We start from the raw sequence: 72,089 nt of genomic DNA, 5'->3' as shown, positions 1-72,089 counted from the left end.
ATAGGAGCTTACATCACGACATATGATAGAGTGTATGTAACAAAAGGAAAGTCGGCAGTCTTGAAATGTCAAGCTAATCTGAATGGCATAGCCACGTGGGATTGATCTGCTGACGGATTTGATTCCGTTAAATACTCTGATGGGTTGGATATAAATCCCTCGTTGTTGAATAAGAGCAAAATAAACATTGTTGGAAACATGTCTAACGATAAATATAAAATGCAAATAACTAATGTCTCGGCGAAAGAAGAAGGAATATTCATGTTTCCAGTTTAATAGATAGCAAACAAATATTTGTGAAACGTTTTTAACGTTGATCATACAAGATTACTACTGTAACAGTTAAACTAGTACAATACATGAGGAGTTTTTGTTAGTGAGGCCTCATTTTGACACTTTCAATTCAAAATCAAGTGCCATTTCAAGACCGGTCTTATTTTTTATCATGAAGTTTTCTGTAAAATATGGTGCTTTGTGCACAAATCGCATTGTAACGTCGTCGATTTATAGCAGTTGAGGTTTATTGAGTATTTTATAATTACTCTATTCATATGACGTAAGAAACAACCCTATCCTAGATTTACTTTGATTTCCTAAAAGAAAATACCTTATTAAGTCGGATGTCAATTTAAAATTTCAGTACAATATGACGGTTTTATACACAAATCGCATTGTTTAGTGAGTATTTTATTTAATATTATAGCCCTCCTTATTTACATATATCACATTATAATCTAATTTAGTTAGTTGAATTCGTTTCAGGTTTTTGAAATTCCAAAGGTTATTCTGTCTTTTGCACAACTCAACGAAACAAAAAGGATGGTTAAAAAGCAACTCGCCTCCTATAAATTGGTCGTTCATGTTACTACAGGTAGTTCACCTTTGCGTTGATATTCTTTGGATTTACACAAAATTATGGTGAATAATTAAAAATGTTAAAAAAAAGCAGCACCTGCATACGGGGTATATATCTCCCAATTGATACGATATTCCCGTGCTTGCATTTCCTATCATGATTTTCTTGATAGAGGGTTGCTGCTCACAAGGAAGCTATTAAACCAAGAGTTCCAAATGGTGAAGTTGAAATCATCCCTTCGTAAATTTTACGGACGCCATCACGAGTTGGTTGACCGTTATGGAATAACCGTATCACAAATGATATCGGATATGTTCCTTACGTCATAACTACAATCCCCTTCCCTTTCCTGAATGTGACCTACCGAATTAGACTATTTACCGGATTTGTTATCACATAAGCAACACGACGGGTGCCGCATGTTGAGCAGGAGCTGCTTACCCTTCCGGAGCACCTGAGATCACCCCTAGTTTTTTGGTGGGGTTCGTGTTGTTTATTCTTGAGTTTTCTATGTTTTGTCGTGTGTGCTGTTGTTTGTTTGTCTTTTTCATTTTTAGCCATGGCGTTGTCAGTTTGTTTTAGATTTATGAGTTTGACTGTCCCTTTGGTATCTTTCGTCCCTCTTTTATAGTGATATCAGTTGATGTTTACGATACTTTTGATACCTTTCCTGAAATTCTCCAGACATAGATCTAGAATCTTTGCAAAAAATCATCCTATAACAGCTAAAACAGTAAATAACAGCAAATTCGCGGTAGTGTTCTAGTGTACATTAACATTTGGAAGACTGATCGGAATATAGAATATGACCGAGAGGGATATGTGCAATTTACGAAAGATCGATGTCTAATTTAACTAGATTGATTAAACATAGTTAAACTAGTCTAGTTATGCCGGATTTATGTATAAAAAGCTATGACTAATACTAATAGGAATGTGAAATATATATATATGTGTGTAGATAGAGTGACATACTCTCTTTACATTTTTAAAAGGAACAATCAAACATATTCCAATGAAAATGTCTCACCAATAAGTAAAACATAAAAAAAAAAATGTTAAAAAATGATATATGTGATTGCCAATGACTGACACAACTCGTCATCAGATGCAAATGTATACAAGAAATATGTTAATTACTAGTACCTCAATCTTATGACATAAAACATGTACTATATATTTCAATATACGGAAGTATGATTCAAGAAATTCAATTGTACTTTTCCATAGACAGTCAATTCGTAGATTGTGATCTCATGCTGATGTACTCGACATTTATTTTAATCAAATAGTTTTGCAAGTTTTGCTACAGAAACAAAGCATGCAAAATTGAAAAAACTTGTTTAAGCTCCTGCCCAATTGTACCGCGATTTCTCAGACATCTTCTAGTGGTACACAGAGACATGATGAGACTAGTATAACACATAATACAAAATTTAAAAACCGGATATAAATCGCAATAATCTAACAAAAAGCAGAACGCATCAAAAGCCACGGTAAATTAGCTAAAGTGTCGGGAAAAAAGTAAAATTAACGGTTAAAAAGAAAAAAAGAAAATCATGCAAAAGTGTCGGACGAGAAGCTAAACTATTGAAATAAATGTTGAACAGAGTAAAAACAACGGAGGATTGATAAATTAAAGTGTCAGACAAAAACCGAAATTATCGGACAAAAAGTAACGCAGGATAAAATGCAACAGTCGGACAAAACTTGTGTTTGAAGAGTTGTGGTATAAACTGATAGAACTCTATTTTTTGTATTAGAATCATATTCAAAACAGTGTAGCTGTGGCCATTGATTGACAACCTTAAATTATCCCATTGACTAGGGCAGATTAGGTGAACGTGTGTCTGTAACGACAACTGCTCACTACTTACTTATTATAGAATTCAAACTTTGGGGTCACCAAAGGTTCTTAACGCCTTTAATATTAAAATAGTTCGAAAAATTAATCAGAAATAACTTTATGTTTTGATTTATATTATTGATATAAATCAAAACATCGTGTTATTCCTGATAAGTTTTTCTAATTTCTCTATTTAGGTGTTGAGAGCCTTTTGTGACCCCACAGTTTAAGTGCCTTTAACAAGTACATAGTGAGCAGCGGTTGTTACAGACAAACGTTCACATAATCTGCCCCAGTCAATGGGATAATTAAAGGTTGTCAATCAATGGCCACAGCTACACTGTTTTGAATATGATTCTATGTTTGTTGGTTTCTTGGTATAAAAACGATTGTTGGATGTTACATTTGTAAAAACCGGTATTTGTTGACAGAAATGCATATAAAAATATACCCTCCCTCTTAAATGAGAAGCCTACATCTACAATGATCTAATACCTACATCTGACACAATTTAATGAGGTGAACATTCCGTGTCTGTTTATTTTAAAATATAATATCAATACTTATAATCTAAAAAGTACAAAGTAATAATTTTATTACATGTTTAAACAACAATAGATGATTTTGACAGTCGTGTTTTAGTAAAAATAATCATTGTTTCAGCTACTTATTGCGAACCCTATGATAGTTTTCCATAGATTCATCTGCAAGTTACCTGTCGATTTAAACTTTTGTAAGTTCTATTGTCCCATCTTACAAATACAACAGGTATTGTTCTCTGTGTAGTTTATTTGATGGGACCTTTAAATTTCTTCTATGAGAAATATATCACTCATTGATTAGGTTACCTGACCAAAAAAATATCTTCTTTTTTGGGAAAAGACGGCTTCAAGCCGTTAATCCCCTTGACCAGCGTGACATTTCCCCACATCATTCATTTTGTTTTTATAGTGTGGAAAAACCCCCAACAATTAATCTTACTGAGATTGATGAGAAGGAAACACACAAATAAATAGATTGACTTTAAACACTTTTCTATACATTTCCCTTCAGTTTCTTGCGAAATTATCGTATTTTGAGCTCTCTTTTACACTATTTACGTTTCTTTTACAATCCGGAAAAATCAGTATGATGAGATATTCTAAATATATCCAACCTACATTATATTTTATAATGACGTCATTGTTGGAATGCCACACTATGCAGAAGCAGGGATATCCTTCAGTGAAGAAAAAGAATAGAACTTAAGACTTTTTTAGGAGAAAAAAAAATGCACACAGAAAAGTCGCTAAAATTGTAACCCTTAAAAATCTGGTCGCGCGCTAAATCCCCCATGGAGATTTTCAAAAGTTGGCAGGTCTGCTTCACTGGTTATTTAAATCAATCATTCTCAGAGTTCGTGCACTAATTATAAATTGTTATTTGTTAAATTTAAACATAACTATGTTTGCTGTAGATGATTCAAACATCAACATGCAATACTTTAATTTGTAGGTCAACAACTTTCAAAGTAAACAAAGTTCGTGGAGATACATGAGATGGGGAGAGAAACGATTTTTTTCATTTTTTCTGTAAAATTCTGTTTTGTGAATCTTCCTCCAAATCAGGAACACCTCAATTGATGAGTAATTATCCACTAAAATAAAACTTGAAAATGTGACATTTAGTGTATAATTAGTAGTCTTTCATTAAACTAAATTGTGTGTACCAACCAATAAATCATAGATCTGGAAACAAGCTTCACACAGTTAACATTAATCATATTATTTTTTATTAGTACCTGTATCCCTGGGATGAGAGTTGTAACTGGGAACTTTATCAATGGAAATTTAAAACTAAATGGATTTTTCAGTCTTAACTTTCTTAAGAAAAAAATTAAAAATCTTGGAAAATGGCCTAGCCTGCAGTTCAGTGGTACACAATTAAGATTTCAGAAATCAGTTGAATTTTACATAATAAACTATCAACTTTAATCGAATGTTTAGATTTAGAAGATGCAGATCTCTTGGTCCAAATTGAATCCTAAACTAAGGAAACACTTTAGATTAAACAACAACAATTAACTTCAATATTGTCAACCTTTCTACATGTTCTAGCTGTTCTTTCTTTCATTCTTTATATGGAAACTATCAAAAGATACCCTCACCCCACGCAAAAAAAAGAGACAAGGGCCGTCTTTCCCCTCAGAGCTATTCAGCTCTTTGATTATTGAAATACTTTTATAAACTCACATAAACTGTATGCAATATTCATAATATTGTATTTATTCAATATATCATTAATATATTTTCAATCTGTTCAATATAAAATTTGGTTTAATAGTAATAAAAAGTTAATTTCAGACACATTTTTTAGTATTTTCAAATGAATTTGCATGTTTTTGTTGTTGTTCATTTATAGACTTATGTTTATGAAGACCTAGTTAATTTAAAAATAATAATATTCAAATTTTTATTTATTAAACACACAAAAATATTGAATATTTGATCAGAAATCAACTTTTAATTTTTGAATCAGTATTAATATTGAACACATTAAAAACGAGTTTTTGGTATTGAATAAATACAACACCAAATGCAGTTTTGTGAGTCCTTACTTAGTATTGGTAAAAGTATTTTTTCATCATTGACAGTTCAATTTTTTGTTCAGGTAAATTAATCAATGAGTGATATATTTTTCTTGCAATAAATTTAAAGGTCTGAGTGAATAAACTATACAGAGAACAATACATGTTGTATTTGTTAGATGGGACAATAGAACTGCCAAAAGTTTACATCGACAGGTAACTTGCAGGTGAATCTATGGAAAACTATCATAGGGTTCGCAATAATAACGAAATAAATTATATTTTCAGTAATCTAAAATACATTTAGGGTGTAAATTTGTATTAAAATATTTTTTTTGTGAAATGAGGAATTGTACAACTTAAGATTGAGTTAGTACACGTGTGTTCATTCGACGTGCGGTTGCATGACTGTGCTTAAATAACTCATTGTTTATCTATAAACTGATATGTGATTTGCTATTGTCATTAACATTTGCTTATTGACCTCACAACGTGATATTTAATATATTAATAACTTATCACAAACAAACAAAAATCCCTATAAGGTCTCGTTTCAATTCAGCAATATTTTAATAAAGTACCTTTTAACACCTTCAGTTTAGAGTGCAATACAATATGAAAGCACTCGACTATAACGGTTAACAATTGAATTTCAATCATACATCGTTATTTTCCTTTTGTTTGATAGATATAAAAATGTTTCAATTAAGTTTATATACATATTTTGATTGTTTTCCACTTGTATTTGTAATAGGCTATTTCCGTTGTCGTATTTGTTTGTTTCCCGTTAATTTTGTTTTAAAAAATCGAACATTTATAATTCTTTGCGGAAATTATTTCAAGAAATTATTTCAGGATCAACCAAATATCAAATCAAGGTAATTTGTATTACATTTTGATATTAATTGATGTATTTTTTAAATAGAAATTATGATAAAAATATGTGATAACAGTTTAATGGAACATACGATTGATAGAAAAAAACTCATAAACTTTCCTACGGTACTAACTGATCATGCATTTTAAACGGTCACGGATGAAAATGTAAGTTTTTTCCGCTGTTTTTTCCGCTGTTGAATTTGGTTTTACATTGTAACTTTTGTCAAAGGAATTTACCCTCATTACCATATCTAAATTAGAAAATATGTTGTTTTACTAAGTAACAAAAAGACGTTATGTTATCATTTGACTTGCAGATATAATACAAAATTGAAGGACAAAAAATTACAGAGCGTACAATGTCTTGGTTTTTTATGAGGTTGATGGTTTGGTGTTCTTACTGCATCTATTGTGAGTATGAAATGGTTTGTTCTTTTATATGGTGTGCAAAGTTATTAACTCAGACACTCACAGCAATCTACAATGTATCGTGCATATTTTAACTCGAGTAAATCATCTAAATATTTCGTTGTTGTGTGTTCGCATTCAGTGATTAGTTGGTTATCGGTGTTAATTGGATACCAGGGTCAAAATAAAGACTTTAAACTAGTAATTTTTTTTTAATAGCAGGGGAAATTTGGGATTTATATTTCAACTTCCCTAATATCGGGTTTTTATAGTGAAACCACAATGCACATGTAGAAATAATAAAAAGGTTCCAAGGATGTTAAAAAAACACCTACAGCATGACCTAAAGGAAAAAATAAAAAAAATAAAAAACAAAAGTCCACAAAAAACAAACAAGAAATTAACGATTATGCAATACCAAACCAATCAGAATCCCAGATGTCAGTAGTTCCTTTTCCCCTAGGGGTAAATCAGTCGTGTTATTATGGCTTATACCCATTGATTAAATAAATCTGCTGCCAATACATCACTTATCTCTTTATTTATTCTACAATTAGGTGTCTTATCATACCATGCATACATATACAGTACAACAGATATCGCTATGCTGTATCTGTACACTATACATATATAGTTGTAAGGCTCCGCCCACTGCCGGACTATGTTTGTGTATTGCTGTTGACGAGTGTTGTATGAACCTGCTTGACCTAAGAATGTGTATTGCAGTTACATTCCAATGACGTATCGCTTGACATTTTGCGAACAAAAGATTAATTTTATACGTTCTGTTTGTTTTTAAGCATTTCTTTGGAGCAATTTGAATTAAACCCATTTTCTGATAACAGACAAGCGGGATTTTCTACGACGTCAATCATCGATTTCAAAACTTGGATGTGAACATCTGTAATACAAAATCAACCATGTCATTTTCAGCAACACTTTTGTTTCAAATTGGACAATGTTTTGTTATTTGTTTGTAATGTTGAAATTAGTTGTTATGTTAGAATAGATCATTGTTCACTTTTTAGCGATGTATTGTTGTTGACCATTGAAGTTTCATTTTTTTGCGAACTCGTCTCCAGAATGTGTATTTTTAATATTAGAACGCGATGGATTTTTTAAAAATAAAAAATAAAAAAAATATGCAAAAATGTAAGATTTTCTATCTTTAATTTAAAGCATAAACAGTAGACAAAATAATTGCAGAGTAAAGACAATAACTATTTAATATCAGCTGTACTTGTATGTGGCTCTAAACAAAAATAATAGCTCGCTAATTCTCGCATTACACCTGTTTCTAAGACGCGTACGCTGGTGTTTTTCTTATTTTTTTATTCCCCCGAGTGTATCACCAGCCTAGTAGTCAGCACATTAGTGTTGACATGAATTATCATTGATATAGTCAAAATGATAAAACAATTGTTGACAAAACTTTTCGAAATTCTAAGGCTTTTCGAACTCAGAAATAAATTACATTGGCTGTATTTGGCAAATTATTTAGAAATTTTTGGTCCTCAATGCTCTGCAACTTCGTACTTAATTTGTCCTTTTTAACTATTTTATTCTAGCGTCACCGATGAGTCTCTTGTAGACGAAATGAGCGTCTGGCGCAAATTCTAAATTTCAATCCTAGTGTTATGTGTGGCTTATTGAACGGACATGTTCAGTTCCAGATCTAGTTTTATTATAACTACATAATGACTTATACATATATGAAACAGAGGCTGTAACCGAGTTTAAATAGAATACAGATTTAGCACACGTGACATCTCCCCTTATCAGAAAATGAAAGTAGCAGATTAAAATAAAGAGAAGTATGCAAATGAGAAATTAACAATTAATTAATTTAAATGAATCATGAAAATATATCGAAAGAGTTTCAAAATAAAATTTGTTTTTATTCGGTTTGCTGATATTGAAATTGAACTGTCATAAACATTTTATTAAGAAAAATCAATTACTGTCCATCTGAATAAAGAGTATTTAATATGAATTTAACTGTTCATCTAATTGTCTATAATGTCCTATCATAATCTAAATATCCTAACTATGCCTAACCAAAGTCAAATAATCATGCAATCCTCTATATACATCCCGTCTCCATGATGTTTTTAAATTCGATATTTTGATTTAATATATTTCATCACTTCTAATTATCTTGATCTTATATTATTTTCGGTTTCACACTATTCGAATGATAAACACTTTTATATAACATAGAACATTGACATCGCTTATCGCACATAATCATTAAATTGTTGGTATTTGCACATTCCTTCCTGACCTTGTTTTTGTAACGACGGATTGAGTTACACATGCTGATGTTTCGCCTCAGAGTGTTTCGCCTGCACTGGGTGTGTTGATAACCTCTTTATGAACTTGATGATTATGATTCACTATCGGCACAATGGTCTGTGTATGTTGATCTTTGTTACATTTAGTAGGTCGTAAATGTTTTCTATTACGCCGGTAAAGCATCTCATCAGCTGTTTCTACTTCGTACGACCTTGGAGTGTGATGTTTACGTTTTACAGTCGCGTGTTTCGACCATTTATTTCCATTGTGTACTAAAACTTTCTGTCCGTTTTGAAGTGGTTCTAACGGTTTTGAATGTCTGTCATAATAGTGCTTCTGTTTGCTTTGTCTTTCCTTTAGTTTTAATATCCTGTGAATTGTTAACATTTAGTAGCGGTGCTGTTGTTTGTAATGTAGTTTTTAGTCTACGTCCATAGAATATTTGTGCTGGTGATGATTCCAATTCTGTAATTGCGGTATTCCTGTAATCCAATAGTGATTTGTACGGGTCTTTGGATTTCTTCAGTAAAAAATTAATTGTCTGAACTGTCCTTTCGGCTTGCCCATTAGATTGTGCGTATGTAGGGCTAGATGTAAGATGTTGAAATCCGTAATCCTTTGCGAAATCTTTGAATTCAAGACTGCTGAATTGGACTCCGTTGTCTGAGTAGAAAATATTCGGAATTCCACATCTTGAAAATGTACTTTTCAAGTAAGCAATTGTGTTCTTACTAGTTAAATTGTCTTTTTTGTGAGTCTCGGGACATTTGGAGTAGTAATCAACGATTAAAATGTAATCATTTCCATTCAAATGGAAAATATCTGCGGCAACTTTCGACCACGGTCTCTCCGGTAGCTCTGATTCAATCATCGGTTCTTTTGTTTGTTCTTTTTGATTCTCTTGACATGTTGAACAGTTGCTTATGAAATCTTCTATTTGAGCGGCAATTCCATTCCAAAACAACACATCTCGTGCTCGGGCTTTACATTTGTTGATACCCATATGCGATTCATGGATTTTATTTAGCATTTCACTATGCATACTTTTCGGTACAATCAGTTTGTGTGACTTAAAAAGTAGTCCATCTACACATGAAATCTCATCTCGGAAGGTCCAGTAAGGAGTCATACTCTTTACTAATTCTGACTTGTCTAGCGACTATCCTTCGATAACTGTTTTAGTTAATTCTTTGAGTTCAAAATCTTCGGCTGCTGACCTTTGAAATCTATCATACATCTGTTGTGAGATTGGCAAATACGCTAATAAAGTTAATTCGTTTACCGTTAAATCAGAAACCAAGTCTTCTTTGGTTTCCTGCAGGTAATTTCGACTCAAGTGATCTGCTAGAAACATTAGTTTCCCTTGCTTGTATTGTACATTGAGATCGTACATTTGTAATGACAAAAGTAGACGTTGCAATCTTGGTAGAGTTTGGTATAGCGGCTTTTTAAATATCGCTTGTAACGGCTTGTGGTCTGTTTCAACAAGTAGCTTTCGTCCAAAAATATTTTGGTGGAACTTTTCACAGCCATACACTATTGCTAGTGTTTCCTTTTCTATTTGTGCATATCTCTGCTGACTTATTGTCATAGCTATCGACGCGTACGCAATCGGGTTTCCTTCTTGAAGAATCACTGCACCCAAGCCCTTTTGACTTGCATCAACTGAAAGAGTTAATGGTAATATTGGATCAAAGTATTAAAGTACTGGCGAGTTCGTAGCCATATGTTTCAGCTTTTGGAAGCTTGTTTGTTGTTGCTCGTTCCAATGCCATGCAGTTTTCCTCTCAAGAAGTTGCCTTAGTGGTGCGCTAACCTCTGACATATTCAGTATGAACTTGGTAAGATAGTTTATAAATCCTAGAAACGTTAACAGCTCGCTTTTGTTTTCAGGCGGATTCATAGCTTCTACAGCTCTAACTTTTCTTGATCAGGTTTCACTCCTTCAGATGTAAGTAAGTGTCCAACATACGATATTTGATTTCTTCGGAATTCCTATTTCTCAGGACTCAATTTTAGATTGTTTTCTCTTACTCTATCTGAAACTTTTTTAAGTCGTTCGTTGTGTTCTTGTAAATCTTTGTCCCATATCAGAACATCATCTATGATAGATACTGCGCTCTCTATGTCATCAAACATTTCAGACATTGCCTTTTGAAACACTTCTGAGGCTGAGACGATTCCAAACGGTAGCCTTTTGAATCGGTACCTCCCAAATGTAGTGTTGAATGTACACAGCTTCGAGCTCTCTTCTGTGAGCTTGAGCTGCCAAAATCCATTTTTTACATCAATTTTACTCAGAACTTTTGCTTCGGGCATATTAGCTATCACTTCTTCGATAGTCTTTAATGGACAATGCGCTCTACGGATCCCTTTGTTGAGGTCTATTGGATCTAAACAAATTCGGACCTTGTTATTTGGCTTTATAACCGTAACCATAGAATTAACCCAAGGAGTAGGTTCAGTTTGTTTTACAATTATTTCATTTTGTTCCATTCTCTGGAGTTCTTCTTTAACCTTGTCCTTTATTGCTATTGGTACTTTTCTGGGTGCGTGTACTACAGGTTGTACTGTACTGTCAATTTGAATTGAGTGTTCTCCTGGTATACACCCTATGCCATTTAAAAATGTCTGCGTAATTCTTTCGGATATCTTCCGGTATTGGATTTGTTTGATTGCTTTCAATGATTTGGTTGTCATCTGTTTGTATTGTGTAGAGTCTTTTAATTAATTCAAAGTCTGCACATGCTTTTCCTCCAAGTACTGATGTTGAATCTATATCAACAATATAGAATTTGACATCACAAGTTTGACCTTTGTAAGTGCAGGGAATGTTAACTGCATATCGTGGTTTGATACTGTGACCTGAGTACGACTTTAATGAGATGTCTGGTTTTGCTTTGATTACATCGAGATTTAGCTTCCAGAATGTTTTTGTAGAGATGACGTTGCATTTAGCTCCAGTGTCTAGTTAAAATCTAATTGGTTTATTTTCAAGGTCTCGTACCACGTGTTATCTATAGTGTGTACAGGAGCGTCTATAGTTCCTACATAAAATTCACCTTCTGATGAGCTGTCAGATTCACTAATCGTGTGTGTGTTCTTCTTGTTGCGAAAATCACGTGATTTGTTTTGTTTTGTTTTACACATTGAAGCAAAGTGGATCATCTTTAAATATTTGTTACATTTCTTACCTTCGGCAGGGCATTGTTCATTTCGGCGATGATCACGTCCACATTATCCACACTTTGAATTCCTTTGTGAATTGTACTTTCTAGGCACATAATTATTCTTCTCTTCTTGTTGATGTGTGCGCGGACGGTTTCTTTTTTAACGCATGAATTGATGTATCCTCTCCATTCATTGATCTTAGTTGTTGTTTCGATAGTTCGTATGTTGTAATATCAATTGCTTTTTCTAGAGTTAGATCACTTCCTTCGTTTATTAGTTTTTCTCTTATTTTCTGTGATTTAACGGTAAATACGATTTGGTCTCGCAACATTTCTTCTTTTTATTGATAGTCACAATCATTAATCAATATCCTTAAATCGGTAACAAACTGTTCAAAAGTTTCTACGTCTGATTGCTTTCTTGTTGTGAATTTGTACCTTGCATACAATGTATTTGATTTAGGCTTTACATAGTTTTCGAATTTCTCATAATACGTCTTTAAAAGCTTGGCCTCTGCAACTTGTAAATTCCACGTGGAGTAAATATCCCGGCCTTTATTTCCAACCCATATCATGAGGTAGTTACATTTCGTTTCCTCGTTCTTTGATTTAAGTGGTCCTGCGAACATAAACTGCACGTGTTGTTTGAACGTTTTCCATGTTGTCGGTAAGTCACCACTTTCCCAGTCCATTTTGGGCGTTGATCCTAGTGTGGATTCCATCTTAAATTCCTTTTTACAGAATCTTAACAATTTGCACAACTTTTTACATTGCGAAGTGTTCTGGATGGATAGTCCTCATCTCCATTTTCAATGGATTAATCTGACACCATGTTATATGTGGCTTATTGAACAGATCAGTTCCAGATCTAGTTTTATTATAACTACATAATGACGTATACATATATGAAACAGAGGCTGTAACCGAGTATAAATAGAATACAGGTTTAGCACACGTGACACCTAGTATATATGATGATTTTATTTACCATTTATTGTTGATATGTCCATTAAATAAAAAAATAACAATTCTTTGAGAAAAAGAGGATCAATTTCAAAATCACAATTTTCAATACGATGGTAAAACACTTCCTATATTTATCATGTTTAAAACAGATACTTTACAATTATTAATAATGCTAAACAATCACATAAAATTTGCTCATAAAACATGTTATTCTGAAATTATTAGAAACTGAATATCTGTGGTATGGAACGTTTTAGAAACAAGGAGTAGAGGTTAAGAACGCCATATATTGAATTGATTTTTGGTCTTTAATCGAAAACCTGCATCATACCGGTTAATTTGAGTAGCATAAACTTTGTTTTAGATAATACAAAATTATATCTTTTTATTTATTTCAGACCTGATAGCTCACATGACGACAAATAATACTGTAATAGTGTATGCATCAAAAGGGAAATCTGCAGTCTTGGAATGTCAAGTTGATTCGAATAACGGTACCATAGCTATATGGGAAGCATACAATAGAACTAATGGTTTTACTGTATACACGAACAAACAAGCTATAAATCCGTTATTTTCAAATAAAGTAAAACTTGTTGGAAACATAACTAACGGAGAATATAACTTGCAAATAAACAATGTTTCTGCAACAGATGAAGGAATTTATAAATGTATCGATTTTTCTAATTTGTCAGAGAGTTATGCATGTTATGTAAAGTTGATAATACAACGTAAGTATAAATGAGAAGATACAATAAGGCCATGTTTTAACTGATTAATTGTTTTAATGTTAAACACTTCTTTTCACTGCATAGATTGTTTTACATTAAGCGCGTAGAGTAATGTTTATTAGATAATGCACTATATAAATATCGTAAATAGTAATAAAGCTAGCAAATATCATCCTTCAAATGATAACATATAAAAATTACAATATTCATATTTTAGATAATTTGTAAAGAATTTACTCGATATTAAAAAAATCTTACGAATTTGCATTCTGATTTCAAGATTTTTTTTTCTATAGGTAAACTATTTTTTTCATGAAAACCTTAACTCGGCATTAATTAATCTTCAACTGTTTATAAAATGTCCAATGTATGTAGTATAGTCATTTCAACACGAGGATGGTGACGTCAGAGTAACATCACAACTGATTGTGTGGACCGATGTGTCCAGATTACAAGTGTATATCGTTCCTAACTTGTATCAGTAGAGTTAACATAACTAAGAAGTCATTTAAAGGTTTAAGTATGTTTGCCACTAAAGGATCAAAGAAATTTTGGAAGAGTAATTCTACAGAATGTCAGGAGCAGTTATATTATAGACCAGGCATTTAAATATAAGTTATTTATTGAACCCCTGGTAGATATGTTTTCTTTTTAAATATTCGTGTATATATATATGTAAGCCTCAAATCTATTTCCAGCCTCAAATCTATGTCCATTCCGCAAATCCAACGTCACGGTACCCGAATTGCAACGAGCATCTAGATTGCACTTATTCAGCATAAAGGGCTGAGAAATTCTTAAAAGTTTTCTTTGAGACTATAATTTGTAGTTTGATCATTTGACATTATCTATCATAAGGTCTTACAAAATAGATGAATATATTCAAATATTCACTAAACGTTTACAATTTATATCAATAGATGAAGCTTTCACTTGAAATGAAAAATTGTAAGAAACCTCCAACATTCGACGTTCACAAAAAACTCATCTTTTAAAAACGAACAAAACAAAATATGTTACAAGCATCCATTAAAAGGAAATGAATAGTGAGCATGTACTTATGTCAAATTGATTTAAATATTTGAAGAAAATAAAACAAAACATCTTTTATTTAATTTTTAATGATGTGAATTTAAACATGGATGCAATGTAGGTTCTCCTCATTACGAAACTATGGATAGTTTGGAGGTTGATTTAAGCCCATTTTTCAATGACCCACCTATTAATTAAAAACAGAATTGGTGTACGTGTACAATAAAGAAGGATACAGCAACAAAATTAACACATACTGAAATGTTTTGTCTTGATCTTAATAAAAAAAAAACATCGATGAAAAAAACATTCCAAATAGGTGCAATTTGGATACCGTCACGTTATATCCTTTTTTATATTGCGTCATAATCGTTCCAAATCTATGTCCTTTATTCTCTCAAATCTATGTTCTGTTCTGTTTCAAATCTATATTCTTTATTTCCTTAAATCAATGGACATTTTTGTCTCAAATCTATTCCAAATGAAGGATGCATTATATTTCGTTAGCGGAAAAGGGGTATTTCAAAGGATCCAAATCAAGAAGCGTTTTTGCCTCCTGTTGTACAGATTGCGAGAGCCAAAAACATCAAAATTGGGGAGCAACAAGATTTGTTGACGAATCGAAAGTGCCGTTTTCGGACAGAATGGTATTCAAGTTTTTGTCGCTTTCCTTTTATTAGAAAGAATCTAAATGTTTATACAAGAATCGCAAGACTGAAATAGAAATTGTAGGAAATGTTTGGACAAAGAGCAACTGATTGATATGATAAGCAAAAAACACATGAATCACCATGGAAAATATTAAGCGCTTTTTGACTGTTTAAAAAGTACAATATTTCCTGTCGTAAGAGAAAACATCAAGATACTACTTAAAAATTAAAGGTCAACTGTCAGTGCTGTAACAATGCCGTAGAAATTCCTAAAACAACAGTTTTAAGGCGCCCACTTCCTGCAACTTACAATAACAGTTGTTGACAAATAGACTTCAAGATAATGGCACCAATCAAACTACATTTGTAGCATAGTAGATTAGTATCCTTGTTAAGCATATGGTGGTCCATTTAAAGGGAAATTCGCAAAAGATGTAGCTGAACTAACTTTAACATATGTATGTCTATATGGTTCGCCAAGAATATTACAAAATGACAACGGCAAAGAATTTCAAATGCAAACTTGGCTGACGTTGTGTCAATCTTGAGGACTCTACAGTTACATGGAGGCTCCTATCATCCAAGAGCCAAGGACGCATAGAACGTTGCAATAGAAAAATAGCAGAATATTTAAGAAATGAGAAGTCGTTAGAAAACGACTGGCAATTGTTTTACAACTACAACAACATAGTACACATAAGTACAAAGCCTTCCACACCATATCAGATTTACTTTTAAAGACCTATTCCCGAACAGGTACCTCTAAAAATGAACATAATTTAAAAACAAAAATAAATATAAATATAGAGAGTGAAGAATTTCGTTTTCAAATAAATGATATTCATCTTGGCTTGATTATGTTTCTCTACTAGACATTACATTACTATGCTTACCTTTATGTGTTGTTAATGAGTCGCTAATTTAAAGGCTGTTTACCCCCACCCCCCTTCATCCCTTTTCTCCGAAAAAACCAACATCACGAAATCAAATTAAACACACACACACACACACACACACACACACACACACACACACATACATCTTGGATGAAGAGGTTGAAGAAGATGAGATTGATGAAATATTACCTGAAAGTGACTTAAATGAAAATGTAAATGGAAAATTTGAGATGTTAAGGAACATAACTGACATAGATGTAACGTTCACAGGTAATGATTCAAGTCTTCATTTGCAATAGCAATCTGAAAGATAAATTATTATTTTAAGGCATTGATACCAATTAGTCAAAGTTATTTTATATTAAAAACAAATATTAAAATGCATATTTTGAATTTAATGTATAATCATGTTATTATTCTATATGCATGCGTTAAATTTGCTATCGGACGTTACATAAGCAGCATTCTAACATGACATCCTTCAAAGGCTTTGAGTACATACCCGTGGTAAAATATGAATATGTGTTATATAAGTTATTTATGGGATACATATAAGACATACCAGAAAAAAATATCATTTAGATTCATCTTAACCTATCTAAGTATGTTATTTTTCAATATTCTAAGCATTTCACTTACTAGTATTCAGTTTATTCCATTTTTTTACGTCAATTTAATAGTGCATTTATTTATCGGAACGGCAAAACAATGCCTTCATGAAGAACGCTGCAATCCAAAACAATTGCCATATTTGTCCTATTAGAATCGAAATACTTCATGGGGCTTGAATATATCGCTCAGGTTAAAATATTTGTCATAAAGGGCCAACCCGTGGTAAAACCACAATATATACAAGCCCCCATGAATTATTTCCTAAATATAACTGTTTAATTTGTTTAATCTTTTTTTTTTTAAGAAGCCATAGATATTGTGTCGGAACCTAACGCAGAATACCAAGAAGTTCAGGAGATAAACAAAAGGAGGCATATAGTTATAGCAACCGGGGATACAAACTTCAACATTCAATACATTAAACAGATGATAATTCAAATTTAGAAGTCGTAAGTTATGTTTTAGTATGATAAAATATTTTTGCTACATTAAACATGTGTGCATTGTTCATGTGCGTTTTGAAAAAAAATACCATAATTAAAAACATAAAGGAGTAAGGTAAAGCCGTCACCTTTGAATAAATGAAAACGAATCAAAAAGAAAAATATTAAATTTAATGATGTCTTTCATTTTATTAAATTATGTTTCAACATATTTTACTTCATGTACTTTAATATGCAAAACAGTCGTATTAAACAAAACTATCTTATTAAACAAAAGTTTTCCTATTTAATTAAATGGTCATTTGGTAAAGCTGAATGTAGAAATATTTGCTGCAACTCATTTAAAGCCTTCTTCTCTAATGAGAAAGGTAAATATGCTAGATATACTAACTGGAGGTGTGATGAGATGATTGAAGCTATTAATTTTCTCCTTGATAACATTTATGTACGTTTCGGCAACAAAATTAATCGACAGGTTGTAGGTATCCCTATGGGCACTGATTGTGCCCCTTTAATAGCAGACTTATTTTTGTACTGTTACGAATCACAGTTCATGACTAAACTCAGTAAAGACCCGTCGAAATTGCATTTAATTGATAAATTCAACAACACTTACCGTTATCTTGATGATATATTTTCGCTAAATAATCAAGAATTTTCTCAATATACTGCGGAAATTTACCCGAAGGAACTTATTTTAAATAAATCAAATTTATTCGGTAATAACTGTCCTTTCCTGGTTTTAGATATTTAGACACTAAAGTTTACGACAAAAGAGACGATGTTTCGTTCCGTATTGTTAATTTTCCATTTTCCCTTGGCACCATCTTACGATGTTTATATTTCACAACTTGTTCGCTATGCCCGTTTCTGTTGTCACGTTTTTGATTTTAACGAACGCATGTATTACTGGTAAATTATTAAACCAGGGATATCTTTACCATAAATTACTTAAAACATTTACTAAATTTTTCCATAGATATAAAGATTTGGTTTTGAAGTTTGGTTGTACCTGTAGAAAACTTATTTCAAACGGGATAGCACATCCTCATTTTTACGGAAATGTTGTTAACCGTGCCCGGAAATATAGAAATGATCCATGTAAACTTGTCGCTCCTTTAAATAAACTTATTCTAAATGGTTACCTATTCAACACTGTAATAAGATCATTGAATATTGTTTTTATTGGTATAAATATTGATTTTGTTATCAGTAAATTAAAAGCTAACTAAATATTCCTAGTATGTTATATGTATATACATATTCATGGATCTACAATCTGTCGATACCTGTAACTTGGCATTGCAGAAGGTCATGTTTTTCTCTGGCCGTTTATGACGTCTTTACACTAAATCAATTTGATGTTGGATGTGTACGGATTGATAGTTTAGTCTTAGTTGCATGATTTTTTAGGATGTATAAGTACCGGGCCACGTCCACTTGTATTTTTGTCCATCTGATGAGTTAAGCCTTTTTCAACTGATTTTTATAGTTCGTTCTTATGTTGTACTGTTATACCACTGTCCCAGATTAGGGGGAGGGTTAGGGCCAATAAACAAAACCATTGCCTTCAAATACTGCAATGTATTAAGCGTTATTATTTTATTATTTTTACCAAACATGAAACTCAAACACAGAATAATCTGCATATGTAAATTTACTGTGTTTTTACAAAATATAAACAAGAAGATGTGGTATGAATGCCAATAATACAACTCTCGATCCAATAAACAATGAAAAGTTAACAACTACAGGTTAAAGTACGGCATTCAACACGGAACATTTACTCACTCCGAACAAGCATTGTACAAGTGGTTTATATGAAAAAAAGCAAGGTTAACATTTTATTTATTAATACACATGGTTTAAAAATGCTTTATGATTTGTTTTTTTTTTAGGTTGGAGGAAAATAGTGGACTGATGCGGTATTTTTAAAAACCTCGACTAGAGATTTATACTCTTGAAATGTTTTTTGACAATCCTCAGGATATCTTTACTACTACTATTTGGAAATATTTACAATTCATAATAAAATCATGTAGTGTGCAAAGGGACTGCAATGCTGTGTTTACATATGGTTTCTTTAGAGAAGGATATGCTTAGACATAAAGAATGATTCTTTCCGGGGAAGCATTTTCGTAATTAACGAGATAATGAAATTTCTTACATTGTACTATTACGATATCAGATATAAGACTAAAGAGTTGATATATGGTCTATTGTGATTGACAATATTTCAAATAAAAATATAAAACACTTTTTATATGAAGCGATTTTGAATGACTTTTTTTATATTAAGGGTAAAACGTAGATAAAGAGGTATGAATGTAAATGAACCAGCTGCATGAACGAAAGGCAAAATGAAGTATCTTGATGTGGCAAACAAAAATCATTCATTACTGTCTTTTCAGAGAGAAAAACATGGGTTGTTTCATTCTTGAAGACACGCAATAATTGCACACGAATGTAATTTTTTTAAGCACACACATGGAGAAATGCCTTAATAAAACAAAAAATCCTACAAGGCCGTACTTTTAACAGCAATAAATTTACGCATGGCGAAACAAACTGTAAAAGATTTTAAAAAAGGACACATAATATATATTGATTTATTATATGCGTATAAACATTATTACTGATATTAATTTGGTTTGTTTTTATCTTACGGGATTGTTCTGCGAAAACAAGGTTTTATTTTATCTGTATTACACCGTTTCAGATATGTCTAGCTCTTTGGGGGCCTCGGTGGCCTATTGGCCTTAGTAGTTACTACTTTAATCACTAGCCAGTCACCACTGATGTTGTGAATTCTTTAGCTCTTTGCGAAACACGAATGAATACTTTTTTTAGTAACATATGTTGTCTAACTGCCATTCAGGCTTTGATCGAGCCCATCCTCAAGTTTCGATAGCATTTATTTTAATTTAATGATAAACAGGAACTTTTACTTAAAAATTAATAAATATGTTTAGGATGTAAAACATTAAGATGTCTGATTATTATAAGATGGGTTCTCATTTATATGTTAATAGTCGAACCAAAGAATTTAACAATTCATGGAACAGTCGATGCTATATTGTTTGGACAAGAAGGTGAAAATCTACAATTACTTTGCACTGTTACTAATGGAATCCCTAAGGAGACACTTACATGGTACAATATGTCTTCAGTAATTGGCACAGGAGGACCTGACATGTTGAATATAACTATAAAACCAACAGTATACGATAACCAGAAGACGTTTACATGTCGAGTTAGCAGAGATTCAGTGCAAGAACTGTTGAATGAAACGGTCACATTAAAGATACAATGTAAGTTCTTGTTTTAATTAGAAATAATACAGAAAGAAACTTAAAAAAATCCTATAAAAATGCAAAGTAAACAAACATTTGCCATTGATACCATGGTTATAAGAAGATTTCAAAAGACCTAATTTTATCACCCTTTCGTTATATATGTCTTTTGAGAAAATGTTGAGCATACTCGAAAAACAAATTTTTTCGGTGATGCTCTTTACTGTTTGCAATGCAATATCGATAACTTCAAATTTGCAATAAATACATAAATATAAGGAGATATGGTATATTTATCTATGACTTTGTTATTCAACAAGCACCAAAGTACAAGACTGCAATCAAATACTTATCTTATCAAATAGCCTTTTATAAAGGATTATTTGATTAGATAAGAACGCATGATTTAAATTCGGATGCATTAACGTTTTGCGCATAAATCTCAAAACTAGTGACTCATCATTAAATGATGAAGTCTATATGCAAATCACAATATTTGTTTAAAATTTGTGTCTCCCTACCAGTCGCTTTCTTGAGAAAAAAAATCCCATTGCAGCAATCATTTCTTACGCAAAAATGTGCCAACATGTGAAACGAATGGAAACTTATTTTTATGTGCTGGTTTAGGTTTGCATATGTTTCCGTTTTTATACTGTCACCACTTCGGTTTTATCATGTATATCTATTATATAATCATTATATAGTCATTTTATAAAAAATACTGTTTGCAAAAGTATGAATTATTCTGAATAATAAGCATGTTCGTATCCCAAGCAGACAACCTTAGCCGTATTAGGCACAACTTTTTTAAACTTTTGGTTCTCAATGCTCTTTTTCATCTGAGCGTGTCTTATGTGTACAAAACGCGCGTCTGGCGTATCAAATTTTAAACTGGTACCTTTTTTTTTAGCTATTATTCGTGAGTGTCTATGTCCTATATGTTCTCCTATTTAGTTGTTTTGTAGTCCTATCATGTAATGTTGGGATTTGTATGTTATATTTAACATTGCTATAATAGCGGGAGGTTTGGCATGCCACAAAAGCAGGTTCAACCCACCATATTTTTCTTCAAATGTTCTGTACCAAGTCAAGAAAATGGCCATTGTTATATTATAGTTCGTTTCTGTGCATTACATTTTAATGTTGGGTTTCTGTTGTGTCGTAGTTCTACTCTTATAGTTGATGTGACCATGAGTTTTAGTTTGTAAACCGGATTTTTCTCAATCGATTTAGGAATTTCGAGCAGCGGTATACAACTGTTGTCTTTATTCCTACTTGGTAAGGCATTTTCTTATGTAGAGAATGGTGGATTGAATCTGGTTTTAAAGCGCTGAACCTCTTACTTATACGACAGTAAGACAGTTCACCTCCAATTCCATTATATTGACAACGATGCGTGAACAAAGCAAACAGACATAATGGGTAAAAATGTCAAAATTAAGGGTTCGGCAGTCAACATTGTGAAATAATCTTCATAACAAAAAAAGCAAAACAAATATATAACAAAGAAGGACAAAAAGGCATACACCAAAATTAACAGCCCCATTCATTGTTTTCTTAATTTTGTGTTTTATCTATGTGTGTTAAATCTATCCATAAAGGAATGAACTAGTTTAAGTTAAATTAATTGGTTGATTTATTGTAGCTAAAAGTCTTTTATGGAAAAAAAAACTGTACTATTATGTGATTATAAAAACAAATCAGGGCATCAAATTGACATAATCATTTACACAGGAAAATGTTTGATGTCGTGATGGAATGGTTGAGTGGTGCCCTAGTTAAATATAAATTTGTCAATTATACATTATTTGATTTATTTAGTTTCGTAGGTACCAATTTGCGCGCATAAAAGAAAACTTGTATGTTCGTGGATATTTAATTTCGTTGTTGTGCAGAAGTCTGCATACAAGCCTATAGAAAATTGTCATTCGTTGAACAATTAATTTATTGGTTTATCTATACCCACGAAATTCCACGAAAATTGGAATCCAACGATATAACATGAATAATAAATCCACAGTATGTAACTGTAAGATTCGATCAAACCCTAGTATTTGAAAATATCAGCAGAGTTTATTAAGCTGATTAAACGGTAGTGTTTCAAGCAACATGTAATGGTAGGTAATTATATATTAAATGGAAGCTAGCAAAAGTAGCATACACTTTTAGCTTAACATTGCCTTTAAAAAAGGACACACCACTTCTGATACGTTTCATGACGTCGTATCATGAAATGTAATAGAAATCGGCAATAATTTTGAGCGACAAATGGCATAAAAATGTTTTTGTTCTTTATTCAAACTTTATATGTATTATGTTACAGCCAAACCTATATTTGTTACCACTACAGAAAACATTCAGTATGGACGCATTAGAGCTAAGATAAACCTTAGTGTCAGTGCTCATTGTTATCCAGAATGCAAAAGTGTAAATATTTTTACTGGTGACTTTTGTTGCTTCAACGAAACCAAGTACCAGCAAGTAACAGACTATAACCATGATAACACTAGTGTTGAAATGAAAGGATACACAATATCGCTACAGGGGTTTACTCTTACAGAAAAAGATTTTACAACATACACATTTTGGATTCAAAACCAAATTGGGGATGAAACCTTCAGTGTGAAACTCATGGCAAGAGGTACGAGAATATAAGGAAAAACTAATATTAAAATAGTAATCTTACTGGGATTAGGTATAAGTGAAATGGTAATGAAGGTTTGGATCTATATGGACGTTTATTATTGCCATGCAAGTTGTCTTTTACTGTCTACATCCAAGCAACAGCCAGTCCTACAGTTATAATGATTTATTATCAAACAATTGTTAATATCATCAAAGAATACAAAATAGTTTATACCTGAAAAGCACTTTTATATCCAAACAACGGACAAAATATGAACCCGCATCTTTGTCATGTTTATGTTATGTACAAGCCTTAATGTAAAATAGAAGAAATAATAAAGTATGTGGTATAAACCATTGTAAATTAAAGTTCTTCAACACCCTTTCATTATTGAGAAATGTTTCGAAGTCAACACGGTCAAGTTTATGACATTTGTACATGATTTACGCAGTTTAATTGGAATCAAGTATATATTAGAAATGTCAAAATATTAAAGTTAAGGTCTCTATATCATGTATATCATTCATGCTCACGATCAGCAAAACATAAGTACTGTACTAACGCTCGTATTTATTGATGAAATATAACTGGTTGTAGATGATGGGCTTTTATACACTAGTGAAGTGATGAATATGAAATGTATGAATTTAAAGTATGCGTTACTGATTCATCATCCATACCTGTTGTATCATGATAAAGTGGAAATCACTACTAAAATGATTGTTTGGACATACTACAAAATAATTCAAAAGTTATAATTATTATAATATTATATTTGCAGATTACGAATGTAAGTCTCTTTATGGTTATGGAACTAGTTGGTTAACAATGGGCTGCGTTGTAGGTGGAATTATAATTTGCAGCATTGCCTCCAATATATATTGTCATCTGAAGCGAAAGACAAGGGTCAACGTTATGCTTGAAACCTATCCAGAAGAACATTATGACGAAATAGGAACAATAAACTATAATCATGAAGTGTTTGAACCATCAACTGACGTTACACAAGAAAATAATAGCATGCTCAGAATCACTGGAGAAACTAGTATTCAATTAGGGGTTCAAGCAGAAAGCTCCGAAGAGAGTTCGTTAGAAAGGCTGACACGTTTCAGTCAATCAGGTGACGGTTATGAAAATCCTTATCATTCGATAAATCCTGAAAACATCGAAATGCATCCATATAGTAGCATCATGTCAAACATATACCAGAACACAATAATATTTCCGGCGAGAGCTGGAACACAAAACATAAGAGAGTCATTTTTTGCAGAGGAGACCAGCAAAAATCCTTGGCTTATTATTTACATCAAAAAGCAGAAATGCTGAGTGCATAAATCGATATGAAAATATAAACCGGTGAATTTAATGAATTAAAGGAATATGCCTGGAATTTTTTCTCATGTTCATAAACTTTGCTCCGCTTTTTACATGTTTTATGTTGCCAACTAAGAAAGTTTGGAAAATTCCAAAGACGCAAGTCGTTTAAAACAGATATGTATACGGCAAATTAAAAAATGATCGATGATAAAGCCTGGGGACGTTTTGTCCTCCCAAATCAATAGTCAGCGCTACTGTTTTATCATAAAAGACCGGTTCAGTTGAATTAACTGTTCATGACATGTGGAAAGTATTCGACACACTTTAGTCTAGACAAACATGTTTACCTTAGTCTAGATCATTCTATAATTTGATGGACAAGTCTGTTCAAACTTGAATTAAAGACGAAATTGAAATTTAATTGAAGTATCAAATAAGCGATGTTACGTTATCTTTTTTTGTTTTACTAAACTAAGGATTAGATGCAATACACTTGCGTTCATTTAGGAATTAATTTTATCGAGAAACATTCATTTGAAGAAAAAATATAATGCTAAGACATGTAATTGCAGTTGCAACTCACCGCATAATACAATAACAGGGAGAACAAAATTTTAAAAATAGATTCTTTCAAAAGTCTAAATGCATTATCAAAATTATAGATTAAAAATGTCGACATTCCAAACTTTTAAGTTTGGAGATTATAAAATAAAGAGGAACCAATTGCAACCATTTATTAAATATTATGCCTACTCCTTTAAACTCCTTAAAAACGAAAAGTGCATATCTAAAAACAATAACAGAAGTCATTGTATCAAAACAAATGTGTCCAATGGGTTTAAAACTTTTAATACTTAAAGGCGTAAAACTAGTTTAATATCGTACCACTCGGTTTTAAACCTGGTTCTATTCAGAAGCCTGTAATTCAGTGGTTGTAATACATGTTTTTTGGTTTTCTGACTTATTTTGTTTAAAAATTAGGCTGCCACTTATTTGTTTGAATTGTTTTTCTATTTTTTATTCAGGGGCCTTTCATAGCAGACTATGCGATATGGGCTTTGCTAATTGATATAGGTGACCTATATATGTAAATTTCTCTTTTCTTCTTTTTGTTCCTTGTGGAAATTTGTCTCATTGGTCATCTGATCTTCTTATCCTTATATGAAAAGTATATAATTTCCATTATTAACCTACAGAACAATAAACATTACAAATAGTTGACAGCAATACAAAAAAGAACCAGAACAACATAGTTTTAAAAATGTTCTATATTAAGAGGGATTGTATATTTTCGCCAGCCTACGAACAGTCAAATTGTCATGACTATTAATTCTTTTAAATAAACTTTAAAAAGAATCATGTTTTGATCATTTGATTTTTAAGTGACTATTTCAGTAGCTTGTTGGTTTCGCTGTTCCCTATGAAGCCCATACTAATTTGTATGACGCGTCCTTGTGTTTTGGGACGCCGATTTTTATGTTTGTTTTTATCTATGTTTGTATTTATATCATTGAATAATCATTCTTTTACTATACAATTTTCCAACAGTGAATATAAAAATTTCCTATAATGTTCCAAATAATTCTCATGATGTGGATTTTAATCATGGAAATGGAATCTATACTAAATTATTGTATGCACATGATATTATTTACAAGAGTTTGAAGTACCAACAATGATTAGATTACTTATCATTCAGAAACGTTATTAAACAAATGAATGAATTAAATTTGAGAAAAAAACATTAGAGCGTTTTATCGAAAATGATTAAATAGCTTATTTTTAACTTTTGCTTGAAAATTAAGAGAAATAAAACACAATTATAAATATTATTTTGTTTTGAAAACTATAATTAAAATTAAAATTTGTACTAACAACATTAACAGTACCAATTTTCCTGCACCAGATGCGCATTTCGACAATACATGTCTCTTCAGTGATGCTCGTGGCCAAAATATTTGAAATCCAAAGCTTATATAAAAGATGAAGAGTTATAATATAAAAGGTGCAAAAAGTATAGCCAAATCAGTGAAAGGAATACTAACAGTGTCATGAAAATATGTCTTTACAATATAAAAAAACACACAACAACATAACATGGTTGTCATTTATATATTTTAATCAGGTTTCGTCAAATTGAATGTAAATCGTGATATTTGGAGCGACTGTATTATACTGATCTTTGATGTCATTGAATTCCTGTAATCAATGTTTAATTGTGTATTCTAATCAGACAATTTATTGTCACAAACAAAATCAGGAAATAAACAAAATACATATTGAGATTGCCGAGATAGGTACAAAATTACTATCCGATTGTACATGTTTCGGGCACATTGGTCAAGATCCTTGTCTTGTAAAACCATTTCTTGATGTCTTTTGTATGTATAATCAGCGTTTCAAAAAGATGTTTGGTTTCACAGTTGATTGCAATGAAAAGAAAAAAAGGGTTGATATCTGAGTTGTACAACAATTACCTGTGATGAAAACTGTTCCATTGATTCTTGGCAAACTCTCAACAAGAACAAATTATGACGATTCCTATGATTTTAGACTGCATTGTTGCTGGACTAGAGACACGGGATCTACTGACACATCTATAAATAAAAAGATCCATTATTTTAATTATTTTTTTTTTATAAAAACAAAAAACAAAGAAATACAAATTATAAACAATAACAAAGTAAATAAAATTGAGAATGGAAATGGGGAATGTGTCAAAGAAACAAAAACCGAACATAGAGCAGACAACAGCAGAAGGTCATCAACAGGTCTTCAATGCAGCGAGAAATTCCCGCACCCGGAGGCGTTCTTCAGCTGGCCCCTAAACAAATATATATATATAATAGTTCATTGATAATGAACGCCATACTAAAACATACTTTTTCAGTTATTCTTAATGGGAAAACATAAAAAAAATAATAAAACTGCTCCTTTATATAAAATTAATTATCTATAATTTTACGTTTAGCTGTTACACCCTAAATCTTATTTATTCTAACATAGTGATTGATCTATACTTGTAAGGCTCATGCTTTTTAGACATTTTCCAAATAAATATTCGAAGTATGTATAGATATTACTAGAGAAAATAGTTACCTTTCTTAAGAACATAACAGAGAAAGGAAAGATACCAAGGGCACATTCAAACAAATAAGTCGAAAATTACCTGATAACGCAATTGATAAAAAGAAAAGGAACAACAGACACACAACAGAACACAACACACAACATAGAAAACAAAACATTGAGCATCACTAACCCAACCAAAAACTGGGGGTGGTCGCAGGAACTCCAGAAAGGTAAGCAGATCCTTCTTCGCATGAGGCATCAGGTGTGTTGCTCATGTTAGTACAAACCGGTAATAGGTCGATGTCAGTAAATTATACTCGGGGAAAAGGGGACATGAGTGGTGTTGCATCATTGGAAACATATCCGCTCATCTAGTAGAGGACAGAATGTCTTTCACATCTTTATGTATGCACTACTTACGGCAAAGTATCGACTGAGGTGTTAAAATTTTGACTCATTCTGTAGTAAGACCTATGCTTAAGATGGCGTCCAGAAGGCTGTGCTAGGTGAAAAATTTTAAACTATTTTGCGTTTGAAAATGATGAATAAATGCAACAGTAGTATACCGCTGTTCGAAAGTCATAAATCAATTGACAGAAACCAAATCCGGGTTACAAACTACAACTAACGACGAGCTAATTTGTTCTATCTTAAAAGTAGTTTTCCGCAATATGTTCAATATATATATTTACCATTTGGTTTTGCCATTTTCCTTATAACAATCCCATTCTCCGACGATCCAGTATATGGAGAACAACAGCTGTAGATGTGCATGACAATCTTGTGTTGGTGTATTATAGGTTGAGATGCAACATTCATCATCGTTGCTACACAGACAAGCGCATGCAATTGGAGAATCTACTGTATCAGTCCGTATCATTGGTTCTACAAAAAAGAAATCTTCATTGTTTTGTACCGTAAACGTCCAGGTATTAGGTTCCGACAATACACAACACAACAGAAGGAGCGTAAAAATCATGAAAGTTATAATTTTTGTCTGCATTTTTTGTACTGTTACAAAGTTACTAGTAAAGAATGAAACCCAACAACCTATGTATCTATATTTGAACAAGTATATACTTTAAATGATAGCAATAATTATATACAGTCGTATGAAGCGGAAAATTTGACTCGTTATGCGTTATTAAAATGCTAGTCGTCAAAGCATCATATAAAGTCTTGAACTTTGTGTTCAACAGCTAATGAAATTTATGAAAAAGTACTAATTAAAAAGCAGATTAACTTATATTCATAATCTATTTGATTAAAAGAAAAAATAGCAATGCATAACTAATGATAATGAAAGAATTTCATCACACGTGGAACAGTGGTTGTTACCAGCATACACATTTACATTTAAAAGGTGGATGAAATATACTGTTTCCTTCACTTTTAAGCTGTAAAACGATATTTTTCCTAACGTTAAATATTTTGATTGATAACGATGTGTATTATACCGCTTAAACTATGTACGTAAGCAATTCCCATTTTTCTGTAATTTCCCGTGTCCCGCTACACTTCATTCCCCATTTACACGGCACAATAACTTGACTTTCACGTGTCATGCTTACCAATCATGTGGTCATTTTTATAAATTTCCTGTTTACAAAATTTGAATTTTTCGAAAAACTAAGGTTTTTTTTTATTCCAGGCATAGATTACCTTAGCAATATTTGGCACAATTTTTTGGAATTTTGGATCCTCAATGCTCTTCAACTTTGTACGTATTTGGCTTTATAAATATTTCGATTTGAGCGTCACTGATGAGTCTTATGTAGACGAAACGCGCGTCTGGCGTACTAAATTATAATCCTGGTACCTTTGAGAACTATTTTCACCACTGGGTCGATGCCACTGCTGGTAGACGTTTCGTGCCCGAGGTGACACCAGCCCAGTAGTCAACACTTCGGTGTTGACATGATTATCAATCATGTGGTCATTTTTATAAATTTCCTGTTTACAAAATTTGAATTTTTCGAAAAACTAAGGATTTTCTTATTCCAGGCACAGATTACCGTAGCCATATTTGGCACAACTTTTTGGAATTTTGGATCTTCTAGCTCTTCAACTTTGTACTTGTTTGATAACTATTACCAAAATTCCGGGTCACGCTTATACCCCAATGAGACCCACATGAGACAACATCCTAACAACAACAAAACAGAAAAGAGGTCTTAATCATTCAACATAAGATAAGGTATCAGGAAAGGCATCAAGCATTTAAGATGTGTCTTTCGTAGACGAAACGCTCGTCTAACGCACATACAAAATTGTAATTCTGGTATCTATGATGAGTTTATTTACAATCACAGGGTCGATAACACTGTTGGTGGAGTTGTTATTCCCCGAAGGTTTCACCAGCTAAGTAGTCAGCACAGTTGTGTTGACATGAACTATCGTTGATATGTTCATAAATATAAATCATTAACTGATAACAAAATTTTGAATTTTTGAAATACTTAGGCTTTTCTACGACAATAATAAATAACCTTAGCTGTATTTGGCAAAACTTTTAGGAATTTTTTATACTCAATGCTCTTTAACTTTGTATTTTTTTTACTTTGTTTTAACTTGTTTGTGATTCGAGCGTCTCTGATGAGACTGTTGTAGACGAAACGCGGTACTGGCGCGAATACAAAATTGAAATTCTGGTATATATGATGAGTTTATTTATCATTACTACTGATTTTCCCAACAAAATCATGAATTTGAAACGAACGAGTAGGGGCATTTAGGCCAAGTTTTTGCCCAAGAAAATTATTATTTAATAACTATTTAAAATTGGCACATAATGTTTCGAAATACAAAGGGTCAAGAAATGAATAGGGAACACCTAATGATTTTTATCTGATGACGTCACAATTACATTATAATATGTACTGTTTTTCACAAAAACGATGAAAAATACAGAATTTATGCAGTTTTTTATGTTATTTCCGTTGTGGAAACATCGTGCGTAGCCAAGAAACAACAACATAATTGAACAGAAGCTTAAGCCTAATGATTACTATTGACATAATATCACCAAATATTTAAAAGTTGGTTCCTGTGTGCGCATATACTTTTTTAATCTGAAATGATTATACAAAAATTTGATGAAAACCAAGGAAAATCACGAACTTTTACAAAATATGCAAATAAAATCATGATTTGTTTCCATAATAACTTATTTAATATCAAATGGAAACCTTAATTAAGTTAACAGAAATTTAAGAATATGTATGATAACTTTGCAGTAATGTTTGGGTGCAATCAAAATCGAACAGCACTGGAAAATTTCCTATATCACAAGGTTCATTCAATTGACATATTCACAAAAGACAAGACTTTGTATAAAAACAAACTTTAATAACACATCCAGCTGATGGGGTTATAACTGTATGAACAATTTGAACTACAGTAATACTTTTTTTGTTTTTTGTCATGTTGGTACCAACGATTTTAATCTTACTTATTTAAAATCTTTCAAGAATTATTCTCATCTTCATCCCTGAACCAACAATTACTCAAGACAACTTTCCGTTGCTCGGTACTCGAATCAGGTGTTTTTTAAACAAAGGTCATTTTTAATTAGCAGAGAGTATAATTTAGAACAGTGAACGTTTAGAAACTATGTTAGTTTATGAGCAATTTAGAAAGAAAGACAAATACGAGACATGAACATACTTTGTTTAAAATGATAATAATGGTTGTTTGTCTGTTCGGAAAAGTTGTATCTATAATGCATTTGTTGAAAAATGACGTCAGTCAGCTTTGACTAGTTGGTGACGTTATTAAAAAGTTGTGAAAACTGATAAGGACTGGCATAAATGCCGATGAGGAATTGTTAATATTTAACAAAACATTCTTAAAAAAAATAATCTACTCATCTAAGCATCCTTTTTCATTCAAAAGTGAACGATGCTCTCAGTAAAGATTTTATTAAAACAAATTGTCAACAGAATAATCGTGAATCATAAAAGAAGAATAACCAGGATAGGTTATAATTGTCGACATGGGTGGTATTTTATTACCTCCGTAAATATAAGTATTACATAATATAAAATTCAGTTAAATGATATTGAACCATTAACATTTATAGTAAGTTAAAACAAATGATAATTAGGTGGCAGATACCAGTTTTGGTGTACCAGAACATGTGTCCCACGCAGAAATTTTGTTGTAGTTAAGTATTGAGGTATATAATTGCATCATTTTGACTGAAAAAATAAATGAATGTAAATTCTAGGCTATTGTACTACACAAGTAAGTAGTTGCATACACAGGTTGGGGATTTCCTTCACATATAGGTCCAATCAGATGTCAAAATTGTGGTCTCCTCACTTGACGGCATCCAATCAAAGTGGGGGGGGGGGGAAATTCAGTTTTAATTATGTAAACAAAAATATCTTGAGATTTTGATGGTAAGGATAGGTTCGGACAAGGCTCTAATTCACTGAATATCCTTTCTCTCTTGAATTTTGGCTAAAATTCTTGTCGGCTTTTAGCAAGATTTTGCAGGTGAGGATTAGAATGGTATCAGAGCATCATATTTTTTGCCTTATTTGCAATGCATTTATAAATTTTAGAATCTCCATGCTGGACAGACACCCAAATTTAAAGGTTTTCTATATATTTACATAAGCACGCACACATCTTAGTTCCTTGAAACCATACATTTTATTTGTATATAAGCTTGAATGAATTTTCAAGAAAATAAAATCATAAATCCATGAAATTCTAAAGATTTATTGTAAAATAACTGGTTTCTGCCACCTTAGAACATTGACTTTTTTTAGTTAGGGAAATGAAAATAATCAAGTTCTTCTGGTAGACACGATATGATACAATTAATAAGTCCCGGAGGATACCTGTAGACCAGTAGCACGTTCTTATGTACTGGCATGAAAAACGAATGTTATTTACTTAAAATATGTTGTGAGAAAAAAAATTAAAATCCTTCCAGATAAAGGAAAATTCTTTTTCTCATCTGTTCTTGCCTTTTTCAGGAGAAGGGGGTTTATATATATAACGTTTGAAATATATTTTAGATTTTCATTTTTGATGTTGTCAAGTACCACGAAAGAAACATTCATTGTCGAAATACGCATCAGATGTGTAAATTGTTATCATTTCATAGTTAATATGTATTGTTTATGTTTGTAATAAACAATAATAGTTCAACTTATATAAAAAGAAATTTTAATGCTTACACCACGCAAATTTTCAATTATATTATCAATTATATATGCCACGACCTATTTTTCTATTTTCAACAAATTATTCTCAGTAAAAATAAACAGCAAACTAGGTGACAGACGGACTTACATACTAGCGTCAAGACTGGTTGCAATCAATAAAACTCACTCGAAGACTTGGTGTAATAATATCATAGAAAATAAAAAGAATTTTTCATAAAAGAATCTTATAAATTTTTTGCATTACAGAAAACAAAGTTTGTTTTAATATATTTGTCTTGGCATGCGTTCAATTATATAGTTTAATCATAGTTATACATATAATAAAAATCCTCAAACACAAATAATATTTTCATTGATATGAAACAACGCCTGGCTTAAGAGTGCTAGGAATCAAAACCTGTAAAATGATATCCACAACACCATTTTCGGCCTCGATTTCGGTAACCTGGAGAGTAGCTCCATGGTTCAAAACATAAATGAAACGCGCGTCGAGCGCAAATACAAAATTGTAATTCTAGTATATATGATGAGTTTATCATTTCATGGAGTTTCCCAACATGCATACAAAATGAAATAATACATCCAGTTGGTGTGGTTAGCACTGCATAGAAGAGAGAGAGAGAGAGAGAGAGAGAGAGAGAGAGAGAGAGAGAGAGAGAGAGAGAGAGAGATTATGGTACAATATAGTTTATGAGCAAACTTTTAGGGACAACAAAGAGTCATTAAAATTCTTTTTTTGATGTCTTGACGATGGTAGGTTTTGTGTGTTTTGAAAAAATTGTATGCACAGTTCATTGTTTAAACAGGGGTTAAGTAAGCTTTAAATGGTTTGTGTCGTCATAAAAGAGTTGTGTAATTCAGAACTTATCTTGATTTGAATAAATGATGTAAATGCAGAAAAAGTCAATTGTCAATGTTCAACACAACATTATTCTAAACAAAACTACTAAACTTTGCATTTATTTCTATATTCAAAAGTGAACGAAATGTATCAGTAAAAGCATGCATGTCTGCTCTTTGGATTGGTTAGGTTGTTTACTCTTTGACATATTACCCATTTCCATTCTAGGAAATAGGATATTCGTGAATTACAAAAGAAGGAAACCGAATTACAAAAGAAGGAAACCGAGTTTGGGCATAATATAATTTTCTACGCGGATGTAGTTTCTTTTCATCTTTTTATAACCTTTGGGTATAACTATTACATATAAAATTCTGATGATATTGAGCCATTGGAATTTTTAGTAAAAAAATCCGATAGATAATTAGAACAGTATCATGAATATATGTTGTTTGACAGGGAAATAAAACTCACTAAGTTCTTCCGGTAGACACAATTATGATATATATAAAAAAAAAAAAAAGAAGATGAGGTATGATCGCCAATGAGACATGTATCAGTCATTTACAACTATAGGTCACCGTACGGCCTTCAACAATGAGCAAAGCCCATACCGCATAGTCAGCTATAAAAGGCCCCGATAAGACAATGTAAAAAAATTCAAACGAGAAAACTAACGGCCTTATTTATGTAAAACAATGAACGAAAAACAAATATGTAACACATAAACAAACGACAACCACTGAATTACAGGATCGATTAGTCCCCGGGGGTACTATCAGACAAGTGGTATGCATACTGGAATGAAATACGGATATGGTTTAACATGTTTAATTGAAATTTGTTGTTCGAAAATTCTGGAAACTATTTTGAATTAATGAATGTATGCCCCACGCGTATTTCCTTTACTTGGTTTTTTGCTTTACCTCTGGTTTTTTATGCATATACCACTAAAACTTTGAATCAAATTATCACCTATAAACCAAACGTATGAAGTATTCTTCTTGTTCAAAAAAAAGGGGGCAGTTCGCCAACGATCTCGCAACAACGAACACACACGCAGAGAGAGTGGTTCAAAAAAGCCCTTACTCATGTTACTCGAAGACTTGGAGTATAGATATTATGAACAAACAAAAATAATCTTTAAAGAATCTCAATTGGGCATCGAAATCCTTTTTTAAATTTTATGTGCCTTGAACATGTTGAATATACAGTTCTAATTCGAAAATTTAATGTTTATGCATGTAATTAGATTCCACAGTCCCAAGTACAAATCTTTTATTGATTATGATTTTAACCAACAACTCCTGGATTAAGAGTGCTTGGAATCAAAACATGTGAAATGATGTGCACAACGCCATTTTCAGCCTCGATATCGGTAACCTGGAGAGTAGCTGCATGATTCAAGACAGGGTTATTATCTAAAAGTAAATAATGATAACATAAGTTATTGATGTCATGAAATGGCGAAAATAATAACACAACGTATCATTGGAAAATGCCCACATTTATCTCTGTTGATACACATGTTTGGAATGACCTTCACCCGTTTGATCAGATGCGCATGTCAGAAGTAACTGCAACGACAGAAGACTGGAAAAGATCGGACTTGAAGTAAAAAAGTCAAAATGTCAAAGAGATTGGTCCAATTTCCTATGATTTTTTTTTTTTTACATAAGGGACATTTCCTAAAAGTAAGTAAAACTAGTGAGGTTCTATCAATAGTTTGGTGTATTTTGAAACAATTGTCCTAATTTTAATTTGAGTTCAAATGTATTAAAAGAGCATCCTTTAACATAACAACACTAATTTGGGGAAAAAGATACCAGGCTTATGGTTGTGTAAGCCAGACGCGCGTTTAGTCTTCAAAATACTCATCAGTGATACCGGCGTCAAACATTGGCGTATAGACCGACGTGCACCAGACGTACAGAGAAAATTGACTAAGTGCACGCAACAGGAACACTAACAAGCGTAACACGCGCGTTGCATAAGTTTGAAGTACGTCGAAATGCAGAGTATACGCTATGTGAACGCATAACTCCAGGAATTTTTTATGCGGCATGAAAATTTTCATCTAGCTGTAGCGTTTCTCAATCGTATAACTGTTCGCTACACGAACGTACTATATACTTTACAAGCGCGTATCAAAAGGCTACAGTTACGTTTGAGACACGTTTAGGGCAAGTTGTATACGCTATAAGATCGTTCGACTTTTACTTGGTCTTTTACTTGGACGTTTGCGGGGAGTGTTTGTAACATACGACTGGCGTAGTTTAAGCGCTCTGTTGAGTTATAAAACACAATCGTGGCGTATCAAAAACGTATTCTGACATACAACGAAATGTGCTGTGATATTTTTAGTGGCGTATGTCCGTGAAATTACAAGGCCATGTGTAAAAACACCGTAATTACACGTCCCAGACACACAGAAAGCACGGATAATCGTCCCAGGTAAGACCGGGACGCGTCACAATTACGTTCAAAGGAAGGCTTTTCCTTCGTAGCGTGTAGCGTGTATTTCAACTGCTTTAGACAAACGCCATATATAAGCAAACATACGTTACTTCAACGCCCGATATACGCTTATTTACGCTTCTCGTACGCCCGAAAGACGTTAAAAGCTTGATGTGCACACAATACAGATATGATTGACAAATTAACCGAGTCCAAAATTACTAGCGTATTGGCATTGCACATGGCTTTTTACGGCGTACGTCGGTGCTATACTCTGATGTGTGACGCTGTTATTATACGCTCGAATCAAACAGTTAAAAAGCAAAATAATTATAACGTATGTAATGTTGAAGAACATTAAAGCCACAAAAGAGTAGTAGAGTTAGTATAGTATTATTATGCGAATATAGAGTAATCAAAAATATGCAAACACAGCAATATGTAACATTGAAAAATATTTTTATTTTAAAAAGAATAATAGTAAAATCGTTGACAATTTGTGTAGGATAGTATATAAAATCTTCCCAGTTGTTTGACACATTTGATTTGTTAAAACAGATACTATGGAATATGCTCCATCTCTTCGCCGGTTTGTAGTAACTGCCAAAATTACTAAATTCAAAACTTTTAAGTGTGAATCATTATATTTATACTCATAAAAACACCGTCACCAACCCTTTTCAAGTGTATCATCGGATACAAGCCTTATGGTAATATCATCAAAATTAGAACATCTGTCATCAGATCTATATATAGAAAACAAAATCTTACTGCTATCGACGGTAACACTAATGCTATGTCCCCTGTACATTGTAGACAGTGTTCCTGCATGGTCTAAGCTCTTCTCGTGGATTGTTCCTGGGTGAACATGATAATCAACGATATCTGAAACAAACAAAGACGTCATTTGAATCCACATTATACAGCAAATAAACGAAGTTAATTGAAAAGGTACAGTACCCTGCCCAGATTTTACATTTCTCTCTTACTTTAAGAACTCCTCTAGTTTTTTCCTTAGTTAGTTTAAATATGTTTGCCTAGCAACCCCTATATTTCCCGACTTTTAATCTATATCATCGTTTGGAATTTTTGCTATTCCTAGACATAACTAACGTAACAAATTCAGTTATCACGTCAGACTGGAAAATCCCAATGTTTTGTAAAATAAAAAAAAAAGGCATTGTGTGCAAACCGAAAGGAGAGGATCATTTTTACAGCATAGTTGTTTGCAGATACATTTTATGTTGTAATAGCCGTAAAAAAGCGAATATAGTTCTCGCTAGACTTGTTTCAGGAATAAAAATTACCAGGTAAACTGTACATGGTTAGCCAAATAGTAAAAAATATCACAGCCAAAGATAGCAGCAAAAATTGACTGATTGTCTTAAATTCAGTGATCTTTGTAAAATACATAATATAAGGGAAATTTTGTTTGGGAATTTCCCATTGAAATAGTCGAGCATGCTATCTATTGTTGATTGAACTGCTTGCTTTGGTGAAAACTTCTCGTAAAGCGGCTCGTCTATTTGTTTGTGTTTTTATGCAGACGATGTTGTATTGATATCAACAGTGCTTTAAAAAATTGACGTTATCACTTGACTTTCAGTTGTGTGTAAAAAGAAACCAGACGCGGTAAAACGAAATATCTCGAAACTAAAGGTGTCAGACCACAAATTTAAAAATCCCTACCTTTTCCAACCAAATTCTGCAATTTTCACATCTTTTAAAATATTTAAGTTTCAGTTTAACTTCATGAAAAACAGGTATATCCTGATTTGTACATGTATCAGCTTTCTACATGCCAATTTTCAACATCCTTTATAGTCTTCTAAGAAAAAACACTGACCTTCTAAGGGGTAATTCAAAATTAACCCCTGGTTTTCTGGAAATCTTTATGGGTATACTATGGAGTGCATTTATCCTAAATTCTTAATGCAAACTAATAGACATAAGTGGATATTGGCTCAAAATGGTCTAAAACATTACTCTTTCACAAAAAGTTTCATTTCTGCGTTGGTTACTTTATAATGTAAGTAGTTAATGACATCAAAAGCACTATTTTGTGTCAGAGTAGGGCTACTTTTACATACGTTCTAAATTGGAGGGAGTAAGTGGTGGTCTGACACCTCAAGTAACATTTAAGTACAATTATTGGTTCACTTACGTCTAGCATAAATGTAGTTGCTTTTCAATTTTGTGATATAATCAGCATCCAGACTAGCGATAGCAGCATTAGTTGGAACAAACATTGTGTATCTCTGTGAACCTTAAAGATAAAAGACAGAAAGTACAACTATTATATTATCATAATCATAAGCTGACTCCTCAGACACAAAATTGATATACTGCAGAAAGGGGCATATACATGGCAGAAGAATCGATCGATTTGAGTCTATAGATATAGGAAGATGTGGTGTGAGTGCCAATGAGACACCTGATTACCTCTATATACTAGTCATCGTCGTACTAAAAAAATGCAATGATATGACGAAAATAATTTCTCAAATATTAAGATGTTTTTTTCTTTTTTCTTTTTTTTTTGTAGACTCGATGAATTATATTTTAAATTTAGATACACCGAAAATGTAATTGAACAATATTTTATTTCTTTTCGTGTGTTGTTTGATAGTATATTTTTCAAGTTTTTGTAATTGTGATCCCTTAATAAATGGAAAATGTTTTCCATACTTGTTCTATTGAAGACATCAGTCAATTTTGCTGCCTCTAGAAATTCCATAAATCCACTGATGTTATAATCTGGGTTCTTTATGACGTCAACTATGGTTCCTTCTGGTACATTTAGAACTTCATCAACAAGGTAGATAACTCCGTTTGAGCATTGTAGATCTACTTTTGTTACTTTAGCTTGGTTGAAATACAGAGACTACAAAAGAGATACTCATATAGGAAATTTAATATAAAGATTACCCTTAATTACAGTTTCAAATATAGACAATGATTTCCAAAAGCAATGTATCAATTTTTTTTAAATGTACAGCGCACTTTTTACACAATTCATTGCGAAAGATTTCGATCGATCTGGTGTCATCCCTTTTTAGCTCACCTGGCCCAAAGGGTCAAGTGAGCTTTTCTTATCACTTGGCGTCCGTCGTCCGTCGTCCTTAACTTTTACAAAAATCTTCTCCTCTGAAACTACTGGGCCAAATTTAATCAAACTTGGCCACAATCATAATTGGGGTATTTTAGTTTTAAAATGTGTCCGGTGACCCGGCTAACCAACCAAGATGGCCGCCATGACTAAAAATAGAACATAGGGGTAAAATGCAGTTTTTGGCTTATAACTCAAAAACCAAAGCATTTAGAGCAAATCTGACATGGGGTAAAATTGTTCATGAGGTCAAGATCTATCTGTCATGGGGTAAAATTGTTTATCAGGTCCAGATATATCTGCCCTGAAATTTTCAGATGACTCGGACAACCCGTTGTTAGGTTGCTGCCTCTGAATTGGTAATTTGAAGGAAATTTTGCCGGTTTTTGTTATTATCTTAAATATTATTATAGATAGATATAAAATGTAAATAGCAATAATGTTCAGCAAAGTAAGATTTACAAATAAGTCCACATGACCAAAATGGTCAGTTGACTCCTTTAGGAGTTATTGCCCTTTATAGTCAGTTTTTAATCATTTTTCGTAAATCTTGGTAATCTTTTAGAAAATCTTCTCCTCTGAAACTGCTGGGCCAAATTATACCAAACTTGGCCACAATCATCATTAGGATATCTAGTTTAAAAAAATATGTCCGGTGACCCGGCCAACTTACCAAGATGGCCGTCATGGCTAAAAATAGAACATAGTGGTAAAATGCAGTTGTTGGCTTATAACTCAAAAACCAAAACATTTAGAGCAAATCTGACAGGAGGTGAAATCGTTTACCAGGTCAACATCTATCTGCCCTGGAGTTTTCAGATGAATTGGATAACCGGTTGTTAGGTTGCTGTCCCTGAATTGGTAATTTTAAGGAAATTTTGCCGTTTTTTGTTATTATCTTGAATATTATTATAGATAGAGATAAACTTTATATAGCAGTAATGTACAGCAAAGTAAGACCTAAAAATAAGTCAACATGACCAAAATGGTCAATTGACCCCCTAAGGAGTTATTGCCCTTTATAGTCAATTTTTAACAATTTTCATAAAATTTGTAAATTTTCACTTACATTTTCAACTGAAAGTACTGGGCCAAGTTTATTATAGATAGAGATAATTGTAAGCAGCAAGAATGTTTAGTAATGTAAGATCTACAAACACATCACCATCACCAAAACACAATTTTGTCATGAATCCATCTTTTGCTTTGTTTAATATTCCCATAGACCAAGGTGAGCGACACAGGCTCTTTAGAGCCTCTAGTTAGTTCTTTGCAATTGTCAGAAACTACATTCCTTTCCACTTTTCAGCCCTTCCGTAGATCAGCCCCAGTTTTTGGTGGGTTCGTGTTACACAGTCTTTAATTTGTAATGTAGTAATTTGTGTACTGTTGCATGTCTTTTTTTCATCTGAGCCATGGCGTTGTCAGTTTATTTTCGACTGATGAGTTCGAATGTCCCTATCCATGGAATCTTTCGCCTCCTTTTTTCTTTAGGAGAAACAAATATCTTTGAACAAAAAACAACTAAAATAAACATTTTTTCCTCTTCCATCAGTAGTGTTTAAATCAATATGTGGTTAGTACATGTATTATGCAGGTACAATAGTTTTTATATTTAGGATGTACAACGGAAATTCATGGCTTAAAATTTAATCAAAGTTTCAATACATCTTTGGTCACATGTCAGGTAAATTAATTGAGAGAAAAAAGTAAAAAAGGGGGGAAAGGAAGATAGAAAAACAAGCACTCTTTCATAAGTGTATGTATATTTTAATGTTATACAGTTAGAAACATACAATTTACCAAATGAACACCACTTGTTTATGTTTATTTTGATTCTAATTTGAAAAGCGCTATTTTTTATATAATTCTTAGATTGTGAGATTTTCATTTTATGTTGCAACTTACAGGGAAAACGGTAGTATTTAATTTTCCCAGCATTAGGTTGGCCTTTTGTGTACCCAAGACAGGGCGTAGGAAGTCAACTTAAGAGCGCTGTGATTGGATGTAAGGGTACAATATATTTTTTATTTATCTATGAATAACTGCAGTGTGTATATTTACAAAATAAATTTTGAAACCTATTGAAATATTTTCTAGAGAATTATTCAAAAAGACTTGCAAAATTTCATAAATTTGGTGCAAAATGACGGTGGGCAAGGATAACATAAACAAGCTCCGTTGGAAGTTGGTCATGATACTATTTGGCTTTAATTTTTAAAACACAATAATAAAGTACTAACACAACATATAACTGTTTTATCCAGGTTTTTATCTTAAAAAGTGGTAAATTTAGAAAATGTTAATATTGTCGCCTATGGCAGAATAAATAGTACCGTTTTCCCTACACTTGCTTGTGCATAGACTCGGATGTAGTGGCCATTTAAACTGCTAAGAATTTCACCGGAAACCATGTCCCAGCTGTAGATACTTCCTTTCACTACATGGTACTGGAGAACGTTTGCGAGGGCACTGGAATCCTTCTGTAAGGATGCAACTGTTGCTGCTGGAAGCTTCGCGAATGCCTCATTGGTTGGGACGATTAGGGTAAATGGACCTATAAGAAAGTACAGGAGATTTATCTTTCTTTCATGATATGCAGCATGTATCTGAGTGTTATGTATTTTTAACCTCCAATTTAGGAGATCAAGGATATGCCCATTAATCGTATAACCCACACACACAAAAACAAAACAAAATGTGCACGTACAATGTAACTTAGAAAACCTTAATGTAGAACTCTATCAGACCTGGAGAGAACATAATGTATTCCCATATTGTGTTAAACCTCCGAAACAAATCAGATTTATATCCGGTTATCTGTCAAGTATGAATCAACAGTAGCTTTAACTTCCTAATATATTGCTGGTAAACATAGTAAATGTAAATGTATGGTCACCGTGTAATCGATATGACTGGCGAGAAGATGCAGATGGTATGAATAAAATAAAATCTTGGTATATGTCAGTAAGACAGGAATCTACCACAGCAAACCAAGTAAAATCTCTATAGGTCCACATTCAATATTTTTAAAAACACATTACAAACTAGATGTCTATAGATCTTTTTAACAGTTACACACTTTAAGTTTTAATCGACTCAAGTCTACTAACATCGACAATATTTGATATTCTAACTCTTTATTCGTGTTCATGAGAAATTAAAGCATATTACGTATTTCTGTACAGACATTGCTACGTGTGAAGTCGAATTGATAAACTAACGAGTTTTAATCGAGAAAGCAGCAAATATAATTCTCATCTTTGGAATCTTTTTTAACGAAGAGCCGAGCTTTTCGGACGAGATATTGAAAATCTATTTATATTCATCTCCTTTTCGGTATAGTTTCGTATCCTGTAACAATCGAGAAATCTAGTAGAGAACTGCGATTGTCATATTTTTCGACGTATTGTTCTTATCAGCGATAACACATACATTGTAGCAAGGAGAAATGTTTTAATAAAAATATGATTTTTAAACTAAATGTGAAAATATTAATTACCTTGTTCCCGAAGAACATCGGTTAATCCAGCTGAATTGACAAAACTGGTAAATGTTGTTAAATTGGCTGCATTTGCACAATCAACCAGATTTTCTGAGGCTGAAGCCAGGCAGATAAAGGGCAGCAACGCTAATAAGCACTTCATTGTTCCAAAATGGCTAAGTGGGGATATGTGAACTGAAAATTATAATCTTTACAAATTTAACAAATTTTAACACCGCCTCGATTTGACCATATGTTGTGAACCCAAGAGATAAGAACCTGTCTTAACTACCTAAGCAATGTTGATTTCGTGTCGTTCTCTTACGAAATTGACATCATAGATAGGAAATAGTATTCACGTTGCAATAAACATGTAGGGTATTTCTCAGAAGATTTCTTATAAAAAGTATAGAAGTAAGACAAAAAGATTTTACATATAGAGTCAGTAATTGAAAATAAGAGCGTAGAAATATGACTACACGAGATTCGGGAGACGCGTCCTTGGATTATAAATTATCTATTTTTTCAAGCCTTTTTTTTCTCTGTACATTAATTGCAAATTCTGCCAAGTATTCTCTATTCTTTAAAGTTTGGCACCCCTTCATTTTGTATTCTTTTTAAATCGGCCTATTATTCTCTAGTCTTTATTGTTCTGCTTATTACTGTGTATCATTTCCCATTATTCTCTATTCTGTAAACCCCATCCAGAACATTCTACATAGGTGTGTTAATTACTTTAACTTGATGAATGTAGGAATTCATTCAAATCGGTAAAAGAGAGTCATGTCGAATAAATATGTATGATTAATTATGTTTAAACATAAATAATTTATTTATGGATTGGAAAACAAGTTATTGCAACTTATATTTATCACCTTTCCACTAATACGCAGAAAACAAACCTGCAAACTGTGACTATATGCGGTTGATTTTTGCCATGATAGCTCCCAAATAGAAATTTGGACAGAATAATGTTGACCACTGGTCACAATTTAAAACAAAATAATCAATTCCGTCATGACTTTAGACTTAATAATGAAAGAAGAACCAAAAATAAACATAAGAATTAAATCTGAAAGCCCCTTTATAGGTCTTTAAGGACTATAAGTTAGAGCAATCTTTCACATAAACCCCCATGGGCATTTTTAACTGGTGGTAGGTATGAGAAAACCTACACAAAGACTTAACAAAAAACAATGAATAGAAGTTACAGATGTACGTGAAAGGCTTTTAATTTCTAGTAGTTTTCTACATTTTAAATGTTGAGTGATCTGATTTTCTTCTGTTTATTCCATTTCAATTACTCTTAATGTAAATATGTTTTATATAATAATTTTTTATATGTTTTTATCTACAAATATGATGATATGTCCAAGTGACTTTAACCGTGTTTTTTTTTTTTTTTTATGTGTCGTAAAGCCACTTTCTCTAGTTAGGGAGGCGTTCAATCTATCATAAGTAGGTTCATCCTTGCTCTTCTCTGTCACTGTCTATCTTAAGTCAGGAGCCTATTATACTTTGATTTTAGTCAGTTGCTGTCTGTCTTAAAAAAAAACAACCATACTTTATAAATATCATACGTCCGAATCGCTTTTTTGGATTTAACGTAATCAACTACGACAAAAGTTGAACATTTGATAGTCAAGGATGTGTAAGAACTGCAACAGTTTAAAAGCTTTATGACTTAAAAGGGAATATCAAAGATAACCAATTCAATCTAATATGGTTAACTTAACCTGTAGTTCAGTGAAACCTTAGTTTCGTAACAATTTCAAATTTTATAAGCAGAAAGATTTGATATGAATCATGTCCGTAATAACTGTTTGTTTAATCCATTATATATTACTTCCTTAACCAGTAAATCATGCATAAAAAGAACCCCATTATCTAAGTGCAAGACTTTGCTATAATTAAAGCATGCAAGCTCGAGAAGAAGAAAATTGCACTAACCATTTTAATGCTGTCTGTCTTTGATAGATCGGTAAAATAAAGGATTGTAACTCTAGTGTCAAAATTTAAAAACGGCCAAAGAGATAAAAGGTACTTTAGATTATAGAATGTTTTACAAAAGCAAACAAGTACAAACTTTACAAAAATCAAAATGAATATTAATTCAGAATTTTGTTATTGATCATCAAAATTATAGGGCTTCTAGACAATAACTGGTGGTATGTTCAGAATTAACGAGTTCTTATTGGAATTTCTTTCTATAATACACGTGATTATAATTATATGGAAAGTTATAGTTTGTCCTTTGTGTAGCCCGTACTGAGTTCTGAGCTGGTGACACCCATTGCGACTTAAAATCAACTATATATAAAAAAAAAAGAAGATGTGGTATGATTGCCAATGAGACAACTGTCCACAAGAGACCTAAATGACACAGACACTAACAATTATAGGTCACCGTACGGCCTTCAACAATGAGTAAAGCCCATACCGCATAGTCAGCTATAAAAGGCTCCGATAAGACAATGTTAAACAATTCAAACGAGAAAACTAACGGCCTTATTTATATAAAAAAAAAAATGAACATACACTGTTTGCTTTGCTTATTGGTGAAGACCCTATGGTGATCTTTACATGCAGTTGTTGGTCATTAGTTTATCTTTGCAATTACAATTTGGCCCATTTGCAACCATAGCACATCTTCTTATTTCTATGCAATGTTATATATTATATGAATCTTTTTAAGTCAACATTCTGTTATTTATGAAACGTTTTTTTATGTAACACTATTCAAATAACTGTTTGTTTAATACATTTTATATAACTTTCTTAACCAGCGAACCATGCATAAAAAGACCCTTATTATCTTAGTGCAATTTTTTGCCTATGCTATAATTAAAGCTTGCAAGCTCACGAAGACGAAAATTGCACTAACCATTTTAATTCTGTCTGTCTTTGATAGATTGGTAAAATTAAAGATTGTAACCCTTGTGTCAAAATTTACAAACGGCCAAAGAGATAAAAGGTACTTTAGATTATTGAATACTATTTCATAAAAGCAAACAATTACAAACTTTATGAAAATTAAAATAAATGTTAATTCTGAATTTTGTTATCTATCCTCAAAATTATAGGGTATCTAGACAATATCTGATAGTGTACTCAGAACTAACGAGTTCTTATTGGAAATTGCGTTCTATAATACACGTGATTATAATTATATGGAAAGAGTTTGTACTTTATGTATCCCGTACTGAATTCAATTATTTTGCTTAGTACGTTTATGTCACAAATTTTTATGTGACAAGCGTTTGATATAAATATTGCACTGATCGGTTACGGGCGTATATGACTTGTTGAAACAAGCTTGGTGTTTGCTGTTTCTTCATTTTGATATCAGAATTTTAGTCAAGAAAATTCATAAAAACAAAACAGTCTTGTGTTATCATCAGTTTGTTACATTAAATATTCGGACATTCAGACATTCAGACATTCAGACATTGAAAATAATATCAGTCGCCTTTGAATATTAGATTTACAATGAATGGAAGCGTACAACAGACGCAGATGACTCAGATGTCGAATGCAACGGAACATACAGGATCCGGATATTATGTCATACCCAAAGAAACCGTCCAGTTAATTAAGACATTAACATTTTGTGGGATCATCCCGGTGTTAGTGCTTGTCGGACTGGTTCTAAATACTCTTTGTTGCATAATGTTTTACAAGCTTAAAACGATAACATCAACCGTTGTCTTGCTCTTCTCATTGGCTATTACTGATAATATAATTTTACTTGTTGCTGCCATGAACTCACTTTCTACAGCGTCTTCGTACTATCAAATCCCATTTACTATTCAGCAGAGAATACAAGTTATTCCTTACTTTGATACGTACTTCAACGCTATTCCTGCACGCATTGGTAATACAATCACACTTTTGATTTCCTTGGAGCGGCTCTTTTGTGTGCTTCAGCCAATGAAAATTAAGCAATACTCTTCCAAGAAATATGGAATTATTGCTGTTGCATTTGTCTATATTTTTACATTTACAATGTGTCTGCCATTACTCTTTATTTATCGGACAAAAGAAATTTACTCTAATAAAACAGCAAGTTTTGTTTCTATAATTCAACCAACGGAACTTGGAAGGAATGAAGCGTTTTCGGACTCTTTCTACGTAACCATGGCCACATTGTTCAAGTTAGTTCCGGTTTTTGGAGTCATGCTATCCAGTACAATAACCGGAGGTGTTGTTTTGACATCCGCTAGGCGTCGCGTTAAAATGACTACAAGTTCGCAGGTAACATCCAATCAGAAAGAGATGCAAGTCACGAGAACGCTCTTGTTTCTAACATTTTCATTTTTCGTCTGTCAGCTGCCTACTGGAATATTGATGATCATCATTTTTATAGGAATGACGCCTTATAAATACACGAGTAATATATTTGAAGTTGCAATGTCTGTAGGTTACATTCCACAGGTGGTAAATTCTTGCATCAATTTCATCATATATTACAAGACAGGCAAAGTCTATAGAAAGGAAATCAAGTCGCTTTTTTGTCGAAAAGACGAGCCTACAAAAATAAACGGGACTTGAATATATTTGTCTTTTTTTCAATAATGTAGTGTTGTAAATTTAAAAAAGTAATATTTGAGCTACAAGTACTTAATAAATCCAGTGGCGGATTAAAGGTCGAAGAGGGCGTAATTCCCTATTTATAGCAAAGAAATAGTCCAAAAACGATTTCGCCTTGCTCTTCTTGGCAATATTACATGATCTTACTGTAATTTATGGGTTGTTGTTTGCTTCTAAAGATTGTACTCGTTGTCATTTCTTGTTTGTTTTGCTTTTCTCGATTACTTTTTACATTTTGTCATGAATTGCATTTAATAGCTCGCTACGTGTATATGGTGTGAGGTTTTGCTCTTTATTAAAGAACAAACGGTCGCGTATTGTTTCTTAGAATTGTTATTTTTGTTAATCGAATGAAACGATAATGTTATTAATAAGAATTGAGTTGTCTTTTCCTTTTAGAAACAGCAGTTCAAACATTAAAACACACCTGCTATCAAAATGTACGATGTGGATTTACCTATTAATTGTTTGAAAGATTTTATACATGTATACAAAAGAACACTATACTGAGCACATTAGAAAAGCTCTTATACATGTACATGCTGATTTATATGTTTGTATTATAGTTGCTGTTTAGCTGCCAGTTTCATTTTTGTGCCTGTGGGTTTATTTGTAATTTTATCATGTAATATGATCTGTTGTATTTCAATGTTAATAACCAATAAAAAAAAATAAACTTGAATTATGACTTAGACAGATTATGCCCTCAAATGTTCGATTAACGTGGATTTTTTTAAAACTCTTTATTCTATCCTAAACTCATCATACATACCAGGATGGAAATTTTATATTTGCGCCAGACGCGCGTTTCGTGTACAAAAGACTCAGCAGTGACGCTCGAATAAAAAATGTTAAAAAGGCCAAATGAAGTTCAAAGTTGAAGAGCATTGAGGACCGAAAATTCCTAAAAGTTTATCCAAATAAGCAATTCAGGCGCGGAAATGCATTTTACAACTTGAGAACAAGCGTGTTATCATCCAAGAATACAATATGTTGTTATAATGCATATGTATGGTAACAACAAAAAACTACACAAAATATAGCACAAATCAATTAACTTATACTAGGTAATAAACCAATAACGTGTAAAATTCTTGAATTATTCATGTTCTTTGGGTCGTTTTTCTGTTTCGACTATTTTGATATACAATCTATTTAATAAAGATTTTTATTTAACAAAAATACCTGTCTAACAAAATAAAAGTAAAGAGATGTGGTATTACTGTCAATGCGACAACTATCTACCAAAGTTCAAATAACATGGATGTAAGCAATATTTAGCAAATGTACGGCCTTCAAATTTAATGGCAGCTCGCTTATCAATATTCCTACAATAACAAATCCCTTAAGAAAAATTACAGATGTTGAATATTGTTATTAGAAGTACAGATGGTTAATATTAAATAAAAGTTCCATGTATTTATATCTTATCAGTTTTGTGTGGCGACTAGTATGGTCAAGAGTTTACTAACGTACAATTATTATAATTCATTCTGTAAAAATGGCTGCTCGCGGTCTGTTAATTTTTTTGGTAATTTTTGGTACTTTAGCTGCTGATGATACAATTCAAGATGGTGGAGGATTTGTTTTCTCTAATTTAGTACAAGGACTCAATGTTAGCCAATATACCGCGACTACTCTCGACGTCCTAAAGAATTCTGGAATTATTGAAATCCTTGAAGTCGGTGGTATGTTTCAGTACTAATTATGCTTGTCTATTTTTGTTACCATTATTTGCGATAAAGAATTCAAACCTTTTGTGGTACATTATCTAAACATTCATGTAACTTTATATCTTTTGAAGGTACTCGATATTTTAAACGTTCCCTGTCATATCATGTCTTAAAGCGAAATGTGTGATTTTGAAAGTTAACGATCATTTATATTAATTATGTCATAACTATTATAGATTTTCAGACATAATTATTTTCAAATTACATTTTATTACACTGACGTCATAAACATAATATACATTAACTTATATGAATCACACTTATTTAACACAAAAATAAGGAGATACGTCACACGTGTACTAAGTTCCGTGATAAAGCTCGAAATATCACTGACTCAGCAAGATTGGATACCGAGTCGACAGCAATTGGTCAAAGAACAATTATTAAGTTCACGTAGTACTCAAAAGACAACATCATGAACAAAAGTAAAAAAGACAAAAACAACTCCATGATCAAAAGTGAAAATGACAAAAACAACTCCATGATCAAAAGAAAAAAAGACAAAAACAACTCCATGATCAAAAGAAAAAAAGACAAGTCCATGATCAAAAGAAAAAAAACTCCATGACCAACAGAAAATAGACAACGTTAACAACTCCATGACAATGAAATAAAACAACAACAGATAAGCATGATTCTTCTATAGCTGTTTTTTTATGTACAATATTAAATCTAAATGTGAGTTCTAGAAACTTTGCCGTTGCTATCATTTTAAATCAAATTAAAAATTAATTAAAAGCTGAATGCGACTGTCCATGTTAATCTTTAATACACTTCCGGTGTATTTCCAGGTCCATTTACCTTCTTCAGTCCAGACAGATTAGCATTTGAACGACTAGGTGATACATTCAATAAAAAGTTCCGAAATGACACCAAGGCAATGGCGGATTTCATCAAATTCCACACCGTGCGTCACGTATACACGTTTGACGAACTTCATGTTAATGAAAAGACGTTATGGACGCTGCATCCACAACGAATCCGGTTAAACTACTACAGAAATGGAGATGTGAGTGTTTACGTTCTTATATTGGTATTTGTATAATATATATATATATATAATGTTTTGAACAATGTTTAGATGTAAAATGTTCACGTGTTTGTGATTGGATGCATCTTAAAACATCAATTAGAAAATAGAGAATAATCCTAATTATTTTAGTATCATTAAGTGCCTGTCTCAGATAAATCCATACAAAGTCATCCAGAACATTGGGTTGAAATGTAGGTTGCCGTTATTTGTCAAAACATTTAAAATGGATCATAGATGCGTCCTTCTCAAGATTCAGGTCTCTAACAGAAACACTGAAGATACCGAATGTACATCCAAACTCATAAGTCGAAAATAAACTGACAATGCCATGGTTAAAACGGAAAAAAAAACATGCAAACAAACAACAGAACTCAAAACACAACATGAAAACCCCAAAACCCTGAGCAACACGAACATCTATGCGCAGCACTGCAAATTTTACATGAAGCAATTGCGTGATATGTGTGGACAAAATTGTAAAGATTAGAGAAAAAAGGATTCAAAGATCAAAGGAAAATACCGCCAAATAAACATGAAAATATGATTTTGCAACAATCCTTACAGCGTACAAACAAATGGCAATAGATCTTTCTGTTTCTTCTATTGCAGACTCTTCTTATACAAGGATCAAGAATAATGGCTAAAAATATGCGAACAAAGAACGGCATTATTCATGTTGTTCATGATGCCTTTTTCCCGCCAATTGGAAACATTATGGATGTCCTATATAATGACCCAGACTATACTACATTTATTCATGCATTACAAATAACAGGCATGATAAAAATCATGCAAGATGGTATGAAATTATTAAAATTATTTCAAAATATGTATCTCAATATCATTGCCCATTTTGAAACCAACAAATCAGATTTTGTATGTATGAAAATAGTCACTTCTCAGATGCTTGAGGCTTGCACCTTGTAGTATGCATTATTGAAGACCGTTGTATTGCTATTCTTGTGTGATTTGGAAAAACAGTCAACCATGATAGGCCGAAAAACAAGTGTAAGAACATAGAAGGGCAGCAACCATTATCAAACACAATTGAAATGACTATAGATCTCGTGCTTAATCGAAAATAGACTAAAATTTTAAACCTAAACTAGAAATTTAACAAATACGTCTAATTCTAGTACACCTTAGGTTATTAAATTTTGAAAAACAAAATTGAGTATATTTGGAAACTTTGGTTTCGACGTCTGTTTGAAAGCAGGGAGTGTAAACAACAATTTATCTTGTGAAATATCCAGTCCATTAGTTAGATCAATCTGACTATTTAGAAAACATCTACCCGAAACAAAGCAGAATTACCCAAAACTGTCATTTTTGCATATCAAAATCACAACATTTCGATTTCCGTTGCAGTATAATGATTAGCAATTGAGAAAACGAATTTAATTGAATACAATTCTCATATTTTGTATATTTCTACTTGAGTAACCATGTTTAGTGAGGGAAAAAAATCATATAAATGAAAGATAGAAAAAGCACACTTAGCGAATAGCCGAATACATAGCCGAACAGTTAACTAAAATTGAGTTGATATTACAGGGGGACCATTTACAGTATTTGCACCAGAAAATACAGCATTTGTTAGATTTGGAGTCGATGAATGGCAAAAGCTTCAAACAAACGTGACAAATCTACGAAGTAAGTATTATTAGTTTATTAAAACGAGCATGTACATTGTTTTTATTGCCATTTATAAATAATTTTTAACTAGTTTAATTTTTTTTAACCCTTGAACGTATAGACAGAAATTTTTATTTTTTTTTATGTTTGTGTACTTTAAATAATGAGCATGACGCGTTCTTTGTCTCTTTTTATTGCAGAAGTGTTGGAATATCACGTAATACGAGGAACAATATACTCAGTAGGAGTACAAGATCAAAGTTATCCATCATTATATCGCCGTAGTCCTTTAAAGTTAACTTCAACTATTATGGGTAGGTATTTGATGTGTATTTGTTTTTTTCTTCATTGCCTAGAGGTATAGGGGGAGGGTTGAGATCTAAGGGGGATAAAAACATGTTCAACCCTCCTGATTTTTTGCGCCTGTCCGAAGTCAGGAGAATCTGGAGTTTGTTAGTCTTTTATGTTGTTGTTTTTATGCCCTACCTACGATAATAGAGGGTCATTATGTTTTCTGGTCTGCCTCCGTTCGTCCGTCCGTCTGTGCGTCCGTTCGCTTCAGGTTAAAGTTTTTGGTCAAGGTAGTTTTTGAAGAAGTTGAAGTCTAATCAACTTGAAACTTAGTACACTTGTTCCCTATGATATGATCTTTCTAATTTTAATTCCAAATTAAAGTTTTGACCTCAATTTCACGGTCCACTGAACATAGAAAATGATAGTGCGAGTGGGGCATCCGTGTACTTGGGACACATTCTTGTTTATTATTATTTTAGATCATTTATATGTTTTGGAGTTCAGTGTGGCGTCCATTTTCCTTGAACCAGTACAGCATTTATTTAGGGGTCAGCTGAGTACCACCTGCGGGTGCGGGATTTTCTCGCTGCGTTTAAGCCCCATAAGTGGTCTTCGGCTATTATCTGATCTATTGTCGGGTGGTTGTCTCTTTGAGATATTCCCCATTTCCATTCTCAATTTTATAAAACAATAAGACTGACAATATGTTCAATTAAGAAATAATTCTTTAGAGCCATAGGTTTTTGGAAATTTACACATGGCGTGGGCCATGATATTCGAATTTGATCCTGAGCATAAGAGTTCGACCTGCAACAATGAGCAAAATCAATACCAAATATGGTAGGCTACAAAATACAAAATGTGAAAAACGTCAAAACTGATGATGCCCTTAACAAAAATGAATTAATTTTTATTCGAAAGACATATATTATATGCCCTTATTGCTCACATAGTTTCGTATTTATTAAGACCCGAAATTCTTCGGTATTATAATAATTTTCATGAATATTAAAAGAGGGGCGTAATGTATCAGATGGACATTAAAAACATTACCAGAATCTGTCGGAAGTGCAGTTCCGAGTCATTGTTTTATATTAATATTTTTTTCAAAACATAAAGTTCACCTTTGAAACTAGGGTTCTATGGGGGTATGGTTGTCCGATGACTCTGTAAAGAATTTTACATTCAAACAATGTTCACCCGCAATAACCATAGTGTGAAATAAAAAATCAGGGGAAATTAAATTTAAAATGTGTGTGTGTGTGTTTTTTTTTTATTTATTTTTTTTATTTTTTTTTTATCTCATATCAATCTTTCAATGACTCGAAATCAATGCCAACACTCGTAAAGTAATTGCATATACAAGGACATACCTATATATTTGAACTGTTTATGGTGTTTATACTTCAATGTGTGCCAAGGTTATTGATACTAGATATATACATGTATATCAGTTATGAAATCGCTTTTATATCTTTCTATCCGTTTGAGACTGATTTTGAACTAGTTTTCGGAAACCGAAAATACTTTGCAGTAAATACTTTGCATAAGGGTTGGGGTTTTATTGTGTTTTTTGTTTGTTTGTTTGTTTGTTTGTTTGTTTGTTTTTTTCTTTTCTTTTTTTTCTTTCATGCACTGATTATAATTAAGGGATTTGTTTTTTTTCTTCTTTTTTTTTTGCTCATATTTCTCTTTTTGTAAATCCTATCTATATCCTAAGGTATCATGCACTTATAACGTTATTTCTTTCTTATTCTTTTGCTTAAACTATAAATTTATAAATTTAGATAATTTTATTTTCTTAGGAGACAAGATTTATGCTAATGGAGCGGTTGTAAAAGAGAAAGACACACATGCAACGAATGGAGTTGTACATAAACTGACCAAATTGCTGACACCTGCAGATTTGTTTGATGTTATACATTTCAATGAGCCATATGGATCAAACAAAAATACCAACTATTCACAGATAGTTGGTTAGCTATTGGAGATATTAATGATTGTAACTGCATTAACTATATTGTGTATTCCATTGGAAATAAAAGTAATTCTCAGACATTTCAATTTTATTTTTCTCATAAAACGTACGATACGTTTTTATAAAACAATCAATAGGGAAAAACAAAGACAAAGACAATCCTAGAGCTTAGGGAGCTACCATTTGATTTTTATTGGGGGGCTAGGATGAACAATTTTGTCCTGCATTTTTTTTAGTTGTAATCTCTGTCCTGCCTTTTTATTTTTCACTCTATTCGATCCTGCCTTTTTTTTACCAAAATTGTCATCCTGCCTTTTTTTTTTGCAAAGTGTCTCATTACTCAAAACTCCTGTCCTGCCTATTTTTTTCAAATTTATCCTAGCCCCCTCCCCCCCCCCTAAAAATCAAATGGTAGCTCCCTTATACATTTGTACCATTAAGAAACAGATATGCACGATATAAATCAATGAGGCAGCAACCTAACAACATAATACAGTAAAAGCCCATCTTTCTGAAATATGCAGCATTGTCAATATCTGCCTTAATTCATATACCTAAAGGTATTATCATTTTCTAAGTTGATGTTTATTGCAGATTTTGTTTAGTAAAACCTCGTTGTTATGTCAGATGTATGCCCATGTTAAACTCTTGCAAAATGTACATAATTTGTAGGCAATATAGCTTGATAAATTGTATACATGATTGTCTACTCTTGAACGAATGAATGAAAAATAAAGTTCTCAAAGGTCGTGACATCTGGACAAGAAGTTACCGAAATACCACAGTATACTGCACTATCCTGTTCACACCAGAAATTGACACATAGTCGCACAGTCCGTGTTATGTAACCTCAATTTAACACCTTCGAATAAGAACACAGCCATGGACAATTCGAGACTGTTACCAATTTCAAGAAAACACCCAACTAACACCGACTTCGACAACTTCAAGAAAACACGCTGATCACACTTCGACCATCATACTCTTCAACTTCGTACTTAATCAAGCCTTTTTACGTTTGACTCAAGCGTCACTGATGAGTTTTTGTATTGAACGCGCGTCTGACTCATACAATTTGATCCTGGTATCCATAATGAGTTTCTTTCCAACCTTTGACCACGGAAACGTTATTGCTGCTAAGTACCATCCATGTTTCAAAACCTGCCACATTTATTCACATTTTCAGGCGTGCTTCAGCTGTCCCCTAAACTAAAATATTTGTATTAGTTCAGTAATAGTGGAGGCCATACTAAACTCCAAAACTTATCAATGAAAAAAAAAACCATACAAGACTAACAAAGTACAGAGGCTCCTGACTTGGGACAGTCGCAAAAATACGATAGATTTACCTCTTGCCATATTCTGTAGAACTTTATTCTTCAATATTGAAGCCAATATTGACCCAAAGAAAAAGAAGAAGATGGAGAAGGACAATATGGACGAGACTCTGTGGTGAGATGGGAAAAAGAATATTATTTAGTATTATAAGTTTCATATTTTGTGACTGAAACGAGCGGTACAATGCATAAGCTCGGTTTATATTCTTTCTTGTTTTTGTTGTATTTTGTGGTGTTTGTTTTAAAAAAATTAGTTGTAGGTTCTTTGTGCAGATGCAATACCTTCATGTAGCGATTAAAAAAATAATATAAACGTGTAAAAAGAACAAACTAAACTTATCCTTTTTTACAACAAAAATTTTCGGAACATTTTTCGCAAAGAGCTAGGGTGATATACTATCAGTAGTATAAGATTAAAAGGAAGTTTTCCTGTTTGACGTTGCCTTCTTTAATATATAAAAAAACAACACAATCCTCATCATAAGGCTTATGATACGACTTAGAATATTTAATAGGTAATGTTTATGTTTTAACGCTTCACTGCAGGAAACCAATCAACTGGTGTATACGCTCAATAGACATGTATGTAACATTGTTTAATTAATACAATGAAATATAAAAAGAAATCAGTTAGCACCCCTTATTTCCTCGCGATTAGAATTTTCTAAGAATACAAAATTTTAAGCCAAAAAAAAAAAAAAAAAAGATAACGGCTCAAAAAAGGGAAAGAATATTTAACATAACGAAAAAAAATAAAAATAAAATAATTTTGGTTTTATATTTCAAGTTAATTTGCTAAATATAGAATAGTAAAATACCACAATATGAGTACTTGATATTGTAATATAATTGACTAATTAAATAATTTACATTAATTTGTGCACATATCGAATGAAGTATACTGAAGGTGTGTGTACCAACTTCCCCAGACAGTGTTAAAACAGACACAGAGCTAGCCAGTGGGAGGGAGGGAGTGAGTGAGTGAGAGGTAGTAAGTGCGAGAGAGTGAGCGTGGAAGAATGAGTGAGCGAAAGAGCAAATGAGGGAAAGCGACAGTGAGAGAGAATGTGAATGAGGGAGGGAGAATGACCGCTCACCTCGCTAAAAGATCAGGTGAGGGATAGCGACAGAGTGAGAGAGAATGTGAATGAGTGAGAGGGAGGGAGAATGAGCGCTCACCTCGCTAAAAGAGAGAGAATGCGAGTGAGAAACTTTGAGAGACAGCGAGCGAGAGAGTTGTGAGTGTATATGCAATGAGTTTTTATAGGTTAAAATAGATTGTAAGGGACAATACACCAAAGAATTTTTGAAGAAAAGAAAATTATACACAAACAATTAAAATAGTTTACAAAAAAAAATCACCAAAATTTAATTGCAAGAGCACTTATTAATGCACGCCCATCAAATATGGCCCCAAACATGTGTAAACCCTTCCAATAGGTCTTCAAATTTACAAACTTATTTCTTTCTAATTAACTCATACCGCCCCTATCATAACATCCCGAATCTTAACCTTGAGTGCTTAAGCAGAAAGTTAAATAATTATAAATATGCAATGTTTGGTTTTGAAATAGGTTGCATTTGTCGATTGGTGTCCATTAAAACCCAAAGGGCATGAAAGGGCCAACATCCATCGTCGGGTTTCAAGCTAACAAGTGCAGGTCAAGGCTTACACCCAATACTTGTAGAGGTTTCGTTTTAATAATTGTTTTACTGATACTTTGAATTTTGAAAATTGTAATGATGATACTATCGAAAAAAGTTATAAGTTTGAATTTTAAATTTTAACGCCGAAAAGGAACAGTTAGAATTACGATTTTTTAAATTAGATAAATATTATGGGGAAATGAGAAATTGCTTTCTACGAAATTTTATAACTCAGTCTTTAGTTTGATATTTAATTTATAAAATAACCTTTTACTATACTATTATACTTCAATAACTTCCCATTGTTTTGAAACAGTCGGTGGAAAGTATCACACACTTTTAAGAAACGACTAGAATGTCGCGTACTCAACAAAAAATATCTTATAAAATTCTTTTTTGTAACTATTAAAATTCAAGGCAATACAGGAACACATAAAAAACAAAGAAAACAATATACAACGATACCACTTTGCAAGCTTTCACAATGAAATTCTATTGTTCAATATCCGGTATTACCATAGGCCTTCACGAGGGTCTATAAGGCGTTTACAGAACAGTGAAAAGAATAAATGGGTCAAATCTACAGGCAAATGGACCCATTCTACAGAAAAATGGATAAAAAAAGAACAAATATTGTCAAATTCATTGTCAGGGTCTATTGTGTGAATTTTTCTGATCATTTATTCTTTGGTGGTGATTAAAATCGTGGACAAAAATCTTTTGATTTTGCATACACTCTATAATTGTACTCAATTTATATTCTAATTGTGAATCCCGCGTCCCTGCATAGTTAGAAGTAATTTTAAAATTGATGACAAAGACCTTGTGATTGTGCATGCACTTTATAATTGTATTCATTGTATTTTAACTGTGAAACCCGTCCCTATAGACAAAGTTAGAAGTAAAAAGATCATTATGTCCGGTCTTCCTTCGCTTGTTCATTTACAATTTTCTTCCAAAACACCTTTAAGTTAGCCCAGTAATGGGTCCCGGATTACATCGAATTTTTACAGCAATATCCGGTGCCTAGCAGTATTCCACAATAATTGCGGATCAAGCCATTTTAAAGGGGTCCTAACCCAGGACAAAGGGGGGTTCCAACTACATGTCCCCATTTAAATGCATTGATCGTCCAAAAAAAGGAGGGTTCCAACCCCAGGACCCCCCCCCCCCCCCCCCCCCCCCCCCGGTCCGCCACTGTTGAGTGAGTGAATTCATCCGATACATTTGTTCTGGGTTTTTTTTATTTGTTTGTAGCTTTATTTGTTTTAAATATATAATTATGTTCATAAAAGTGCTATAAAGGTCTCCGTACGAACTTTAAGAATGAACTAAACAGATATCATATGTTTAGCTATTAAAAGACGCCAACATGATAAAATGTGAAACAAATAAAACGAAAAAAGCCAATTGCTTAATTTGTTACAAGAAAATAAACAAAACACAAATTGCACATACACTCTAACCAACAGTTAGCTACATGGTCCTTGCATGACATATACATAAATAGAAATGATGCAGTTTAAACATGTTTATGAGCCCTCCACCCTTCGCATAAACTTGAACAGTAGTGTCACAGTATATGGAACAAGCTGTAAAAACTAAATGAAACGGCTGACTCGTCAGATCGACAAGAAGTACACAAATGAATTGTGCGGTATGAGCTTAAATTTGCTCATTATTGAAGGCCGTACAGTAATCTACAGTTGTTAATATCTGTTTCATTTGGTCTCTTGTGGAGATTTGTCTCATTGGCAATCATAACACATTTTCTTGTTTATGCATATTTAATTCTAAAGACAAAAGAAACAAAGTACCGATCGTAGTTATAATCAGTTAATCAGATGTGGATATTAAAAAATCAAAAGAGTTATTGGTGAATTTACAACCTCAATCATTAAAACATTGTACCAACATTAAAACCTTTGATTGTTCAACTCTTTATAGTTTATACCACTATTCAACATATTAAACTTAAAGCTCGACTGAAAGAACTCGTCAGATTATGTTTCTTTATCAAAAAGGCCACTAGACGTTTTAAATATCTAGTTTGGGGCAGAAATTCAGCATACTTTGTGAAAAAGTCAAGGAAAAAATACATCGAAGAGGATATCACTGCCATGCTGGACAACAATTGACAACAAATTTGTTGAATTTGGAGGTTTGGACTTCCAACAGACTATTGGAATCCCAATGGGTACCATTTGCGCTCCTCTTCTTGCAGATTTGTTTTTGTATTCCTATAAAGCAGAATTTATCCAAGGGCTTGTACAGAAAGGAGAAAAGAAATTAGCCCAGTCTTTTAATTTCACCTTTCGGTATATTGATGATGTACTGTCCCTTAATAATAATAGATTCGGTGATCACTTACATTTAACATATCCAAGTGAACTTGAAATTAAAGATACTACCGACACAGATAAATCTGCTTCCTATTAGGCCTTTTTTCTCGAAATGACTACTGATGGTAGGTTGAATACCAAAATTTATTACAAACGCGATGATTTTAATTTTCCTATAGTGAACTTTCCATTTCTGTGTAGCAACATCCCAGCGTCACCAGCATATGGAGTATATGTTTATCAATTGATACGTTACTCTAGAGATAGCTCAAAGTATGTTGATTTTGTTGAACGAGGAATACTGCTTTCTCAAAAATTGCTCAGACAGGGCTATGAATCAATCAAATTAAGGTCATCACTCAAGAAATTTTACAGTCGCCATCATGAGCTAATTGGCCATTATGACAAAAGTGTGTCAGAAATCATATCTAACATTCTTCCTCAGTCATTATAACCTTCCATCCTTTCCGAACTGAACAAAGAAATAACACGACGGGTGTCGTATATAGTGTAGGAAATGCTTACTCTTCCGGAGCACCTGATTTCACTCCCGGTTTTTAGTTGAGTTCGTGTTGTCTCTTATTTATTATTCATAACTGTTGACGTAAATGTCCTTTGGTTTTGTTAGTCTTTCTTTACTCCTTGGTTTTGATTGTGACTGTCTTATAAAAAACAAATTCAGGCCAATAACAACTAACAGATAGGTAATGTTATCACAGACTTACCTGAAACACTTTTTTATTATTTATAGCGAAAAGAATATCCTGCTTTGAAGATTCAAAAGAATCAGTCCTTGATATTTTTATACTTTAATTTTAGTTAAATAATTGACATGTGAAGGCATACAATTAAGGCTATGCCGGATATTCAAAAAAAGAACAGAAACATTTGGAAATTTCTATGTAAAACCCACTAAATGTGAATAAAAGTTCAAGAAGTCATTCAAATTACATATGTAACGATAGTCCTTTATCTTAAGGTTAACATTTGGCATTTGGCAAACAGTCTAAGATAAAGGCATTCCAGCAGATGGTTTTTCCCACACCTAGACACGAATCTAACGTAAGTACTTTATCACTAAAATCTACATATTTGTAATAATTTTGGTTTTACTATCTTTACTAATCTTGAACCATGTTGAAAGTGATACTCCTCTCGGTTTTCGTCCCTCTTTGTTTGGCGGCTACGACCCCTGCCACTAATGATATTGTGTCTGTACTTGCGGCTCGTACATCAGAATCAATCTTAGTAGATTTGGTGAAGACAGCTGGATTAGCAGATGTTTTGAGCCAAGGAGGTAATTTTGTAAAAAATGGAATATTTTCTCTTAAGGTAGTATTGGTGTTCTTTCCCCATCTTGGATTTTGAAATAGCAGAACATGATAGGCCCAGATCGATGTTCAATCAAAACATGATGCTGGAATACAAAAAAACTAAGGTGAAATGTCTTAACTTAAACTTAAATTAAGAGTTATCTTATCGTACCGTATTTTATTTTAAAATTACATTTCATTCTGATAAATAATTTTTACTGTACAATTTAAACAAAATGTGTATTTTTTCACAACCTGTAGCTTGAAAGCAGGGTGTTTACGGTTTTCGATGATTTTGTCGTGTATGCGGTAAACAATAACTGTAAATGTGAACTCCCAATAAATTGTACCGATCGGAAGCTTGATATTACTTCACCGAGTACCATGAAAAAGGAGATAGATCACTGTCAATGTGGGGAGCTGGACAAAATGTTAATTATTGGTTTGACGGGGATTGGGTGATTCGAAAATGTTTAAATGATTCAAACAAAATAAAATTTTAAAGAGTATTATGAACTGGAATACGTAGATAATGCATTTGACTTTGGAATTTCAAAAAAAAAATCAAGGCTGTCGTTGCTATGGAAACAGCACAAATGCCAAAATAAATGAAATGTGGTCCAATCTTTATTAAACTTGTTAGGCATATGAACTGTTGTATGTACATGTGCTATCCCATTTTTGTGGAGACATAGCGATCCTACATTCCGTCATCGGCAGATTCCACAAATATTCACTCTTCTTAAACTATTTTGGATTTGTATTAAACTGGGACAGAAGCTTGTTTATGATCATAAGATAGTATTCAGAAGTAAATTTGTCTAAAAAAATAACTTGATTTTTCTGTATTTCAATTATAAATGGACTTAGTTTTTCTGCCAGGAAACATTACATTCACTCTGTGGTTAAAGTTTCTAAAACTTTAATAACTTTCTTAAACTATCCTGAATGTGAACCAAAACTTGAATAGAAACTTGTTCATGATCAAAAGCTAATATCTAGAGGGAAATTTTGTTAAAATTTTGTACCTGTTTGTCCATATTTTACTTATAAATGGACTTAGTTGTTCTTCAAGTACATAACATACAGTCCGCAGTTAAATTTTTTAAAACATAAATAAGATTCATAAACTGTCCTGGATTTTTACCAAAATTGGACAGAAGCTTCGTACAATCAAACGATAGTACCAAGAGGAATATTTTTCTTGATTTTTTTCCTCCTTTTTGTTGAGCCTGCGATTAACAGCAAAATTAGGTGAGACACTGGATTCCGTGGACCCTTGCCAATTTTAACAGGCTGAACAGTGGTTTGAGTCGTTTTGGGGCCTTTTGTTTTTGGCATCCTAAAACACGTCAGGGTAACTTGTTTATATAAATCAACGAAAACAATTAAACAAGTACGTCTAAACAAGCGAAGCTCTATACATCCATTGGATCCCCAGCGAAGGTGATACATGACTGAAAACACTTATTTATATTCTCAATTGCTATACATAACAGCACAACAATGCTAAAATCTGCAAATTTGAAGAAGCTGATTTTTGTTCTTCCCTCGCCGTGATTCGAACTCATGTTATTGGGATGTCGAGACATCATCGGCTGCACTGTGTCCACCGCTCTTGACCAGTCGACCACCTAGACTGAATTAAAAATTCAGCTTTCGGTGGCCTCTTGTTACATATCCTCGTCCGTCGAATGTAGAGTTGTAACACAGTACATATTAATTAAATTATGTTGGGCATGAAGATGGAATTGATTGCAGATAACTTAGTAACTAAAACTATAATGTATAACTACATGTATCTCCTTTAATAGGTCCATTCACAGTTTTTGCACCATACGACTATGCCTTCAACAGACTTGGAAATGATACTCTTACGGCCCTTAAGAAGGACCCAAACACACTCGCTGAAACACTCAAATACCACGTTGTCAATGGTATATACAAACTGAAAGATCTTCATGTTAATGAACTCCAGCTAGACAGTTTGGCAGGAACCAAAATCAGAATCAACTACTATTTCACAGCAAGGGTGAGTTTATGTAAAATTTTAAATACTTATTGAAAGAAAATAAACAAGAGGCAACTCGTGCATGATTTGCAAACAAAGATAGTAATATCTTTTACTTGACTAGACGTTTTGGTCAATCAATGCCTTTTAACTATTTTTCGCGATCTTAGAAAATTGTATGTTAAGCCTTCAAATTATGCTTAAAGAAATAAAAGGCGAAAGATATTAGAGAGACAAACAAACTCATAGATCAAAAATGAACTAACAACGTCATGGTTAAAGAAAGAAAAAGGCAATCAGACAAATAATAGTACACAAGACAACATAGAATATTAAAGACTAAGCAACATGAATCCCATCAAAAATTTTTAAAAAAGAAAGAAAGAGAAGAAAACAATATTATTTTAATATGTTTTCACTTGTGCTTGTGAGTCAGCAGAAAGTCACAAATAAGTGTAAACAGACATGATGATATTAGGGGTAATGCCCTGTTTGAATTATGAATATAGGAGGCTATGAGGTATAACAGTAGGGATTGGGGATATAGGGGATAAAAAATACGAAATATGAGACCTAAGGGGTAATATAAGTGGGAACATGCGATATAGGTGGTTAAAAAGGGTAGAACCCAGAAATTGAAGAGGAACCAATTACAAAAACAACCGGGAATTGAAAAATGAGCATTCCGTCACACATTCTTTAACTCTCGTAATTATGTAAAATATACATTTTTTTTTTTTAATTCAGAGACATGTAACAGCTGAGGGTTCTAGAATTATCCGATCAGACATAATGGCCAGTAATGGTGTCATCCATATTGTCCATGACGTCATGATGCCAGCAGCCGGAAGTATTGTTGATGTTTTGACAGCTGATGGAAACTTCTCTACACTTGTAGCTGCAGCAAAGGCCGCTGGTCTTGTCGAGGCCCTTCAACGTTAGTAATATCGAAATATGTAGCTCGTGGGTGGGTTAACATTTACGTCCGTTTTATGAATAACTCAAGCTACTCAGAAGCATGTTAACCACTATTAATCAAGCGTAACCTTATTCGTTCTTGATTTCATTCTTTATAAATTTGGAATTAAATACCAAAATTTAAAAGATGCGTAGATATTTGCGTAACATGAAAAAGAACATCGAAGGATATAAATTGTGGGATACTGTACTGGATATACTAGTTTCAAACGAAATGTTCACAGAACAGCTTGTCTTCACACAAGATATTACCCAGAAGCTAAATACGTCGGTGTCATGAAAAAGAAAACAAGTATAAAAAATGTAAGAAATGTAATAAGTGTTTCTGTACAACTGTTTGTTTCATATCCTGTAAAGTTTGCAGAGTGCAATCGGTAAGGGGTAGAGAATTTAATCTGACAAGTGCACTATTTTTATTTCAGAAGCTATAAGGCGGAAAACTTGACAAATGAAAATGCCACACAAATTTATCTCTAACTTATCAATTATTATTTTGCAGAAGGTCCTTTCACTTTGATGGCACCATCAAATGCTGCCTTTACAGCTCTAGGAGACAAAGTTGACAAGCTTTTGGCTAACCCAGATCTCCTAAAGAGTAAGTTTCGTTTTATGTCAAGTGTATCTATCGTAAAGTATGCTTTTAAATCATCTTCGTGTTTTATAAGTTCGTTTTCTACACCCTGCATGTATAATACTCTAGTATAAAGCTGTCGGTCCGAAAAAGAGGCGAAGGATACCAAATGGACAGTCAATCGCATAAGTCGAAAAAAACTGAAAACGCAATGACTAAAAGGGAAAAGTAACAAACAAACAAACAGACAAACAACAGTGCACAAAACACAATATAGAAAACTAAAAACTGAGCAACACGAACAGGATTGAAGTTACGACAATTGAAACACATCCGTTGTCACTTTGTAATGAAGATTTAATATACTATTCAAAAGTAATAGGTATGCTTATATATTAAACAAAACAGATACAAATAACAAGAAAAAAATAATAAATCAACAGAAAAATATATATTTAAAATACAAAAATTCAAATACGAACTAACGAAGAAATGACCAGTCAGAAACAAAATCGCAATTACAAACATTCGATGTAAATAAAGGCAACAGTAGTATACCGATGTTCAAAACTCATAAATCGATAGAAAAAAACAACAAATTCGGGTCACAAACCAAAACCGAGGGAAACGCATTAAATATGGAGAATGACGACACACCAAATATTTACAAGACGTACCTGCTTTATGACTTATTACTTTATCGCTTTAGAGGTCTTATTGTATCATGTTATACCTGGAACAATTTACAAAGACGGGTTACACTCAGGATCTCTACACACATTGGAAGAAGCAGACCGTGAGCGAATTTCAGCTTCATTCTTTGGTAAGTACTATAGATAGAAGCCTGGACAAGAACGAGCATAATGATGCCTACTTTCATATTATTACAGTTTGTTTGTTGTATTTTTAGATAATTATGACAGTTGTTACATATTCGTTTGTTGTGTTTGAGGTTTTGATTTTGTCATTTGATGGGACTTCCCGTTTTGAATTTTCCTCGGAGTTCAGTATTTTTGTGATTTTACTTTTGACAAATATCTTGGGTTGTGCACATCTTCCGACGGTTTCTCAAACCAAATCCGTATTTACTTGCATATTCATAGAGTCCTGTCAAGTAATTTAACATTTATCTCGATTTGTCCCATGTTTGTGCTAGTTCTTATATAGTAGCAGTGACTTTGTCGATCAATTTATGGCAAAGATGTAGTTTGGATATGATGTTTGTTAAAAACAAATGTATACGAACAATGGAACATAGAGACCTCAGCTGCTATTATGACCCCTCTTGTATATTCCATTTAGGGGTTATTAGGATGTGCATAAGAAGAAGAAATTTCAGACAATTCTATATACACTGTTAATTATATCTCACCAAAATAACATCCATGAGGAATGATTTTGGAATCTTTCTTAGCGGGATTTTTTCTCTTCCATTTGTATGATGATGATTTGACCTTACTGTCTACAGCCTTCATCTCGAACCTTCGTAAAGTTGACATGTCAAATATTTTAAAGAACTGTTAGCTTAGACTCGCAGATACTTAGTTTAAACATATTTATTTATAGTGGATTGGGAAACAAGTTTTGTAACTTATAATAATCCCTTTCCACTTTGCGGGTGCGAGTGCTGCCTTGTAGCGGCATTAGCCTGCTCTTTTTCGAAATCTACAAGCCTTAGGGTGTCTTTAACGTGCAAGAGATATGGCTCTCTCTTAACACGAGTCAGCCATTTATCGTCCCCTTCCGACGGACTATCATCGTTTCCCCAAGACCATACTCGCAAATGGTGTCAAGGGAGAGCCGAAAATTCAGTCCCTGAAATTTTCATACTTATACAACACGGTTGCAGATATCTCAAGAGTCTATGATAAGCAATTGTTTACTTTTTTTTAGGAACAACTGTCCATGTTGATGGAACAACAAGCGTCATCAAACCAGATATCAGCGCCACAAATGGAGTCGTCCACATGATTAACCACGTGCTCATCCCAAGCTCATTGAGAACACAAATCATGAATTTGTAAATACATAATAAATAAAATGTGGATTTGTCTATTTTTTCAAATTTCCTTTTCTACATTTATATATCTGACGAGAGGCAAAGAATACTAAATGGAATATTAAAATGATAGGCCGAAAACAAACTGACAATATCATGGAAATAAACGAAAATGACAAAAAAAATACCAACACCATTACACTAAACACAACACAGCTATAACTGCAGACTGAGAAACAGCATTTAATGCCGCTGATAACTTTGGGAGATCTCTGTAATTCGTGAATTTATTTCACAATTCATAAAATGTAATGTACCAGCTTCACTCCAAAGAGCACTAGTACTTTTTATCGGACCACAGATGAATTATCACGTTGTGATTGGTTAAACACCGTCACATGGTGACCCCCTATGAGACCGTATGGGGTTAGTAAGTTTCATATGGGGTTCATGACGCGTTAATGGCGACGTCATCTATTAATGTTGTTGTGTTTCATTGTTTATTTTTCAACAAAACGCAGCAGAAAAAGTCTAGCGTCCGATAAATTCGTTATACGGTTAACTACTAACCCCCTACGGATCCATAGAGGGTGAATAAAATTCATAGGGGATTCGGCCTCCGGCCTCACCCCCTATGGATTTTACTAACCCTCTATGGATCCGTATGGGGTCAGTAGCGAACCATGTAACTTATAGAGGTTGTAGCAATACGTGAATAGAAAAACAAACGATATTGGGTTTCCATTTTTGACACACAATCAGTACAGGCACAGCAAAACACATACAAAAGGCAAAGGATCAGCGATTTAATTGCTGATAATCTTAAAGTCATAGTGATGCCTTCAATACGGAGCAAAAACAAATCTCACTTCATTGCAAGTTTAAAACGGCCCCTAGCACTTTCTTGAGTTGTATTCTTTGATAAAATAAATTTGATAGACTTTGTAAAATGTAACACCAGCAAATCGGGCACGGGAAAGAAGACACCGCAAAGCAGGTATTAGATGAAAGATGACGGGCTGGTGACCTTTATAAAATTTTTGCACGGTTTTGTCGTATTGCAGAACATGGATTTTCATTGACTTATCCCATCAAAATCTGTAAACGATCCATTTCTACTTTCTGTTTTAAAAAACAATTTGAGATTCTCTGGTTTTGTTGGATTGATACACACCTTCCAAAATTTGAAAGCTGTTATTTAATTGGCTGATGTCATGATTACCAGATTGGGGTGTTGTCATATCCTTGTAAGAAAAAACTTAGACACGTCATCTGTAGTTCAATCTGATTGCTTTTTGAGCACCATTAAACTTATAGTATTGCGTATTATGTGAATAATTCATAGTCACTATGCTGTTTTAAGTTGGTATTAAACCATGTTACCTCGTAAACAAAAACATACAGTCACTGTGTTAGAAACTTGTCATTTAAATTTCTTTTGTCATGTAGATCTTCGAGTATTGATATATCTAGTTCTCCGGTATTAAAATGTGTTTGATTTGACAGTTTCATGTGACGATTAATCTAGAAAAGAACTCAAGAATGCACACAATTTTAAGGAAGCTGGCTTGTCCTGTTTTAGTTTTTTCTGTCAGATTTTCGGAATCCTCTGGTTTTATCCATTTGAATGCCTTGAAAAAATTTGCCCGGTAACCCCCATTTTTCTTTTTGTAAATCTTTTACATGTATAATGATAAGCCATCTGTAAAAGTCTTATAAAATTTTAATTACTTTTTAACAGTTTGTGAGAACTTCAACTTGTCAATGATAAAGCTATGAAAAGTCAAGAGAATATTTTCCCGCCAAAATATCAATGGCTAATATCTCGGTGACCTGTATATTGTTTTTGCTCTTTGAATTCCTTTATTAATCCCCTATCAATATAAACTAGTGTTTTGAAAAGTTAAACTCGCCATGATGAGAGATGGACACTTGTGATATAACAATTTAGACGCTCTTTTTTTATATAAGTTACAGAATGCAGGTCTCCGAGACGTCTAGACGAATGTATCCTAGTTTGTTCAATACGTTATCGCAATCAAATACATTCTTTCAGATTTAAGAGTTTGAATGCATCACAATAACAGAAAGTACATGATAAAAATACCGAACTCCGAGGAAAATTCAAAACGAAAAGTCCGAAATCAAATAACAAAATCAAAAGCACGAACACATCAAACGATTGGATAACAATTGGTATATTCCTGACAAGGTATATATATATTTCTTATATAGAAAATGGTGGATTAAATCTGGTGTTATAGATAGCTAAACCTCTTATTAAATGAGATGCACACGTCGAGCAGTATAAGAATATATTAACCATTAAAGTGCACCTAACCTTGCTCTTTGATTTGTGGTATTTGTTTTTCCGAAAATTTCAGTTTTCACTTATTTTGGAGTGTTGCTGACACGAGTATATGTTCTATACCGACACATTCGTGACCGGTTCTATTTCTTAGTATTCAACTTAAGAATTTCAAATTTGCTTATGCATTTCATGTCTTGTTTTTTTTAACAGTTGTGTTAATGTCTGAGGAGTTTCAAAAAGATGGAAGAACAACAGGTTTTACATTTTTGAGCGTCATTTCAAACGACCTATCATAAAAAAAATGTGGGGGGGGGGGGGGGGGGAGGGGAGGGCAAACTGACTGCCTTAGACAGGGCCCGCTTCGGTCATACTTCAGTGGTTCGTTATATAACCAACCAAATTTTTCCCAGAAAAGAGGGGGCCAGGATCCCTGGGTCCCCTCTAAATCCGGTTCTGATATTTACCAGAAGGAGAAGGTCTGGAGTGAAGTTGTTTCGTGATATTTAAATCTACTAGTATTTTACATAATGATACTATTGTGAATGATGGTAAGTACATTTTCCTCCTTTGCGACAAAAATAGCTGAACTTTCTTTGCGACACGTGCCATCTACGTATCACAAAAGAGCAAGTACTGCGATACAACTCACAATAAAGCCGACGAGAAAAGGCATTACTCAACAGACAATGGATATATGTTGTATAACGTAGTTGACATAGTGGCCGAGGACTATGGTAGGTGCATAATGCGCACGGAATGCCATTAGTTATAAAAGCAAGGGTTCGTATCCATTGAACGCTGTAGGTAAAACATCGTTGAGCCAACCGAATTATATAATTATCTAAATCATCAAGAAAATGATACATAGGATATGTTAAAGACGTTTAACATGTATTTAATGCACCACTGTGTATAACTGTTTCATATTGGTTGTTTGGAAAAGTTTCTCATTTTTTATAAAATTATCATCAGAGACTATATCATCTCAAAATGAAATGCATTTACCAGTAGATGGGACTTTTGTGGGACAGCGCTTGAGTGCTAGATATTTGGGACATTTACAGGAAAACGTGAAGTCGTTTTAAACATATATGACATCTACAGCGAGGTTTCTTCAGGTCTTCAATCATTAAATCATTCAGGTATTGACCAAAGTCGAATAACGGCGGTTTGCCATATTTTGTACTGTTTTTTGTAAAACTGACCTAATATTAGACTTTTCGTGTTTTTCCGGTTTTTTTCTGTCCATGTATTGATTTTGTGTCATGTTTGGATACCCCATATCCTTTGTTTTTTCTATTGTATAATTATAATACAACAATTGGTATAAAACTATTAAAATCAAACAAATAAAATGTTAAAAATATTATAACATATTTTAATATCAAAATGTGGCGGGAACAAGTACGCCATCAATAACATGTATAACACCATTGAGAACTGGAATGTCTGGCTGTGTAACGTGAGCGTGGTCAATAGAGACGGCTGAAAAATATAAAAGCATTTTTCTATAAATAGATCCAGCGGGTTTTTTTAATCACGAAAAGATATAAAAATTTTAAAACTAAAAACCAAACTATTAAAGATAAAATAAAGTTGTCATTTCGGACGAATTCGAAAGTCTTGCGAGCAATTTCAGTGGTGGATCCAGAAGGGGGGAATCCGCGGGTTGAAACCCAACTTTCTTGGGACGATCAATGCATTTAATTGGGGACATGTAGTTGAACCCCATCCTCTTTTTGAAATGACTGGATCCGCCTCTGAATATATTATACGTGTTTTGTTACCATGATTCTATTGCACAAGGTTCCATGGACCTTTTTTTATGGTTTTATCATATGCATTTCATAAAACATAGATACATGTATAAGGTCCAGAGGGGTTTACATACTAGAGAAAACATATAGAAAAAAAGAATAGAGAATAATAGGATGCTAAAATATAAAGATTAGAGAATTATGACCTATAAATTTATACAAAAAGAAAAAAAAAGAAAATATGAAAAAAAAGAAGATACCCATCTGACTCGCATGAAATCAAAATCTTCTGTTATTCTCCTCATGGACGGATCCAGTCATTTATAAAAGGGCTCACAACCTAGGAGAAATGTTTCAACCATATGTCCCATTCAAATACATTGATCGTTCAATGAAAGGGGATTCCAACCTCTTACCCCCAACACACTCTTTGGATCCACTACTGCTGATGTCACTAGTTCGTATGCCTAATACTCACCTGTGCCTGCTTTGGTAACTGTAAAAGCACTTCCGGCCAGAGTTGATACTTTTTGTCCATCCTTAAGATCTGCAGCGTATGTAGACCCACTGACCACATGATATTTCAAAATATCTATGTAAAAAGATAAGATATGATACATACATTTTGTATTATGATACTATTGATTTGACAAATAGATTCTGGCGAGACTATATTGTTTTTGTGCTCGCTGGTTTTCTCGCTTTGTTTTTTGGTAACGTTTTTAATGATACATTAATGAACCACGACATTGAAAGCGGCAGTATTGCATTATGTGCGTCGAATGTATGCAAAATGAATAGCAAGAAATCTGTTTACTAATTATATTCGCAAATTATGTAACTCTTTAAGCAGACACCATTTGATTTTCTGGGGGATGGGGGCTATGGATTTTTTTGGAAAAAAAAGTTTGTTTCCAGTTTTCGGAGAAAAAAATAATTTGTTTTAGAACCTGAGAAAAAAAAAATTGTTTGTTTCACCCTCAGCTGTCACTATATGAAATGCTAAAATTGAAAGAAAATTTAAAAAAAAAAAATAGTTTGTCCAGAAAAAAAATCCATAGCCCCCCCCCCCCCCCCCCCCCCGAAAATCAAATGGTTGCTGCCTTAGATATTGGGGTGATATAAGAACCCTACAAAACAGATCAAAATTCATCTTTCATTTGACATGTATTTATCTAAATGTTTTCAAAATCTATCAAAAGTTATATACAAGTACATGCATACGTGCACAAGCATCAAGGCGATTGCTATCTGACGCGGATCTTATTTTGTTATAGTAAGCTTCTTATTTTAAGAGTTCATGATAGGTTTTCGGTATATTTGTACAATGTACATGCACAGCACACGGCGGAATTTGAAAGAAAGAAAAAAATACTTTTGACATAAACAAAAATAGATATATGGAGAATGCCGCAAATAATTCTAGGAATTCTCTAGATTTTCGCAATTCACACGTGCCAATGAGTCCGGTACTGTTTCAAGTTGCAAGTATATAACTTTTACAAAATTATCTATCATAATGATGGATTTCTCATCAAAAAGATTGGAAGATGTCTGCAATATCTTACTTTTAAAAAGATTCATATCTGAGGCTAGACTTTGTAGTGAGGTTGACAAAGTTGCGAATGCTGCATCTGTTGGTGCAAATAACGTGAAAGGTCCTGGGCCTACAAAAGAAAAATCATAAGAATAAGGTTCACGTTGAAAAACTGATAGTGTGACACTAGAGGTCAATGATAAAGGGTCATTCAAGGTCAATGACATAGGGGCATCCAAATTCAATGATAGACATGCATCAAAACCAAATGTTGAGCTCTTAAATAATCCGATT

At 32.9% G+C, this 72,089-nt stretch overlaps 4 protein-coding genes across 5 annotated transcripts in view; 2 read left to right on the top strand and 2 right to left on the bottom strand.

Moving 5' to 3' along the window:
* Positions 1–34,942: 34,942 nt before the first annotated feature.
* Positions 34,943–42,995, bottom strand: LOC143042246 (periostin-like). Of its 2 annotated transcripts, none has more exons than XM_076214510.1 (6): positions 42,748–42,995; positions 41,594–41,802; positions 38,825–39,020; positions 38,301–38,402; positions 36,908–37,021; positions 34,943–35,100 (listed from the first exon to the last, which is right to left on the bottom strand). In XM_076214510.1, the coding sequence occupies exons 1-6, from the start codon at positions 42,890–42,892 to the stop codon at positions 34,973–34,975; spliced, it is 894 nt and encodes a 297-aa protein (XP_076070625.1). In that variant the 5' UTR covers positions 42,893–42,995; the 3' UTR covers positions 34,943–34,972. The 2 variants fall into 2 exon arrangements, with proteins under 2 accessions (XP_076070625.1, XP_076070624.1); XM_076214509.1 differs by having other exon boundaries at positions 41,582–41,802; positions 42,748–42,990.
* A 5,758-nt stretch (positions 42,996–48,753) lies between these two features.
* On the top strand, positions 48,754–54,072 carry LOC143042245 (transforming growth factor-beta-induced protein ig-h3-like). The gene is made up of 6 exons (XM_076214508.1): positions 48,754–49,007; positions 49,844–50,061; positions 50,695–50,884; positions 51,640–51,738; positions 51,921–52,034; positions 53,820–54,072. The coding sequence occupies exons 1-6, from the start codon at positions 48,821–48,823 to the stop codon at positions 53,993–53,995; spliced, it is 984 nt and encodes a 327-aa protein (XP_076070623.1). The 5' UTR covers positions 48,754–48,820; the 3' UTR covers positions 53,996–54,072.
* Positions 54,073–60,412: 6,340 nt separating this feature from the next.
* On the top strand, positions 60,413–66,244 carry LOC143042244 (transforming growth factor-beta-induced protein ig-h3-like). Its single transcript, XM_076214506.1, has 6 exons — positions 60,413–60,615; positions 62,446–62,663; positions 63,390–63,579; positions 64,120–64,215; positions 64,901–65,014; positions 66,085–66,244. The coding sequence occupies exons 1-6, from the start codon at positions 60,453–60,455 to the stop codon at positions 66,213–66,215; spliced, it is 912 nt and encodes a 303-aa protein (XP_076070621.1). The 5' UTR covers positions 60,413–60,452; the 3' UTR covers positions 66,216–66,244.
* Positions 66,245–69,858: 3,614 nt separating this feature from the next.
* Positions 69,859–72,089, bottom strand: part of LOC143042243 (periostin-like) — an 8,341-nt gene continuing 6,110 nt past the window's right edge. Inside the window, exons 4-6 of the mRNA XM_076214505.1 lie at positions 71,827–71,925; positions 70,737–70,850; positions 69,859–69,986 (exon numbers count right to left, since the gene is read on the bottom strand). Coding sequence (XP_076070620.1) covers positions 69,886–69,986; positions 70,737–70,850; positions 71,827–71,925 — 314 coding nt within the window. The 3' untranslated portion in view covers positions 69,859–69,885. The remainder of the gene's footprint in view (positions 69,987–70,736; positions 70,851–71,826; positions 71,926–72,089) is intronic.

The sequence above is a fragment of the Mytilus galloprovincialis genome, chromosome 8 (genome assembly GCF_965363235.1).
Source record: "Mytilus galloprovincialis chromosome 8, xbMytGall1.hap1.1, whole genome shotgun sequence".
NCBI lineage: Eukaryota > Metazoa > Mollusca > Bivalvia > Mytilida > Mytilidae > Mytilus > Mytilus galloprovincialis.
The sequence above is the reverse complement of the archived record's forward strand: the minus strand, read 5'-3'. Positions and strand labels throughout refer to the sequence as shown.

Excerpts from the sequence above, each read along its gene's own strand:
- LOC143042246 (XM_076214509.1), bottom strand. The coding sequence starts at position 42,892 with ATGAAGTGCTTATTAGCGTTGCTGCCCTTTATCTGCCTGGCTTCAGCC. Across the intron at positions 41,803-42,747 it reads CGATGTTCTTCGGGAACAAG|GTCCATTTACCCTAATCGTC; the intron begins GTAATTAATATT and ends ACTTTCTTATAG. Across the intron at positions 37,022-38,300 it reads CAACTACATTTATGCTAGAC|ATATCGTTGATTATCATGTT; the intron begins GTAAGTGAACCA and ends TGTTTGTTTCAG.
- LOC143042245 (XM_076214508.1), top strand. The coding sequence starts at position 48,821 with ATGGCTGCTCGCGGTCTGTTAATTTTTTTGGTAATTTTTGGTACTTTA. Across the intron at positions 50,885-51,639 it reads GATAAAAATCATGCAAGATG|GGGGACCATTTACAGTATTT; the intron begins GTATGAAATTAT and ends TTGATATTACAG. Across the intron at positions 52,035-53,819 it reads GTTAACTTCAACTATTATGG|GAGACAAGATTTATGCTAAT; the intron begins GTAGGTATTTGA and ends TTATTTTCTTAG.
- LOC143042244 (XM_076214506.1), top strand. The coding sequence starts at position 60,453 with ATGTTGAAAGTGATACTCCTCTCGGTTTTCGTCCCTCTTTGTTTGGCG. Across the intron at positions 62,664-63,389 it reads ACTACTATTTCACAGCAAGG|AGACATGTAACAGCTGAGGG; the intron begins GTGAGTTTATGT and ends TTTTTAATTCAG. Across the intron at positions 63,580-64,119 it reads TCTTGTCGAGGCCCTTCAAC|AAGGTCCTTTCACTTTGATG; the intron begins GTTAGTAATATC and ends ATTATTTTGCAG.